At 41.8% G+C, this 72089-nt stretch overlaps 2 protein-coding genes and 2 long non-coding RNA genes across 5 annotated transcripts in view; 3 read left to right on the top strand and 1 right to left on the bottom strand.

The window, feature by feature from the left end:
• The window catches only part of LOC133116881 (protein unc-80 homolog), a 58798-nt gene extending 57049 nt beyond the window's left edge, over window positions 1-1749 (top strand). The window contains exon 66 of the mRNA XM_061226885.1: window positions 569-1749. Within this exon, the coding sequence (XP_061082869.1) occupies window positions 569-925 (357 nt within the window). The 3' untranslated portion in view covers window positions 926-1749. The remainder of the gene's footprint in view (window positions 1-568) is intronic.
• A 3912-nt stretch (window positions 1750-5661) lies between these two features.
• On the bottom strand, window positions 5662-15196 carry myl1 (myosin, light chain 1, alkali; skeletal, fast). 2 transcript variants are annotated; one of them, XM_061226767.1, is made up of 6 exons: window positions 14950-15196; window positions 10709-10736; window positions 7971-8114; window positions 7366-7539; window positions 6536-6613; window positions 5662-6212 (listed from the first exon to the last, which is right to left on the bottom strand). In XM_061226767.1, exons 1-6 carry the CDS (start codon window positions 15073-15075, stop codon window positions 6184-6186), a joined length of 579 nt encoding a protein of 192 aa, XP_061082751.1. In that variant the 5' UTR covers window positions 15076-15196; the 3' UTR covers window positions 5662-6183. The 2 variants fall into 2 exon arrangements, with proteins under 2 accessions (XP_061082751.1, XP_061082752.1); XM_061226768.1 differs by lacking the exons at window positions 10709-10736; window positions 14950-15196 and adding exons at window positions 11029-11059; window positions 11648-11777.
• Window positions 15197-44089: 28893 nt separating this feature from the next.
• On the top strand, window positions 44090-52044 carry LOC133116174 (uncharacterized). The gene is made up of 3 exons (XR_009705840.1): window positions 44090-48278; window positions 48454-48563; window positions 48977-52044. It is a non-coding gene; the product is annotated as an uncharacterized LOC133116174 (long non-coding RNA).
• A 295-nt stretch (window positions 52045-52339) lies between these two features.
• LOC133116175 (uncharacterized) lies at window positions 52340-58134 on the top strand. Its single transcript, XR_009705841.1, has 4 exons — window positions 52340-55005; window positions 56166-56339; window positions 56996-57079; window positions 57155-58134. It is a non-coding gene; the product is annotated as an uncharacterized LOC133116175 (long non-coding RNA).
• Window positions 58135-72089: the final 13955 nt, after the last annotated feature.

The following is a 72089-nucleotide window of genomic DNA, read 5'->3' as shown; positions in this document are numbered from 1 at the left end:
ACAAGAAGCTTCCCATATTTTACACTAGTTTTGTGCTGTGTACGCAAAAATAATTTGGGAGGAAACCGCAAGGGGACAAAGTTGATAGGGTTATAATACTGAAACTGCAGATGTACTTAACATTTAACATTAAGTCTGGTTTCACTGCAAATACAAAACTCAGTCTCAACATCAGTGTCAACAAGTAGTTTTGTCTGATATTCAGACTTAAAATCTTATTTCTGTTTTCTCTCTTATTTTTACTAAATAAGACAAAAATATTGCCAATGAAGTGAGACTGTTTGAGTCATTTCAAGATTTGCCAATGGGGTGAGGATTTCACTTATCGAACAACAAACAGATATTTTATTATATTTTCTAATATTTGTAAAGATTTTTAGTGACATTAAACACTTGTTCAGACAGACTTTTTTGCAGTGTTGCTTCATTAAAATATGCTAGTGCAGGGGCTACAGTAGAGTCAGCATTTATGGACCCAGGCAAGCGATTTGAAGAGGACTGACATCAGTCTTTTGACATTCCATTGTCCAGAGGCACACAGCTGACCCCCACATCATGTGTTTTCCAGCTGTCTACGGTCTCAGAGAGAAGAGACCCAAGGGGAATCCAAAGCAGCCTGTCCCCTCCTCCCCCTTCCACCCCTACCCCTCCGCCTCCTTCCTCCCACTCCTCCTCTCCTCTCCGTCACTCCTCCTCCCCGCTGCCTCCCCCTCTCCCCATCCTGGGGATCCCCGCTCAGCCTCCGCTGCAGGAGAGCCCGGAGGACGAAGAGACGTCCGTCCTTCTGCAGCACGCCCACACGGTGCTGCACATCAGCGAGGAGAACGGCACGGAGAACCCCCTCCTCTCCCCCCTGCTGTCCCCCCTCCTCTCCCCCCTCACAATCTCTCCCGTGGACCTGGACCTGGATGAGTCGCACGTCTGAGAGACCCCCCCCACTGTACTCTGTATCCCTAAACCAGTCAGTCGTATGTATGAGAACCACACCCTTCTACTCTTAGTAGAAGAATATAAAGCAGGATTTGGTTGAATTTCTGAGTCCCCCCCCCCTCCCCATTGTCCTCGCTCCATAGCTTTCCCCTAACTGCATGAACCCCAAAATGAGTCATTTATTTCACTTAGAAACCCCTTCGTATCTGTCTTCACTTCCCCTCCCCCCATTACTGAACACAGCCTCACCCTTATCCTTGCGAAACATAGCCAAAATCTTTCGGGACAAAGCAATCACTTCATTCACCTTTTCCCAGGAGGAAAAGAGCAAAATGTGAAATTTGCATCGATTGACTTAATAGGAAGAACAGTGATGTGTGAAAGTACGGTCAAATGTGACATGGGTTTAAATGCCATTCATAAGCTACTGCCTGGTCAGCTTGCTACTGACAAGCACTTCTCTATTTTTTTACTGTCCAGTGATGATTCGTTCAGTAGGAATTTAAACTGTGTTAAAAATTGTCTTATACCAATGTAGTTGGAGAGGGATGTGCATTTGCCATATAAGCCTAAACTTTCATTGCGAAGCTTCAGGAAGAAAAAAAAAAAGGTTAGGAAAAAAAGGTCTTTAAATGAGATGTTATTTTTATGTTTAATACCTCAGTAAGATATAATATAAAATGCGAAAGTAGATATATAAATAAATATATAGCATAAATACAGATGTTATTTTCAAACCAGAAAGTACTATTGCAGGGATACTCAAATCTGCACTTCAGGGTTTTCCTCGAACTGTTTTTCTCTGCCTGATAGTCCATAATGTCAAGGTTAAAATCAGGAATGAAAACCAGCACTACTTGTCCCAAGGGCCAGCTTTGAGTATCCCTGTGTTTGTGTTATTGTACAAGTTTGTAGAGAAATTATATCCTATGTATAGACTGGGTATACGTTTATAAACTGACACCTTATGCAGGTGAGAATTGGACATACAGGAATTATGATATTACCGGTGATAGTAGCCCCTCTAAGAGAGAAGCTGCATAAACCTGATCAGTTTATAAAGTCTTTTGCTTTTTTGCTGATTATATTCAGAGGAAAAGATGAGTATCTGCGTAACCAGTAATAAAAACCAGTCCAAACGTCGAGTCTCGCTTGCATCGTTAGGTCTTTTCAATGTGATCATGAGCGTACTGGCCCATTTGACAATCGCTTTGTGACCTTTCTCTGTCATTGCGTTCGTGTCAGTGTTAATGTAAGATCTGTAGACATGGAACAAACGTTATTGTGACACTTGGTAAGACTGGACATTTAAGAGTTAGGATTTAGGGCGGAGATTTAGGAGTCAGGGCAGTGTTAATGTGAGATTTGTGAAAACATGACAGCCCTGATTTTCCCAATATGTAGAGATACAGTAGATGATGGTCGAATACAAGATAAGTTCAGTTAGGACAATGTTACAAAAGTAGCTGCTCCATTATAAAGTAATTTCATTTTCAGACTGATACGAGCACATAATTGTATTATCGAGACCTCATAGAGATTAGCAGCCAAAGAGATAGAGAGAGTCTATGTGGATTACAACTACATTACTACTGTTCTCGTGATGTTCCCCAAACAGTTATGAAATGTCTGTTGCACAACAGTAAGACTGTTTAGCCATATCTTAATTTTCATAAAGTTTCTACCTACTTATATTCAGACTTATTCTTAAATAGTAAATTTGTGAAACTGTGTGGGATTAAATATTCCTGTCCCACTGACTAGGTGTGCTGATGATAAACTTTTCATTTTTACGTGGGTCGCACAGAGAAGATCGGGACAAAGGCTGAAAAAGACTGACGATAAGGGTGGCCTGACCTCCATATTTCTGGTCTGCCCATGTAAAAAAGTTGATAAACAAAAAGACACATCTACATTGTCCTGTCCATTATCCTGAAACTTGAGACTTCTTGATTTACTCTAGACCTGGTCCCCCATCTTATTAAACAGAGAAAACATGCCTGTAACAGTGTGTGTTGTGATGCTTTTACCTCAGAAAAGCCGATGATGGTGTATCAAGTTTCAAACAGGTTCAATTCTTCAGTGTAATTCCAGCTTTAGATACCTGAGGTGGATGGACTAGGTCCTATAAGATTTAGCTGGTCATTGTTAGTGCAGGATCCCTTGAGTAGACCAGGTGCCTTAAGTCACGCAGCACCAGTGCACTGTGATGTGTGTTCTGCTCCTACAGCTGTCCCAGTCACCTGCACCTCCTGTGAGACACACTGCCAAACACCAGGGCGTGTGTCTTCAGAGCTTCAATGTATTAATGTTCTCTGTGTTTATGTCTTCTGTGGTGGTGCATTGTTTGTTCTGCGCCTTTGCTTTTAATGCTCCCCCGCAGGTCCCGTCTAGTTCTACTGTTCTCTATGTTCTGCTTCTGTCACGCTCTATGGTTCTAATGTTCAGCGTTCTCCTTCTGCAAGGTTCTAATGTTGTAATGTTCTGCATTATCCCTCTGAGAGGTTCTGATGTTATAATGTTCAGCCTTATCCTTCTGTAATGTTCTAATGTTCTAATGTTCAGCTTTCTTCTTCTACAATGTTCTAATGTTCCAATGTTCAGTGTTATCCTTCTGCAAGGTTATAATGTTCTGATGTTTAGCGTTATACTTCTGCAAGGCTCTAATGTTCTAATATTCAGTGTCATCCTTCTGCAAGGTTCTAATGTTCAGCACTGTATTAGCTTAAAGCAATGTGTGGCTGCACAATATTATGTATTGTATCATTTTCCCCTTTTGTCATATGGTCTCCTGCTTTATGAAACAATTTATGGTCAAATTGAAATCTGAGCTCATTGCATTTTATGTATGGGTGTAATGTTTATTTTAAATTGTAAGTAATGGGGGTGAATCATTAATCAAATTAATGTCATTTACCTCAAACCCACACGACTGTTTCGATTGAGATTGAGACATTTGGTTTTAAGATGCTGCTCTGTGCAATACTTTATTTTATTTGTTTGTTGTATCCCAGGAGTTTATAAAAATGGCGGGCGTGGGTTTCAGCTCAGCACAAAAACGCCTGATTCTCCTTTTCACGTTCTTCGTTGAATCAGGTGTCATGGTGCTCGCCTGAAACAATAAACATTCAAGCATACCAGCCCTTTCAGATAAGATTAGCCACCCCAATTTAGAGTGTGACTAAAACAGGGCTGCCCAACTTTGAGATGCAGGGATCATTTATAAAATATCTTCAATTTTGTACTTTATCGCATACTCATGAACTTGCAGTTCTTATTTTTTATTACATATTAAAAAACAGCTCTTTTTGGTTAAATGGTTTGCCACCAAATCCAGTCTCCCCCAGAGGTCAAAGCAAAAGTTTCTGGTCTACAAATGTCCCTGTTTGGGGACCCCAATATGATTTTTACATTACAGATCATTATTTTGTCTTGTCTTCAATGTGAGAAATATATCTATAGTATATCCAGTATATATACAGTAGAGTCATATTATGAAAAATATCTAAATGTGTATTGAAATAAAGATGGATTCTTGTTTTTTTAAGTGAGATGTTTCATTATTTGACATATACACAGTACATGCAGAGTGCTTTTGTTCACTAGGATACGGTCCACCTCAATCCTGCGAGTCCAATCTAATCCTACAAAGGGCCGTGTTGGTGAAGACCATGATTAGTTCATTAGTTGATGCAGGTGTTGTAGTGCTGAACTAAAACTAAAATCTGTGTCTCTGTTCATGATGAGATTTGACGCCCCGGCTTTGTACTGTTCACACCTTACAGCAGGGGTCCCAGTCCTAAAGTCCTACTGGTTTTTGTGATTTCCTTTCAATCAGCAGCCAATCAATGACTTAAATGAAGTACTTGAGTGCAGGAACACATAAAAACCAGCAGACACAGCACCCCTCCAGGAATTAAGTGTGAGAGCCCTGCTTACAGTCTTGACCAGTCACTCAGTCTGGTCTGAAAGCCAGTGAATTCACTAATGTATGAAGTACCAGGATGCTCCAGGTCAGTAAAAAAAACGATATTAGGATATTTCATGATAACAGCAGCTTCTGTATCTCTAAGCTGGAAATGGGCAGTAGCTACCTCTGATAAAATATCAAAACCATCAAAATGACTAAATGTTGTGTGTGGAGGCAAAAAGATGTCCATTTAGGGGGAGACAATTTTCCTACATTGAAATTTTGTGTTTTCTCAAAATCTTGCCGACTAACATGGCTCTAAATGCAACCTGACTGTGATTACGCTGATGGCAGGATCGTGTGCTTTATTCATGCCGCACCATTTCGCTGATTAAGGCAATTAGCTAAACTGTTAAGTACTTGTTAATTGACTACCTGATAATAGAGGATCAGCCAAACAGTAAACAGTAAACCAATGTCCTTGATCAGTCCTGAGGAATGCCAGGAGCGTATGCCTCATTGCCTGACGGACGTGTCCTACACATCCGATCCTATTGTTCAACAGTGTCCTCTGGCCTCAGTCTAAAGCCTAGTTCAGGCCAAAGATTTGCAACGTGACAAAACAGTTTTAGAATGTTGCAGAGAGTAGTCACAGCAGCGTACATCTGATGCTGGAACATTCTAATCACATATTTGTGATCGTAGATCTTAGCAGGTTAATAATTAATGTAATTTGATTTGCCGCTCTTTCCAACCCTTCTTTTTTTCATTCATGATTATTCACAAATCACCCAAGAAAGACAAGAACCAAGGGGCAAGGGTACTTTTTCGAAAAAGTTTATTTTGCGAAATGACAGGGCAAAAATAAATTAAGACTCAGAGGCTGAGGGGGAGGGGGGGTGGTAGGGTGCGTAAGCATGTCCACAGTCTTTGATGAGTGCCTTGAGCGTGGAGGACCGATGGAGTCGATCAGGGTGAGGGGGCGCGGGACGAGGAGGTGACCCCCACTTGGTGAGTGATCATCATCTTCCCTTTACACCCACACCCTGTGAAGAGGCACTCCCCCTGCCCTCTGTTAGCGGGGCCGGGCGGGTGGAGACAGGCGTAGGGTACGCTGTGGAAAGGTGGCTTTTTTTTGGGGGGGGGGGGGGGGGGTTGCAGGGGGGTTGCAGGGGGGTAGGGAAGGAGTCGCGCGAAAAGGAAAAAAAAAAAAAAGAACGGTATAGAAACAACATCCCGGGTCCGTGTTTCCTCAGGTGGTCTCGGAAACAGCGAAAGGACGTCCTGACACCATGGGGTCTGCAGATACACTTCAGCTTCCACACCACTCCAGGAATGGCCTCTTACACAGACATGATGTGTTTGACAAAGGCTGGAGGGGGCGAGAGAGGGAGGAGAAGGAGTGAGGATTCAGATTTGAATCAGAAAAACAACAATTCAGCTCAGGACTCTTCAGGGGTATCAGTCAAATGCTGTACTCCCATGAGGAACATGCTACCTTGCTAACTGCTAACCGTCATGCCAGTTACTTAACGCCATATGGTAACTATATCAAGTTTCCATAATATGGTTGCAACAGTGATCTTGATCAGCCTGTAATTTCATAATGTCTAGAAAAGCTTCAGGCTCTTGATCAGCCTGCAATTTCATATTGTCTGGAGTAGGTTGGACCTTCGGTCCCAAAGTGAGACTGACCCTCGTAGTTGACACAGCCGTTCTCGTCCTCCTGCCCCTGCATGAGTGCGTCAATCTCAGCCTCCTTCATCTTCTCTCCTGTTAGCATATGGAAAGGGAAGCGTGTCAGAAAAATTAGGAGGGGCACCAGTTTACCCAAGACTGGCGATAGAGGGCGATAGAGTCGTCAGTTAGCACAGTGCCTCTCGTCAGTGTTCTACATGAATTGCCACTAATGGGCACATACAATTGACAGCAGTATTCCAACACTGTCATGAGCTTCCCTCAGTGCATAAACATGGCATTCTTTGTATTTAGGAAAAGGTCATAGGTCATAGGAAATAGGTATACACAAAGTCTACACATTAGTGTACAGTACAGTAGTGGAGTAGGCTTAAAAATAAAGCCTAAAATTGATGAACTGATAATGCATGATTTAAAATGTGTGCTTAAATGTTATCACATTTAGTTGCTTGTCTGTAGAAAGAGATATACGAATATGTTTCTCCATCAACAGAGTTTGTTGGGATGGTCAGGTATCCTTACATGTTTTTCCACCACTGTCTACATACTCTGTCTGAGCATAAATGTAGTGGATTGATTTTGTTCCAGTAATTTGAGATTTGATTTGAAATTTGATTTTGAATTTGATTTTGAATTTGATTTTGAATTTGATTTGAATTTGATTTGAATTTGATTTGAATTTGATTTGAATTTGATTTGAAATTTAAGAATGTCATTTGTTTTGTAAATCACTAGTGCAAGGGCCACTTACAAGTGCCATTACAGATGAAAAGCACTGTGTTGTACATAAATGGGGGTGGGTGCTGGCTCTTTCCAGACCCCCTTACCCAGTGTCTGCAGGACAATGCGCAGCTCAGCACCCATCACTGTGCCGTTGCCCTCCTTGTCGAAGACGCGAAGACCCTCAACGTAGTCATCGAAGGTTCCCTTCTGGGGATCGTTCACTACTGTCTGCAGCATGGGGAGGAAGCCCTCAAAGTCTATCCTCTTGTTGGCCATTTCTATGAGTGGAGAGAAGAGGGAATCATGAGTTATAATTTACAATACACTCTCTTGGTCTATTCTGATTCATACAGCAGCTCTTATCCGGAGGAAATTACACACCCTACATCTTTACATCTGGCCTTTTTATTTTTACGACTAGGTCATAGATGGCAAAAGGGACACATTAAATGAACACTTGACAGACCTATTAAAAGCAACTGAGCAATTTAGAGTGACGGAGCACAAAATGGCGTCCAACAACTATTACTTTTTTCCTCTGGGGCTCAGCCCTGTGTTGCTAAAATGCCGTGGAACTCTCCTAAGACAGGCCCTCACTCTGTGTAATGTGTTTCCCCTGAGTCTCCTGGAGACCCCCCCGCCCCCTCCGCCCTCCCGTGGGCTCGTCCCAGCCTGCCCCAGCGTGTGAGGGTAACGACGCTGCACTCACCCTCAGCGCTGGGGTTGCCCAGGATCTTGTTGACGGCTTTGTTGGTGGGGTTCTGTCCCAGAGCGCGCATGATGTCAGCCACCTGGTCGAATGAAATCTTGCTGTCACCGACCCTATCGAAGAGACCGAAGGCCTCTTTGTAGTCTGGGGGGAGGGGAAATAGGGGTGGACGAGAATTGGTTATTTTTGTTACTAACAACCGATCATTGATCACCGCACCAAACATACCAAGAGTGAGCCATAACACATAGAATCACTCCATATTGTACATGTAGGACAGTGAAGTTTATCCCGTCTCAAACCCATGCATGGGCATGTCACTATACACCTCCTGTCGTATTGTCGGGGAGTATTAACGCTTACACACACACTCATGTTCACACATGCACACGCATCATAATTGTCTATTCATATGCATTGTTCTGGAGGGCAACAATATACATTATATTAATATTCAACCATCCACATTAAAATGCATTTCTAATAACGGTGACATGAACACTGAATGATATTAGAATGGAAGAGCAGACTGGACATGAGCATTGAATGAACAGCATTATACACAGGACTGTACTGCATGTATTTACACATAACAGTTCTGTTGCTATAGCTTGAAAATTGTTGCTTTTGCATTGCCCTTCTACACCAATCAGGGACAAGGAGGCTGTGACTAGCCAGGTATTGTGTGGCAGCATTGGAATTTACCAACACTTTAAGAGTCAATTTAAGGCCATTTCAGGTCATTTCTGGCCATCCCCGATTGATGCTGTGAGCAATAATCATATGTAATGTTGCTGTAAGCAAATACAAAAATAATATTAAAAGCTGACCTATAGCCACAGAGGAAGCACAGTTGGAAAAATATGTTGGTTATCCTGGACCGAACAGTAATGGTGATGAATAAATCAAGTGCGGTTAGGAGCTTCCTTGGGGGATGGGCTGGAAGTCTGCAGTCGTAGAGCGAATTACAACAGCTGTGTGTGGCGGCCGGCGGGCGAGACGCGGCGGGCGATAACAAGAGGCCGCTATTTCTATTGGCCGCATATTGAACCAAATTGAAAGTGATCCGCTGAAAGATGAATAGCCTGGCACGGTGCCGGAAACGCCACCAGCTGCTCCCCGAGTCACTCTTTAGGGTCTGTGGTCACATTTAAAGTCTTGACAGTGAAACTGATATGCCCCAAGAAAGTAACCCCTTCCATATAAAGCCAGCGCAGTCTCCAGAGTTAAATGGGGAATGCTGACTGCTGGGTAATTAACACCTAGCCCACTGATCGGCCTTCCCCATACACGGTGCCCGTGCATTCTCCTGAGTTGCAAGCCGCCAGCTTGAGGACATTCGAGTTTTACAACTTACTTGTAATCTTAAAAGCAGTTTCCCGGTTCATACATAAAACGATACATATAACGGTCACATTTTGCCCCTGAAAATATATTTTTGGTGCGACTCTTTAAAGAAAAGTATATACATATTATGGCATTTTTCTCACATTATTAGATGACATATTTATGGCCAAAATTCTTTGTCAGAATGTAACCAGTAAAACTAAATTTGTTATAATAAAATGACTATTTTCACTCTCCAGATTCCCTCTCTATCATGGTGCCAAACCAAGTCCACAGTTGCTATCCCCAGCCAGGCTAAAGCCATGTCTGTGTGAGGTTACCACACTGCGAGGAATAGCAGTGTGTGATACACCCGAGGTCAACCGACCAGACAGATTTCACACAACAATGTGAAAAGATCATGGTCAAGGTTTGCCCCTTCCTCTGTTGCCTTAAGTTTCCCTGCCTTAAGCCATGTCAGGGCATTGTGCAACTGTAGACAGGTTTTCCTCTGCTGGGAATAGACCGGTCTGCTTGCACAGCTGACGGAACGTGAGGTCTCCCAAGGGCCCTCCTGCCTCTGAAGGTGTTGATAGGATTTAGGCCCCCCTGGCCCTTAAGAAGGAGGAGACCTTCACAAGCCCATCAGATAAAACTTTTATTTTTTGTACTTAATGTTTTTAACAGCTTTTTGATAGAAAATTGAAAGTTTTCAAGGGTTCACGCACCTGACATAACTTTTAATTTAGCAAAACGCCACTCAACTGACTTAAAAATGTTAAATAATAATTATAATACTCATCATGATAGATTTAAAAGGTTGCTGGCTGTCTCAATTGGAGGTTACATTGTCCAGGGTACAGGAGGGCTCTATCAGTCTAAGAGGATCTGTGTTTCATCGCTATCTAGCGACACCTGCTGGTCCATCAGGTTCCCATAGACTGCATGTTTTTTTTTGTCCTTTGACTCCAGTGTATATAAGCCTAGCTACAGTCTGCTGTGTGTTTCAGATGACAACCACGGTTATTTAAACTCTCATGGGGGTACGCACGTAAACATGGCTACAATTGCAGACAGTTGGGCATTTCATATTGGGGTGGGAATTGGATATGCTCAGCTGGGAAACTTAAGTCTCAATTTTATTATTTTTAATTCAATCTCATTTTAACTTAAACTCAAATTTGGTTAATAGGCCATTTATATTCAGAAATTCGTTCATAACTATGTCCTACGCTCACCACATGCAGTCTTGCTCGTGTCTGTAACGGCTTGTGCAGACAGCCATTTTGAGACCAGTTACTGCAAATAACGACCGACAAGACTTGAACCCAATTCACTTCCCCAGTTCACTTCAGGTTCACATAAGGGCAGACTGCGATGCAACGCTCCCAAAAGAATCTAACGCTACTCACCATCCATCTGGTCTGCGGAGAATTCCACCTGTGTATGGGCAGGGGCAAGAGAAAAAGCAACCGAGAGAACAGCTTAATAAAACCCCTCTGCGTACCAGCATGGGTGCCCACCGACACCCAGAGCCCGCGGGTTGAGGGACACATGCACCCACACACACACTGAGGCCCTGGGGTGGCGGGACACAAGCAGAGAGAGTGGAACCAGGAATGACAGGGTTTGGTGGGAGGGGGAGGGCTGGTTTAATTAAGCTCGCTACCCCTCCCCCCCCTCCATCCCCAATCACTGACACCACCCTCTCCCACGGCCCTCTTCCACTTACCCTCAATCTGATCGGCACTGAAGGTGGAAGCCTACCCATGGTACAACATGAGAAAAAGAAACAAAAAGGTTTCCTGTTAACGAATGCACCAAGAGCAAGGTCCCTCCCTTTTCTCCCGTAGCCACTATACATCGCTCTGTTGTCATAACATGTCTGCCATGAAATGCAATAAAAATATGTACTTATTTGTCAGATTAACTAAAGTAAAGATGATCCCAATCACAAGAAATGTAGAGAAAGTATAACCAGTGATATCATATGTCCAGTACCAAGATACTATATGCAGTAGCAGTCCATGCTATATGAACTTAAACTGCCTTTAAGGGTTATTGCTAACTGGGTCTTTGTGCCACAGTCACTGCATTATAAGTCACTATCACCATCGTAACAACTTCTGGAAAGCCAACTATTCCAGCCAAAGCAAAGAAGGAAGTTCCTTAATCCTTAATTTTTCATTTTTCTACAGACCAGAATGCTTCAAAAAGTTTTATTCACGTAAGAAGGCTGGTTGGTACAAGTCCACACAAAGACCTAAGATCCAAATGGTTTTAAAATGAAAAGTCTTGCCGTTCTGATCCATGCTAAGTGACTGCCTGTTCCAGAATGATTGAGTACGCACCATTTTGTAGAGGAGGAGGAGGAGGAGGACAGCAGACCAAGAAGTGGGCGAAGCAGAAGGCTCTTGAGTGGGACCTACTGCTTGATTAAAGCCTTTTTATTAATCCCAAGCCGTGATGTCAGAGGGCTGGTCAGATGGCACTTGGGCGGTACTATAACTTTCTTAGGTCAGGTGGAAAATTGAGCTATCTATTTGTCCAAGGCACGGGTAGGGCTTTAGATGGGGTGGGGACTATTTTTAGGCACTATCCAGGGACTCATCCAAGACCCCTTGGCTTTGGTCAGCACATTTACATATGCATGTCTCTAACCTAACATATAGATTATACATTAGGTCAAATGAGGTTAGAGGCATATGCTTCTAACCTAACAGACACAGGCATACACACATTTAATATATATATATATATATATTTTTTTTTCTCTGCATTTACTTCATGATAGCACGTTTCCAAACTGATTTCCTGCCGTACGTGATTTAATCACGATTTTTTAAAATAAAAACTCCGATATGTTCGGTAGGAGACTACGCCTGTTGTTTACATTAACCAGACTTGTTGGTTAAAGCAAAACAAGGGATCTTATTTTCAAATGTATTTTTAGTTGCTATGGAAAGCTCATCAAATGTTCATACACATATTCATATAGCGATTTCTTAATATGGTCTCGTCTCATCGGGTCCATATAAATATCGAAGCATAGTCTACTGGTACAAATAGGCCCAGTCACTCGAACCCTGCGTGCCGCCCAGTCGAAGCAGGTTTGTTTCTTTGACTTGACACATGAGTCCGCAAACTTGTCCTTAAACAAGGGTTAAAGAGAGTCATTTCCGTGCTTCTCAGACTAATACTAATATGTTTCTCACAGTAATATGGTGTGATTTCGGCAAGCTAATTTCTGATCCTAATTGTGGAGCGATAAAGATTGAATATGCACAACATAGTTTCACGGGCTTTTAAACTATAACTTACTAGGACAAGTTTATTGGCCATATTCGTGATTTGCGGGCGAATGGAAATGCAGTCCTTTTTTGAGTAATTAATTTATTGTAGCTAATGGAAAGTGTTTAGAAGTTTACAGTCTACATATAGGTTACTTCTGCTTTGTAATCCTTCCGATTTTAGAAACAGATAATGAGCGTTACTGGAAGTTTTCGTTTCTAGTGCGTCATCACACTTGTAGCACCCTCAATCCACGAGTACGACGAGGCTAGTTGGTGTATGAAATGGGCCTATCATATTTGTATGTATTGTTATGAAATAGTATGCTAAGTGTTATAGTCACCGGCGGACACATTTGATTCCAAATGTTATGCGCCTGATGTGCCTGATATGCCCATTTCACTTCATAAAAAACAAATGTATAATATTATTTTTGATGTTATTAATTTAATTGATTGATTTTGGTAAAGTATGTCCTGTACAATAACTGGTTGCCATACACAGTTCTGTTCGTGTGACCCTTTGTCACTCTGATCACCTGCTCTTCAAGAAAATTAAGCAACTGGAATTCGTCCATCACGAACTCCTAAAGACAGCGCATAGTCACATAGGAAAACCAAAAAAAACTTTAAATCTCTGCTGTTGGTGCATTCGTTGAAACCCAGATTCCGCCAACCTTCTGATCAGATGCAAAGGCGAGAGAAGAGGGCCGTTTAAAAGACAATGAATCACTGCAGGCATGAACACATGCACACAAAGCAAGCTGGTTCAACAAGAACGGACAGGCATAACTCAATGTACATTTTAAACAACAACAACAAAAACAATACGATAATGACAATTGACAATATTATTATAGGAATAAGAAAGAAACGTAACAGTAGGCTACATAGCCTACATGACTATCGCCATGCATTAACATCAAATAAAATCAAACAAAGCATGCACTTATTATAGCCTATAAGACGGTAGTTTTCGAAAGGATTGGTTTATCACTATGGTGGATAGTATGCTCATGTTATTTGTGTGTAACATTTTTCATACTGCACGCCATGGTACGTTACAATGTAGGCTACACGTACAGGTGTATAGCACGTCATGCAAATTGTAACCTTGGGGTTTTCCAAGGTTACTGACTACGTAACTACCTGCATGGTCACATAGGCCCTAACATATTTGCCAAAATTGAATTAATTTTGAATTGTTCGGTGTTAACTCAGATCACAGTTGTAATTCTAACTTCTTACTCTGCTAGAGTTTAACACTGAACATTATCCACCTTGTATATTCTGGTGGTTTTGACTTTTAGTTTATTCAGAAAATTGCAAAAATGCGTGAAAAGCTATTGTTCTTTTGAAATTAGTCAAACTCTTAAGACGCTGGTACCCAAGTTGGTCGCTTAGCTAGCATAGCTGTTATTTCGCGGTTGGAAATCCATCCTTAAATATGTTCACATCTCCACATTTGGGTATATGTTGCAGGGCCGGAACACGCCCACTGTAGCCTCCACGTCCCAATCAAGAGATTACATGGGCGTGACGAAAAAGTTTGGTCAGTTAAAGGTGAGAGCGGGATAGCGCTGGTGAGAGACACATACAGTGTCTCGGTGCTCTCCGTGGTACTGATTTACTGAATAAGCTTGCGGTTTTCAAAACTGTCAATGTCAAATTAAATAAATGTATTCTCCTTTTGACAAATCTTCTCAAATGAGAAAATCAATGCATAAATCTTTCTCCAGAACACATAGAACGTTTTAATAAAACCTACTCGTAATATTGACCAAACTGAATAAGATAAAGAACACATTACACAATGATATCTTTTTCAGGTTCATGCGTTTCTGAGGAACCGAGCCATGACATAATTCTAAGGATGCTATTTTTCTCTAGGCTATTTTTACATATCTCTTCATTAAAGTGAGTATATTTCACTGCGCTTAGTGGGTCGTTTACATAATCTAGCTCAATTTATTTCCGAATCCAAGTACAACTCCCAAGCGGACATCTATTGAAGCCAACCATAATGTTCTATTTCAAAGTAATCGCCTGACAGCGAAAACAGAGCAAGCAACCATAAAGTCCTCGTTTATTACTGTAACATGCTAATAAATACAATATTATGTTGTTTACTATTCACACAGAATATGTAGCACTATTCTAAACGAATAGTTTAAAACTTAACGGGGACATTGACGGACAATACAAGTGTCAATGTGCAATGATGTAGGCTACAAAACCGCGTTGAGACGACATTAATTTTCGTAATCCATAAACCGCCAATCTGTCACAGTGGCAACACACGCAAGCAAATGAGCACGACACGGAAAAGTCAGCACACGGAGAACGCGAAAGACAAGCCTTACCTTCACGGCTGATAGGTCCACTGCCGCAGCCTTAGGTGCGGGAGCGGGCTCAGGTGCTGCTGCGGGCGCTGGTGCGGGCTCGGCCTTCTTGGGCTCGGCCTTCTTAACGTCCTTCTTTGGTGCCATTTTAGTTGACTGGTTGAGAGTATTTCACCGCAAGGCAAAACGTCAAAGAAGATTCCTGCTGGAGGATCTCAGAGAGAACGCAAAGGGTGAAACACAGCGCAAACACCTGGAGAAGACTCAACGTGATAAACCCGCGGGTGGGAGTATATATATGTGTGTATTTTACTCACACAACCCCGGGGTTGCCACAGAAGGAAATTGATTGGATACTGTGCTGCGAAGGGCGGTACTTGGTCTATAAATGGAATATAGGCGGCCCCACATACAGAAGCGCGGAAGGTGTCGGAACCGGTTTATTTTGAGCGTAAAGATGAAATCACTTAAATTTGTAAATGGGTCACTGGTTAAAATCGCTACCCGTTTATAGATGATAATTATCGTAGAGGTTACGGATTCAATTTTCCACATGCACGTTTTGCGGACCCTGTTGCGGGGGATGAGGGAGAGGGGGGGGGGGGGGGGGGGGGTATTGGTGTTAGGGGAAGTGCATGGGAATACACTACGCGGTGGGTGGTATTTCCCCAGCGACCAATCTCTCGTCATTTGTTTTTAAAGAGCGTTGTCGATTTGGCAGTCATTTAAAATAAGAATTTGTCGTTTATGGATTGTGCCCATGTGCACTGCTTGTGTACAGGACTCAAGTAAAATGAACTTATTTCAATCAATAATAATATATTCACCCCGACAGCGGTGGTTACAGTACGTGCACAGTTCAGTTCATTCAGCTGTAGCTGTCCACACTTCTACAATCAATGTCAGGTCATCATAATCCCCCAGGCCCACATCGTCTCTGTCTATTGGTACAGGTTAATTACTGTGATTTCCAGAAAGTTATATACAGTACATATACATATACATTTACATACAGTATATACACATACATACAGTCAGTGCCAGAATTATTGACACCCTTCATTAAAATGAACAAAAATGGCCATATATAAAAATTAAGAACACATATAATGAGTCATATTTTGGCCTCATACATATGGGGAAGCCATATAATTTATTTTAATGCAATCGTTCAAACACAAGAAGTTAGTAGTACAATTTTCCCTTTTAAACATAGGTTTCAAAATGATTGGCACTCCTACGATTATTGCGGAATACTTCGAGAGGATAATAACACTGTGCCCACTCAAACCACACAATGAGAGTCCCGGGTCCTTTTCATTCACACACGACCCCGGTCTGCAAGTTTGCTTCCATACCCGTCACGGCAGAAAAGGGTTGTCCCGCTTCAATGTCATTAAAAACACACATTCATGGACAGTTCATGGAGATTCAACATGACGGATGGTGGACATGATCTGGTGTTTATTCAGGCAATCTTACATTTTATACAATTTATTTCCTTTATTCTTTAGTGGACCTATCAGCCGTGAAGGTATAGCTTAATGTACCTTAATGGTATCATGTTACAATCATGTTCAAGCAGAATTTAGGAAATTAGGAATTTGACTAAGAGGGTGTGCCACCTATATATATGGAAGAGAAGAGTCTGTTATCCTCATTGCTGCTATTGTGAGGTGTGATCATTACCAGGTAGCATTAACATAACTTTTGTACTAAGTGCCATTGACACCATACTAGTGTGTCTCTGATGGTAGTAAATGAGGTTCCTTTATTTAAACCAGGTCAATTAACCCATATTACCCTTTCTGTGTCTATCCCATTCAATTAAAAAAAAAAAAAAACATCACTGACACTACTTTGTTTGGTTTTACTTTAAATATTGTTTACGGGTGCCAACAGATGACAGACACAGACACCCACAGAAAAATGTCCAAAAAAGTTTTTATAGAAAATATTTTTATTACAGTGAAATTAAGCTGTTTGAGCAGAGAAGTTGAATCATTGGGTATTGTTTATTTTATACCGTTTTTGAACAGTTCCATGAAGGGGGCCAGGAATGGTAACACTTTACTTGAACCCCTGACCAAGAGGCTGACATAACGCAGTCATACACATGCCATAGCAGCTGTCACAAGATGGCGTAACAGATGATATCAGGTGATGTCGAATGATATAAACCTGTCAGACTTTTATTGGTTCATTACATTACATTACATTAAAGTCATTTAGCAGATGCTCTTATCCAGAGCGACGTACAATAAAATGCAAATGAGAACCAGGGACACTGAAAGTGCTGGAGGGACATATGGTTCCAAGTCCTAGAGTGATCGCATAGATAAAACCTTGAACCCTGGTAGACTAATCAGATAACTTTCTGGGTAGCAATACCATATTTGTAAAATGTCAGTAAATGTCATGACCCCCTAATTACGGAGGTGACTGTGTGTGGGAGTGTGCATGCATACCCAATAAATTTGGTCTGTATGTACACTCACTGATCACTTTTAGGTAGACCTATACACCAGCTTGCTAAATGCATAAAAGCATGCAACCGTGGTCAAGAGGTTCAGATTGTTGGTGCCAGACAGGATGGTTTGAGTATCTCAGAAACTGCTGATCTCCTGGGATTTTCACGCACAACAGTCTCAAGAGTTTGCAAAGAATGTACGAAAAACAAAGAATATCCAGTGAGCAGCAGTTCTGTGGGCCTTGTTAATGAGATGAGAAGGGCCAGACTAGTCGAAAACTGACAGGAAGGTGACAGTAACGGAAATAGCCATGCATTAGAACAGTCATATGCCCGAAGAGCATCACTGAACACACAACATGTCAAACCTTTAATAGGCTACCTGGATAGGCTACAGCAGCAGAAGACTTCATTCTAAAAAATAGGTAGAATAAATACCTAATATACTGTTAACGGAGTGTATGTGTGTCTGTCATGCAATAGGCGACAATAAACAAATGTCACAATCAAAATGTTTAAAAGACTTGGAAGTAATTATATGACATTAGAACCTATAACCTAAAAGTCATGTAAAACAATTCCACAAAGCAAAGCTGCTTTCAAAAATGAAATGAAAACTATAAACTACACTATACTACCTGTTCAATGCTCTTTAACTTCTTTTATAGAGAAGAGGTAGAAACTAAATTGAAATCAATATTTGTCACAACCACCCTTCACAGTTAATACAGCGTCAGTTCCTTTGGGTTCATTGTCCTGCAGTTTTATCAGAGAATCAGCGGGTAGGCCGTACATATTAGAGAGCTTTCCACAGTTCTTCCACAGACTTTGGCTGTCACGGTAATCCCTGACAACCTCAATCAAGTTTTTATCTGAAAAGTTGTCCATTATTTAATATAGTTACTTTAACAAAATGCAGAAATGTAACATTTGCTCTTTTGTACTGGCGCATTAATGCAGAAAACAAAAACATAAATATAAAAATATTTAAGACCAAATGTATGCATATGTAAAAAAAATCTAGGGTCAATAAGAATTTTGCACAGTACTGTAGATATGGTTGCAGGCCTACTGTGCACATTTTGTTTGTGGCAAATACAAACAAAACATAAAGAGTGCAATCTTCATAAAAATGTATTGGCATCCTTAATACATCATATTGGATGAGACATTTAAAACATCAAACGGTTTGTATCTTTCATTACATAATCACAGCAATGCAACAGTGTTTTATCCGTGGTAAATTATTCAACATTGCAGTTTTCAAAATATGTCCATTGATGTACATACAAAATCCTTCTTTGAGAAAAGTTTATGATTGGGGAAACTAGAACACAACTCTTAAAAAATGCTCAAAAACCCTGTGTTTGATTGGCATCAGCAGAAAATATGCATTCATAATAAATGACAAAGGGAGTTTTATGAAAGCTCAGATAAATTCTCTCAGTGAATATGATACCCACATCCTGGTAGGCTAAACAACCCATTTACCTATAACCCATTTCTTCAGTTCAAGAAAATACAGCAGGAAAAAAGCAACAATGGTTCCTTACGAGAAGGAAAACCTGCAAGTCTGTCACAGAGTGCTGATCAGTTCATAGGCATGTTAATTTGGATAACTTTTGAGAAAACACCAGAGGATCATTACATACTTTCAAGTGAATAATGAATGGTTGCAGTTACACACCAATAAATTAGACCCTTGACATCCCCATGACCTAGCCAAAGAGATGAGCAGCTGAAGTATGCACATATTTGGATTCCGACCAATTAAGGTAATGTGAGCATATTAGCATGCACTGAAGCTGGTCTATTTTGAGATGTAACACATTACAGCAAGCAGGGAATAGCTTTGTCTGTGTTGTCCACCATAAAATACAGAATTGTCATTTTGTTCCATTTCACTGAAATATTATTGAGTACTAGGATAATAAGTGCACGTTACTGGTAAAAATGAAATAATGTCATGGTAACTTGACAAAACAAGAAAATAATACCCTTTTAACCCTCACTGTTTTCTCACGGCAGTTCCGTCATTTTTGTAGCAGCTACATTGGGAAAAGAGTTTGTTCAGCAACGTTTGCACAGTGCTTGAACAAACCATTAACTGACATACAGAAGTTCATCACCAGTTTTTCACTGGGGTGAAGAGCATCTGTTTGGTCATACTACATGCCTGAGGACAGAGGCAGGAGTAGCTGATGATGGGTGTCCTGGTGCAATGGAGCGGTTCCCGCTCCCTGCTCCAGACAACCTGAAGGAAGGAAAGCGAATCCACACCCTCAGTGACCAGAAGTGGATGGCTGGCTACAATGTGATCATTTAGCCCTGGTTCCTTCCTTTTTTTTTTTTTCTTCCCCTATTTGCCACAGACACATTTTGCTTGCTCTGTGGGAATTTAGTCAAGGCAAAACTGTGGCACATTTTGAGAAATTATTAGTAAAATGTGTATACATTTCTGATGTAGAGGAAGCTTGGAAGAGTACAGCGGTTGGGGGTGCCATCATTCGGGGGTGTTGGTGGGGGGTGGGGCTGGGGTTGGCCAGCTGCCGGTGTCCGTCTCCAAGCAAAGCAGTCAGAGCAACTTAAAGTCGCCTCCCTCCATTCCTCTAAATGGTCTATATCTGGCCCTGCAAGGCCCGCCCCCTAAGAAACATGGATGGAGGCCCAAAGACATTCCACACCCCCCTCTCTGATGCCCCTCATAGAGGCTAAACCAGAGAAATCTTCATCTCATCAGCTGTTGCCAAAGCTGACCCCAGGCATCTAACCCCCCCCCCCCCTCTTCCCCCCCGTCCCAGGAGCACCTGTCCTGGGACCTAAAACATTTTTATGGTTTAATGATTCTAACAGACGTAGCCACAGTGGTAGGCGGGGGTGGAGAAGAGGTGTGACGTGAGGTGCAATAGCAGTTTCACAATTTGTGTGGGACCCAAGATGAACCAGTGTTTGTGTGAAGCGTGCTCTCCCCTTTCTGTCACAATATGTTCTGCAACTGAGTGCTAGCACATGTTTCAGTCCACTTCCTATATATGGAACATAATTAGTTGCTCTTTTCACTTACCAAAAGGTTATTTTATTTACAACAGCAGAAAAACAAACCAAAAGGCATAATTCACATCAGTTTGAATGCAGATTTGCAACTATTATTGAAGTGTATTTTCATACATTTTGGTTTCACCATGGAAAATTTGTAGCATTTTTATACAATCCCCCCCCACCCCCCACCCCCATTTCAGAGCAGGATAATATTTGGGACAAATGGCTTCACAGGTATTTCTGAATAATTAGGTGTGTTCAATAGATTCTTTGGTGCAGGTATAAGATAACTTTCATTAACTAGATTCTTGATTCAAGGCTTTTGAGATTGCCTTTGGAGTATATTATTGGTGTTTGTCAACATGAGGACCAGAGATGTGGCAATTAAATCAATTGTTTAGAACATAATTAAAAATAAATTTGTTTGGGATAAATGTCTTGCCGTGAGGTGAAACGCTTTCCAATGAGTTTGCGGGAATTTGATTGTCCTTGAGCAGATAAGATGCTTCCGTACACTTCTGAATGAATTCTGCAGCAGCCATCAGCAGTTACATCATCAAAGAGAGCAAGGGAGCCAGCACCCATAACCGCTATATGCTGTACGTCCAAACTATAATGCCCCCACCATGTTCCTCAGATGAGGGAGGGGGGTGCTTTCAGACTTGAGTAGTTCCTTTTGGCCTCCACACCTTGCTCTTGCCTTCACTCAAATACAAGTCAGTCATGGAATTATCTGTCCACAAAACCTCTTTTCCATCACTCTGTAGGCTCTTTCATGTACTTCTTAGCAAACCCTAACCTGGCCATCCTGTTTTTTTTTTTTTCAGATAACTAGTGGTTTGCATCTTGCAGTGTACTGTGGCCCCTGTACTTCTGTTTGAGAAATCTTCTGCAGGCAGAAGTGACTGACACATCCACGCCAGAAGAGTGTTTATGATTTGTCGAACAGTTGTTTTTTTGTTTTTTTATTCATTATGGCAATATTTTTCAGTAATCAACTTCAGACGTCTTCAGTTTCGTATAACCTCTGTCTGTCCTCAAGGAGTCACCAACTTATTCATTTTAAAATGATCCATAGGCTATTCATTACTCCACTTTCGCTTTTCCTCAAGAACATGATATCTATCCCAATCTGTTCTTTTTGGTCTCTGGGGGTTGCTGGTTCTTTCATGCATATAGTGTGGGAAAGTCCCAAGGTGACCCTTTTGGAAACAAATTTCATTCAAACTCTCGATACTTCTTTCAATAGCAACTTTTCCTTTTAAATTAAATTTGAAATTTGAACTCATCAATAAACCAAACTTTGCTGGCGGGCTTCACAGCAGCTAAGAAAATAATTTGCCTGCACTGGAAGCATTCACCAATGGCTTCTTACTTTTCTAGATGTGGTCTATACTGATTTTGCATTGTATTAAAAAAAAAAAACGGTTTTCCTTGGCCAACCAGTCCCTTTACAGAGCTCACCAGTAGTCTCTTTGTAATGATGTTTGAAGCAGTTTATTTTGTAGTCTTTTGTTTGACCTAAGACTCAGTTTTTTCTTTTTATTTCTCAGCCTCGGAATGGCTTCCTTGCCTTTCATTGGCACAACTCTGGTCCAGAAACCAACACCAATAACAGACTCCAAAGGAAATCAAGACTAGATTCTGAAAGCTCTCTCATACCTGTACTAAGCTATTGATTAAACACACCTGACTAATCAGAAACATCTGTGAAGCCATTTGTCCCAAATATTATGGGGTACTATATATAAATATTGCTATAATTTCTATACTGTGTAAACAAAATGTATAAAGAAAATACACCTTAATAGAAGCTGAAAATAATTAGATAAACAAAGATAAATATAATACAAATATGAAAATATAATTTAACATGAAATCTAGTGTCTCATTAGAAAATGTTGAATTCACTTGCAGACGCTTATGTACTTTAAATATCTGTGAGTCAATATAGTCTCAGTATCTGTCCTCATTCAGCCCACTGACACTGTACAATAAATGGTAGCCGGGTTCTTACGCAAGAACTGATTTATAACTCAGCAGGAATTTGATCATCTTTCCAAGGCGCCAAGTCCCAGATGCTGTACAGTAGCATGATATGCACATTCTGGGAAGGTTAAAAAGGCTCGGAGGCAACTCTGCCCCCGGTGGAAAAACACATGCGCTGCATGCCATGCGCTCGTTGCAAGCAGGTCACAGGAATCTGCTTCACCTCATTTGTCTTCAGCAGAATGCAGCGCCCTGTGAAAACATGTACACAGCAGGAGGTTTCATAACCTCTGGGAAAATACCCACATTTGAGATAGTAATGGATAAGGGTGCCTGCAAGGACACCATTCCCCCCTGCTAAACTCCCACATGTTGGATTACTTGCTTGTCGTGTTGCACAACAGTGAGCAATCAGCAAATCAGGACTCTGTGAGCTTGCACCCACTAAATTAATGCAGTACAACCTGTTTACACCTCTAACCGGAAATCCTGATTAAAAATACATTAACAAACAACCCTATCAACATCAACTTGACAAGCAGCCTGGTGCTGGGTGATTGTTGATTACACGTCAAACTGCACGTACTGATGCCATTGGATATTTACAGAGGAAATTTGAGTTAAGCAGGTTGTCACTTATAGAGAAAATTAATTTTAGTGCTCATCATTTAGTTCTACAATGTTCTCGAGTATTCATATTAATTTGGATCACAACTGATCGGACAAACTGATTGGACAAACCATTTCTAAGACATTCAATCCAGCAGAATCCAAAATGTCAAGACACAGTTCTTTTAATTTTCTGATAACTGCCGATTCAAAGCATTACAAGGAGACCGCTGGGGGAAGCAGGGTGAAAGGTTAAGGGCTAAGAAGTGATCGTTTTAAGAGCGCAGCCTCGTCAGAGTCAGAGCATACCCAGCGGCATGCTCTGAGCCTATCTTCACATCCAGGAGACATTACCGCACCGTTATAGAGACGTGTGACCTGCAACGTGTGATTAGCCATAAACCGAATGTCCATTTCCATGCGGATGCGATTGACTCTCCTGCTCGGAAGACATATGGGACAGTATTGAGAGATAAGACCTTATCCAAACATTACAGACCTTTCAGTAATGGTATTACGTAGTCCCTCATAAATTGTGATTCATGAACCACGTTCACTTTTACTAGTGGTAGAGATATAGCTGCTCCAGGCCTGGCTGCTGGCCGATTTTCCTCGCTGGCCTATGTCTCTCTTATGCCCCGCTGTCCAACCCCATGCACTGACGTTTGAAATCACAGCATTTTGTGGAACAGGTCTCGGCAAGTAATGTGCAGCAAGGCTGTTAGCTGGTTGTTGGCTGGTAACGTCTTGTTCAGAACGCTAGAACTGGCTGCATGTTGGCTGAACTTATAAAAGTTTATATTTTCACATTTCTGCATTTCACCAGGTAGTTTGCTACAATTCGGTCAGCTACAGAGTTAAATATGGGGGGGGGCATCTATGGAGCGTTAACTATTGGGAGGCTACAGTAGCCTAGAGTGGAGAGTAGGATACATTAAGTAAGATACTAGGGTTGCTATGGAGAGTTTGCTGCACAAAGTTAGATATAGGGAGGTTAAGTATGGGGAGCTTCAGGCAGTTCCTTCATATGTTGCTCAACCAGCTACCATATAAAATACAAAATCTTGATGTGAACCTATCAGGGAGAGTATAGAACATTTCCAAATGGGAGAGTATATGTTATTGGTATAGCTGTTTAACTGATTGGATTGCTTATCTGTATAATGGTATTTACATTTGTTTATAATTATATTTTTGACTTGTTCTACTGTCTTCATTACAGTTATTCATTATAAATATGCCCTTTTGGTGATATCACACTTTTTTATACCCCAGACTAAGACTCATGTTTTTAGTGTTTGTAAGTTGCCTTGGATAAGAGCATCTGCTAAGAGATTGCAATGTATGAGTTAACAACCAAAGTTGGCTGCATAGAGACCTAGTGGTATGCAGCTCATGTTAAATTAGGCTAGCTACTGTACAAGAAGTTAGATATAAGGGGGTTAGGTTATGGGGCGTAAACTCTTCAAATATTAAAACACCCAGACTCACAATCAAGGAGTGCATTTCAGAGCTTGAGAAAGAGAGAGAGGGTGCAGAAGTCTGTTTCTTCACCTTGCTCAGTTCCGGCCAGGTACTGAGGAAAGATAAAAACTGACAGAAACATCATCCTGTCTCTGGCATTTATCTCTCTATGTGGAAGAAGGCGGTTACCCTGCGTGACCCTTCAGTTTCCAGTAAGCATATTCAACCAGACTTAACCCTATTGGCACAGTGGTCATGCAAAGCAATAGAAGACAGGACACAAACATGCAACAGTTTTGAAAGGACATACACACACACACACACACACACACGCACAAACACACACATTGACCATTTTAATTTCATTGTAGCAATCAGCCTTCCGCATTGGTGAACGCTTGCAAAAATGATGGTGTTCCAGTTATGGTCTGGTTGGCAATATGCCCGGTCACATGATCACACTGGGAGCCCTGGAAGACCCCCCCCCCACATCAGGTGATGCGTTGCGTGGCAGACTACTCGAAGGAGGTGGGATGGCAAAGGGGCAAAGGTCACGATGTGGACCCTGAGCAGTGAGTGACGTGGACCTCACCACTGCCTGGCCCAGAAACCCCCCAAGGACAACCTGGACCATAAACCCAGCTTCATCCGGGGTGACCGAGGCTCCGCTTTGACCTCTCCCTTCCATGGAGTGGAAGGAATGAGAAGGAAACCGATCCCCGGACAGATGGGTGCTATATTTAACCCGCTCTCAAGGGGTGTGAAGTTTCTTGGGATTTCTCAGAGAGGGTTGACAGCTCCTTAAGGGGGCTTATTCAACCCCCCCGCCTCCCACCACCACCCACTGGATATCCCAAAGAGGACGTCCAAACAAAGGCCATCTCCAGGGGGCTTTGCGGGTCCTTCTCGAGCCACCCGATACGCGCCTTTTTGAGAGGTGAGGAATTGTTTCCATCGTGCCCGACTCTTCTCATCCACCTCTGGCTTTCCAGGGTTTTTGATGTGAACATTAATAGCTGTCAGTCCACCTCCGGGCAAACATGCCGGAGGATGTTCTTCCACTTTCCTCAGACTGAGTTCACAAATCCACATGCCTTACTGTCTTAGAGAAGGTCAACTCTGTATTCACTGGGCCTTTAAGGTAGCAGAGAGTGGATTCAACTGAGGCGACGGCAGTGTATATATAACGCGCATATGTGACTTCTTCCTGGCTACTGAGGTAGGGATGGATTTTGAGGAGGGAGGCGTTGGAAGCTGAAATGATATCATAGCATAATTCTGTAAGCCCCAGATTTTAAGGTAACCCTGGGGTTCTACAATGACTGAGATTATTCATTTCTTCCGATTTAATGAACTGACTCCACAATTGTCACTTTGAAAGAAGAAATAGCATTTTCATTCTTGCTGCACACATTCCTTTTGCCCTCACAGGTGATGGCATTTTTAATTATATTTTTATGTCCATAAAATAGTTTGATATGTTTCCTGATGGCTGTAAAATATGCTGAAGTGATAAACTGTTATATATATATATATATATATATATATATATATATATATATATATATATATATATATATATATATATATATATATAAACGTGTCAATATTAATGAGAGTGCATGGTTTCATAAAGTGAGGCTCCTTTGCTGTGTAATTGCTTATGTTTCAGTGTGCACTGCATTAATAAGAACATAGACAACACACACAAATACACTGTATCAATATGTACGCCTACATGCTTCACATATGTAAGCTTTCATTTAGCAAGTTGCATCATTAGTTTCTTAAAGTAGTGAATATCTGTGTCATGACTCAGTGGATCACCACCGTTGCAGTTGTCCATCTCAATCGAGTCAGGGCGGGTGAGTCTGGGACCCAGAAAGAAGGTGAAAGGCCAGAAGCTTCTAGAAGGCGACAGAAAGTCTTCTTTGCTCTGGACATCATCTCATTGAAAACACTAATCATCCGTTGGTCTCAAGATAAAACTGCGGACTTAAACTGAGTCCCAGGAATGGCTGTGCTGTAAACGCACTCCTGACTCTGTTTAATCCCTTTTGAGAACACACACGCTGAGCTGCTTCCATTAGTTTTGTCTTTCATTTACACAGAAAGCAACTGTCTGCTTGCTTTTGTTTTTATTTGTTTTCCACAGCTAGAATGTAACGTATGCTAGCATATGTTACCAGAGATGCATTAAAGTGATGTACTCAGTGTATGTGGACATCAGTGAATATGTGCAAGACCGGCTTGAAACTGATGTCCATAACCAAACAACTTCTATACTGGAAAAAGACAAACTTGTTGTAATAAGCAAATTAGGTGGACTTAAATTTGAGAAAGAGTTCAGTTGATAGAATAATTAACTTACTAAACTTTTCGGACTCACGTCAGCTAGACCTAAAATATCAAATTTTGAGAACTTAAATATTTAAGAGTCCGTAAAAAACAGAAAAGGTGACCTAGGCAGCCGTTCTTCCTCAGCGCACACTATTTACAGGGAAAATGCTGAATGGATAAAAACCGTTTCTTCACATCCTTACTTTCTGGGGTTTTCCAGAGTATTTTGATTAGGCAATACAATTTTTGTGTGCAATAAATGCTTTTGTAGATATTTACAGAAGTTTTAAAATGACTGGTGCATGGGCATTTCAGGCTTTCTGGTCTAAAATAAAATTATCTTCCAGTAACTCCAAACACAAGGGGACATAATGTCTTCATGGGTTTTACTTGAGTCTAATATCTGACTATTCTTTAAAAGGGGAAATTTAACCTTTTTTTATGTTGGTGCATCCAACCTGGGCTCAAGGAAATTATACTACCACTGTAGACCTTAGATGGAAAAAGTCTAAAAAGAAGAATAAAACAATTTCCTTTATTGCCCGTTAAACTGCCTGCACCAGTCAAAAACAAATGAAAACACAAACAAAAAGAAAAAACCCCAGAAACTATCACTGTTAAGGTCTTTGACTCAGTACTGCCACCTAATGATGTGTATCTCAGACTGCATTGTGCTTCTGTGTATTAGTAATTCACTGTGATCATTCCAAAGATTTGATATTCACATAAAAAAATAAAAAATAAAAAGCAGTGAGCTCCTAAGGGGCTGAATTGGCTGTGCATTGCGGGCTAGGCCTTACAGCTGCTAGGTAGAGCCTCAGCTGTGCTAGACCATGACTGGGAATCCACAGCAGTGGGACAAATTGGCTTTGTCCATCTAGGGCAGGGGTCTCCAATCTTATCCTAAAAGGGCCGGCGTGGGTGCAGGTTTTTGTTTTAACCCAGCAGTAACACACCTGATTATACTAATGAACTAATCGTGGTCTTTAATCAAGACCTAGATGAGTAGAATCAGCTGTCTTAGTCCTGTGCTAAAACAACAACCTGCACACACACCGGCCCTTTCTGGATAAGATTGGAGACCCCTGATCTAGGGGTAAGGTGGATTTTAGTTGGCTAGGGTTCCTCAGCTTACTTGAGGAAACCTTGACAATTAGCTCCTCCCAGGCACACCAGATGCCTGCAGGTCACCAGTTAGTTTGTGGGTGTAGTATGTGAAGACGTGTCTGTTCTTCAGTTACAGGGTTTCTTGTATGGGAGGTGGTTAGCACAGTTGTAACTTCTGATAGCAAATTGAGGGTAAATGGCTGAAAACACGTTTAAAGTAATACTGGATGGAATGGGAACCAGTGGCAGTGGCAAAGCAGTGTTAACTGCCATGAAACCAGAAGGTTGCTGCTAGTTGAAATTCCTGGGGAACGGTGCTATTGTTTATTGTTTATTGGGATCCCCTTTAGTGGCAACAACTATTTGTACTTCTTGGGGTCAAAGGTCACTGGCCATAGTTGATGTAAAGTAACTTGCCGACTGGAACTGTCTCAGAAGCCATCTCTCATATCTGCTTCACGACCTATTGATATTTACTTTTCTGTTGATGATCACAAGGAATGACATAGAAAAGAGAGATTAGAAAGTAAAACATAAATAATAACAGAACATTAATATTACATTGAGGATTATGCTCTCTGATACAGGGATGTTCAGATCTACACCTCTGTCTTTATTCTCTTTCTCTAATGTTAAGTGTTGGAACAGCCTCTGTACGGTGTCTCCTGTAAAAAAAAAGGGGCATTTATTGTTAAAATGTCACTTTCTATCTTCATTGAAAATTCTCCTTCATTTTATAAAGAAGAAAAACAACCTGTGAAATGTGAAAAAAAAGAATGCTCTATAAATGTTAGATGCAATTATTTATGATGCAGGCTGATTCATTCCAAAGTATTGGTCCAAGCCTGAATAACTCTCAAACCAGTAAAAGTTATCTCATTGTGCTTGGCCCGATTTGCTGCTTCCTGATAGGTTAAAAGTGTTGGGGCCTTTGGCAACATGGAACAGCAGGGCTGGCAGAAGGCCGCTGCAGTGCTGCTGGGTAGGGCTCGATCAGTTTGGACTCGGTTTGAAAATTCACGGAACATGAATGGTAACTCACGTGCAATTTAACACCCCCATGTGAACTAGAGTCTGCATGAGAGGTGAGAGACAGGGGTGTGTCTGTGTCTTATCACTGAAGCAAAGTCAGTGGAGAGCAACAGGAAATTACATATAGTCTTGCATACAGAAACACACATGCACACCTATATGAATACAAATAAAACGCGCATCAATAGTTATCCTTTTCATTTTCATAAGTATGTTAAAAAATGAAAATGTACACAAACTCAAATACAGTACTTACAGGGCGGCCTGTAGCATAGTGGTTAATGTAAATGACTGGGACTGGGATTGGGACATGGTTCCCAAATTAGGTCAGTGGTTCAAATCCCGGTGTAGCCACAATAAGATCTGCATCACCGTTGGGCCCTTGAGCAAGGCCCTTAACCCTGCATTGTTCCAGGGGAGGATTGTCTCCTGCTTAGTCTAATCAACTGTACGTCGCTCTGGATATAGGAGCGTCTGGCAAATGGCAATAATGTAATGTAATTTCACTGGTGGCTGTACTTATAGCTATCTCTCTCTCCCTCTCCCTCTCCTTCTCTCTCTCTCTCTCTCTCTCTCTCACACACACACACACACACACACACACACACACACACACAGTTCTGCCTCCTTAGTAACCTATTTACTGCAGTTAAAGGTTGTAACCAATAGGTGGCACTGCGAGGACATGCTATGGGTGCAGACAAACACAAAATGGCTGATAAGAATGTCTGATACATCCAGAGGCAATTATGGACAAAAGCAGCTTGCAGTGTTGAAAGTTGAAACAAACTGCAAAAACTCACGTTTGATCGTAAGTCAGCTGGGTAACATGAACACAGCCTATATCAGGCACCCAGTGAAATCACAGACACACCAACAGCAGTACTTAACATATAATTTGTAAGAGGTTCTTTTCAATGAAGGAGAGGAATTGATAATATAACATGTTTTAGTTTTTCTTTTAACACACTCAGCAGATTATCTTCATGAGCGCTACAAATATTTTCGTGAATTATGTACCTCCAGAAATGAATAGGAGTGCAGATTGTAAATGGCACTGAATGAAGCAGAGCCCTAACAGTGACATAGACTCTGTGTATTTGGCTCCGTATCCTCGCACTGACACATTGTTATATGCTGTTGGCTAAGCTATTAATATTATAATAAACTTTATTTGCATAGCACCTTACATGAATAAAATGCAATGTAAAGTGTTTCACATTTTGGAACAGGAAAAGATTAATTTGGTGTAAATTCCAGAAGGGTTTTAGTAGAGGTAATGAAGGATGAACTGCACCTACCATGAATATATAAGCTGCTGCCATTGGTTCAGAGCAGGTGCCTCCAGGGATGCTCTCCACCAATGGCCTGTTGGCATTGTGCTGGGGTGAGAACTGGGGTTCCTGCCCTATCACCCACCACCACCACTCTTTAGAGGTGAAAAAAAAAACTTTAGAGGTGCCCTCTCCAGTGACTGAAAACCCCAAAACAACATACGTTATATTACAAGAACCATAGCCATAGCCACTTATATAAGAAGTGTGATCCTGTTTTTGGCATGCAATTCATCTCCCCGTTATAGCAGAGCGCAGACATCCGAGATGATTCAATGGTAGATTGACGACTAATCAAATCGTAATTCACGTTTGTAAAATGGAGTGAGCCCAAATTGAATTAATGAGGTAATTTGATAGGGCCATCAAATTGGCAATCTGCAGGCATCTGGTGTATCTAGGAGGAGCAGCGGTAAGTGGCTAAAATCCCTCAGAAAGGTCAGGCAGGGTGTTCAGATTAACACCCCCTGTGATGCTACTGCAATGCTTTTGAGAGCAGTGGCCATGTGGCTCGAAGTAAAAGTAACTGAATCAATCAAATACAATCAATAAAATGAAATAAATTAAAAGCCAAAGTAAAAATGTATTTATTTTTTTAAAGAGGCAATATGTAAGATTCACGTTTTTGATTGTTTTACTGACATCTGCATTGGTAGGTGGTAATTACAGTGAAATTGTGTTGCGACTCGATTCAATAGCCACAAAAACAAAGACCAAAGCCTTTCGTATCGAGACTAGCCCAATTCAAATGACATGTACCAACGAGGAGCTTAAAGTTTTGATGGGTACCGGGCTGCCCATACTTGACAGCTGGAGTTATAGCTGATCAATAGACTTCTTTGGGAGCCATGTTAATGGTCTATTTCAATATTATTCTATACATTAAATATGTACCAGATTCTTACGGATATCTGTGAAAAGTTGGCCAAATTTACAATTTATTGAATTTACACATATGTCCCCGTGTTCTCCTGAACATAAAATTCCCTTTTTATTCCATAAGTCCCTGCGCACGGACGCCAGACAGCAGTGATTAGCACAGTGCTGTTGAGAGTGAGCACTGAAATGACATGCATTTGTGGATGTCACCACTCATAAATACTGACCACACAGAGGAAACGGGCGGAGGCAGGAGCACATTCTGCTGTGTGTTTTGTGTACACTTCCTACGGAAACACACTCAGGATGGTCTGTTATGTGACATCTAGTTAGGTTCCTTATGTTCCTTTATAATTCAATAAAAGAAAAAGTAAAAAAAAACTAAACTTGAAATGCTTCAGGATTTTTTTTTTTCCCCATGGGCCTCTGTTGGCTTACAGTATTTATTAATATCTGACCTATCACACAGGACAAACAGTTAGAGTGGGCTTCTGAAGGCATAAGAGAGTTGTCTCATCTGTAGCCATTATGGTTTAATGTGCTAGACACAGACATCAGAAAGCTTCTGCAAAGAGGGCGACAGAACCTGCTTGTGTTTCAGGCTTTCTATATTTTACCATTTGCCTTGTGTGTCGTAAAATAAATGATTCCATATGAACATTTAAAAATATATATTTTCCCTTAAATATATTGTTTCTTTTTAAGAGAGAAGTAAAAATGACTTTAAGCATAATACTACAGCATTTACTTGAAGCTAAGATTCATGAAATGAGAACTTTGCAATTTCCTGTTCAGATTACTGAAATTACTCCTGTAATGCATTTTGTTCTTGGGGAAATACAACTATAGTATATTTAAACAAAATCTGTGATGACTTGTTTTTCCAAACGATATAATTTGTGAGAAACACACAATAAATTGTCTTGAAATTGTCTTGAAAATGCGTCAAATATAGATTATAGAACGATGGGCAAAATACACCATGTCGATCTGTGGGTGAAGTTAGCATTCAACTGAATAAAAGGCAGCCCATTTCTTGGGACTGTGTTTTATTGCATTTTGTTTCAAGCTTACACCTTTCAGGAGAAATTAGTACAAAACCAACATCAGAAGTAAGGGAGCTTGCTACTTCCCTGACAAAATTCTGAATGATTTACCAATCACTCAAGACATAAAATGAGAGATGGCCAGTACAGCAGAAGGCTTTCTAAAAGACATTTATGTGATTTATCAAAGCCTCCTTTCATTGTGTCAGCAGAAGCCTATTCATTACCTTTATGCCTGAGCACTCAGTCTGCACCCACCCCGTCCACCCCAAATGAAAGGTGCCCTGTGTGTTTTTGTCAGAGGGGCGGCCTGGTCCCCTGGTCTCACAGACATCTGATCATCGCTCAGTGACTGTTGCTCATTAAACGGAGTCTGAAAAACCACTCTGCGCTCTCCCTCTCACTTCTCTCTTTCTATCTGCTGCCCTCGCCTGCTCTCTCTCTCCCAGTCGCCATAGTGTGGAAGACAAAAAGGAATCGTGTGCCAAACAAATATCTTGCATTGAGCTCCCCCCAACCCCATCCCCCATCCTTTTTTTATTTTCTTTGGCTTCACATTGACTTACTTGATAAGTTGCAAGAAAGTAGCATGTAGCAACACACACTGGCGATCAAGAGAGAGGGCCTCTAATTGGTCAGTTTGCGGTTCAAATCAGGCACTCTTACCTCAGGCAAGTGTCTCCATGATAGAACATGAATACAAACAATTTATCAGTGGATATGGAGGACTGTGAACCCCCCTCCATCATTTACTGAGAGAGATGCTCATAGCTCACAGTAATGTCTGGCAGGAGGACAAATGCATACAGTGCACTCCCATATCTGTGTCTGTCCACCTGAGCCTAGGTACTTTTCTCTTCTTTCCTTTCATTTTATTTAATTCGGAATGTTCCGGCAACTTGCTTTCGAAGGTCCACTTCAGATCTCTGGTAGCTGCTGTGCTGGCAGGGTTGACCAGAAACTCCCAGGGTATGTAAAAAAGTTTTATATAAAATTTGCTTACAGCCATTTGAGTGAAGCCAATGCAAGTATTTTTAGCATAAGAGTACAAAATTACAAGAAAGATTTATGATAACAACAGGTCATTCAGCCCAGCTAGGCTTGCCATAGCAAGGAAACAGAATTGTGCCAAGGGTCAGAGTGCATGTTCTAAAAGGAAAGGTCTCCAGATCAAATTGCCATAGTAAATAAAAACAGGTTTGCCATTAATAGACCACACAAATGTGTCCCACCTCACAAGGCTGGGCCAGGATCACTGTGTCAGAGAAGATAGCTTTGATCCAGGCTTAGCATTTGGGTACAATATACAGTACATTGGGAGCACATCTTAGAAACACTGATTCCAAATCTCCATGTTTAACCCAAGTACTATCTGAGGACTGGACTGAGTTTCTTCTCTCAGGACTGAGTTTCAGGTCACCCATGGCATGGCTTTTACTACTTTCATAGTTTGGCATCTTTCCCTGACTGGATGGAGGGATTTCGGGCATTGGACATTGCTTAGGCTAATTACCCTGCTGTAGTCCACAAAATAAGTCCCTCAATATGAATTCAATCCAGTTGGCAGACACTGTTTGAGGTAATAGCTTATAGAAGGAAATATGATCTGTTAAGAAAATGAAGTGAAGGTGTTCCCCAACCAACCAAACCAAATCAACATCAAACCCTCTGCAGAGCCTTAGCTTTAAGCTGACCGCTATAGAACAAGTCCTTTCCACTATGCCACATGACCCGAAACTATTTGTAGTGTGACTTTGCATTACTGTCCTGGTGTGGCTCTGACAGTGCTGAAGTCCCACAGCAAGCCTCACCTGCTCTGAACTCAGAGCATTTGTGCACAGTTGTTAACAAACATGAACCACCCGAACACATTAAGAATGTATTGTTCTATTAGATATAGCTGGATAACCAGCGATGTACCTAGCTGGTAGGTACCATTGTATGCAACAACATTGGTACATGTTTTTCTTTTCCAAGTAGCCGCGTAAGAATGCATTCTTAGCTATTATAATGTGCATAAGATGGCAATACCTTCTGGATACTGGCCTTTCAGGACAGTGATCATGGTTACCGTCTATCCCAATTCAGTCCGGCTACTTTAGTAATATACACAGAACACGACATTCTAATCCATCATTGGGTATTACTGAGAATCAGTGCATAATTAAATGGTCTTGTCAGTAGAGGGCACTACATATTCGTTGATTCTTGGAGGTAGTTCCATATATTCGTTGATTCTTGGAGGTAGTACCAGAGTTGACATGAAACCAAAAACAGAAATGAGGTATTCTGTAACCTTCAGATCTCACAGTGCCCTTGAATGAATGCCAAACAGAATGCATTAGCTATATGTGTCAGCTGGTGTGTGATGCCAGGGAACAGCTCACCATGTTATTCATTTCTTTACAGCATTATATATTAGATATATTGTAGAAATGCTCTTGTTTTTTTGTTGTTGTGCCATTTAGATTGGAGAGAGTGTTAATTAATTAAGAGAGAAAATTCAATATCTTATTTATAAATACCCATTGAGTCCAATCATTAAATATTTTTTTCCAAGAGTGATTAGTCATTTTCAATTTAATTCCTTGGTCCAAGATGGGATGAGATCAGCCGTGTGATAGAAAATCATTTTGTCACAAGTACAAATTTCCCCACTGTCCTGTTGTCTTTGCTGGGCAACCACAATTAAATATTTTTTTTATTTTTATTGTAACAGACAGTTTTTATATGTGATGAAAGACATGTTAGACATTTACATACATGTATGCATGCTTGTATAGGGACATTTGTGGGTTTGTGGTCTAAAGCAAGAATGCTGTAGAAGCTTTCACAGCGTCATTATACTTCCAGAGGTCATATGTGTATATTACCTGATTTTTCTTCAAAAATGTGATTCAACATAATTGATATGGTGCATGCAACCTGAGTCTGCTGTACTCACTGAAATGTGTATGTTATGTTAAAGAATTACCAGCACAGTATGAAAACAAATATTTATGATTCCAAAAAAAGCATGATAAAGTGAATCTGTTAATTTGTAACGTAACCTAGGGGACGTAACAATATCATATATGTGCATATAATATATAGATAGACTGGGAATCTTGGCAATCTGAAGCCCAAACATCTCCCTTATTAAAATGAGTGGCTTAATTAAGAAGCTCTTTTTCAAGGATAACCAATAAATCCGTGGACCAATATTTTTGTATGGACTATAATTTCTTCTTATTTTTTGTTCACCCAACACTTGATACAACAGGCCTCAGTCAAATCTACTATTCAGGTTAAATCTACTTTAGGCCAATTGAGATGTGCATTTTGTTCATTTTTGTCCTACATGAGCATTGAAGAGCAAGGCAAGGTGCTATATTTTGAGTTCATTAAAGTTCATTAAATCTGCAGCAACCTCTGATGACCAACCTGGCCTTTCCCTGTTTTTGCAACTGTTCTTTCATTGTGTATTGACCAAAATAATTTACAGTGACATGAGTTTAGTTTCCTTTACTCATTCATTGTATCCCTGATGAACAAGTTCAGTTGTGGCTTTGCAAGTAGTGATAGATTTGAAGCGAATACATTGTTGTTTGAGACGGGTGAGTTGCTTTTTGTATAGTAAATTCTAGGCTGTGACAGTTGTCTGTTGATTTGAGTTACTCAACGTTTATGGGGTTTGGAAGGTTAAAGAGGCTGCTCCTGGGACAGCAATCATTTTCTGGGATTCCAACTGGTTATTTTCATATTGCTTTAAAGCATGGCGGTGCTGGCAACATTCAGGATACAGCAAACTGCAGTATTCACGTGTCCATAATTTTGGGGCAACGGGCAGTGTAAGGAAGACATTGTGCAGCTAATTTTGGAGTGTGTGTGATTGTGTGTGTGTGTGTGTGTGTGTGTGCGCGCGCACAGTAAATACGACTTCCCAAGCTCATTTCCTGGGTAATTACTGCAGAGAGCAGCAGCAGGTTATGGAAAGCTGGGAGGCACCTGCACAGCTGCGATTCCCCCTCTCCCAGCACTGACGGCTCACTGATCCCGCTCGCTGTGGACCTGCATATTAACAGTACTGCGGAATACCTAGCATATCACATCACAACAATATCCATGTTTGAAGCGAAGCGTCGCTGAACGCACAGACAGAGACACAAACACACACAGACACACACACACACACACACACACACACACACAGCTACAGCATGCAGACAAACTACGTTATGACGGTCTGGTGAAGTGCATGCACATACTTAAGCCGTGTTGTGATTCAACCCTGATCACAGCCTGGCAGACTCTGCCTGACTACTGTCTGAACTGCCTCTGTGGTATAAGAGTCTGTGTTTTACCTCCTCAGAGTGTCTCTCTTGGCAGGAGAGTGGCTTACTGAGATAATGAGTATCCATTTCCCTAAATGTGGTTCATTGGGGCTATCGGTGTTTAATTAGGTAGATAAGAAGCTCACTCTGATGCATTGTCTGCCTCCGTAAATATCCCTTCTTCGTTCCACCAAAAAGCACCCTCTCAGGCTCTCTCAGACATGGCTTTCTTTCCAGCTGATAAGTGCATATAAAAACATGCTCAGGTTAAATCATTTTCAGTCACTTTAAAATAGTTCTGGTATATTCACATTACTCTAACGCAGTGGTGCCAAGTTTGCAAGCCAAAGTATGCGAGTTTTAATTCCAACGAATCACTTCCTGCTGATTTCACTAGTTCCCTCCGCTCTGGTTGAAGGTGTGTTAACTAGTGAAATCAGGTAATGATTGGCAGGAATTAAAATCTGCATACTCACTGCCCTTCATGGCCCATGATTGGGCATCACCACTCTAATGGGCTGACTGTGGAAGTGCAAATGTAACCCTTTCTTTGGTCCTTCAAACTTCTCTCAGCTCTCTGTGGTACCTACAGTATCTGTCCCCGTTTTGGAGGGCCCGATTATGCATTAAAAAAAAACAAGGATTAAGTTGCTGTATTTTCACAGTGGGCGCACAACATTGCAAAGTTTCAAGACAAGGTCGAACTGGTGGCTCTCACTGAATCTGAAGCAGGTCCCAGGTGCCAATCAAATTTGTGATGCTTGCTCAAATCGTGGTTGTCAAGGCTGTCAGTTGGAGTGACTGAGAGCCTCTGCCTCCTGCAGGCGTTGGCAGATACAAGCGTCTGCATGTCACCGAAGGGTTGTGTCAGCCATCGCTGCAAGCCGAGTGTGAGTTGTACACATTTTTTATTCACCGGAACGGTAATCGGAGAGACGGTCACACAAAAGTAACTGATGAGGCCTTGTCCCACCTCTAGGTGACAGCATTGTCTCACAGATTCTCTCCTGTCTCAATGTCTTTCTCCGCTTAACACCAAGAGTAAGAAACACCAAGCCATATAGGCAGAATGGCATGGAAGCGGGGGTTAGGTGTGGGTGTGGGTTGAATAGAGTAGACTGGGGGGCACAGGGGGATTGGGTTATTGAGTGGACTGTGGGGGGATGGATTGACATGGTGAAACCTGGAGGGGTTTAGATTGTGGAATGGGGGTTGAATTGAGATCTTGGGGCGGTGGGAGATACCGAGAGGGAGGGCATTGAGATTGAGGTTAGGGTTGGGGTTGGGGTTGGGGTTGGGGTTGGGGCGGGGGGGGGTGCCTATGCTGTTAGCACAGATCAAACCTGCGCAGGCATGAATCAGTTTAGCTCTCCATGACACGGATGACCCTGAAAACTAGCCTTTTATGTCAAAAATGGGGGTGGGGGTTAACCTCTCGCTTTCTTAAACCAGCACACATGCTTGCCCTGGCTGCTGAAGGAAGCGCTGTTCAGCAATATTTAATGCCCCTTCCATCACACCTCCCACCCCCTACTCCCAGATTAATCTCCAGCAAATTAGACTGATTAGTTTCTGTAATCAGAGAGCAAGCGTTAACACCTTTTGCGGGTTTCTGTGTCCTGTGACCGACTTAATAAGCCTTCTCCTCATTAAATAGAGCTTTATGTAATTGCGCAGGGATTCCTGGCCCCCATGCAAGGCTCTGTGCCAGGAGGCCTCCTTATGCTACCTGCGATTTTCTGCTGCAAGCAAACGCACAGCCTTTTTGGGAGCAGGGAGCTTCAACAACCTTGGTGCCCCACCTCACTGCAGCTGTTTTCAAATAAACAGACCCAGTCAGTCCCCACAGTGAAGCAGGTTTCTACCGCAGCTCCTCTGACTCCTCTTCCCTGTCAACATTATGACCACATCAACTTGCCACTGAGAGACAGAGAGAAACAGAGAAAATGATGCATTTGGCTGAACCTAATGGTGATGGTCCATACATTCCCTGCCGGGTGGTTTAACTAACTTCAATGGGGAAAATTGGTCATTGGCCAGTCAAACTTTATAAAATGTCCTTTTTAAACCCGCAATTCATTTCAGGATGAGGTTGGACAAAAAATGACATGTATATGCAAAATAATTGCACTTATCCGCGACCTGATTCTTATGAATCTAGGCTAATTATTGTTAGGGAATCAGCTAAGTGGAGGGGAGCGTGTTGGAAAGGGGTTTCTGAACAAACGGTGAACAATTTACCCTCTGTTGTTTCTGCTCGTGTCCCGTCCAGAGAGGGCTGTGGAACAAAGGGATGTGGTCACTACAGGGTGTCAGTAGGAATAGAAGCTTGTGTCCAGTTCAGCCATGATTTTTAATGAGAAGTGAGGTGCTGCCACCAAGTTGTTTGTCATTTTGAATTTCCAAATTGGTGTCATTGTGAGAACTCAAGATTTTAGCTCTTGTTTCAGCAGCTTGAGAGTTTTTGTTTCTGTGGCTGATGAACAAGATTACTGTACTTCAGTTGGCTAGCTCGTCTGAAAGTAAAAAAAAAAAAAGAACTACACTGCAGCTGAGTGCAAAATAAATAAAACATCCAATATGTTGGGTGCCTGAATATATCATCCAGGTCCACAGCAGTTTGCCAGGCTTATTGTATTATTGTATTATTGTATTGTGACAAACTGCTGTAGGTGTTCTCAAAAAGGCATTGTTTCCTTACAGACAAGGCCCAATATTATTGGAGTTGTAATGCTTTTCCTCCTAACAATGTCAATGTTTTACAGACATGAATGCAGATTAAAAATAGCCGATATGCCGTATGGTCGCAATTATTTTTAACCATGAATATATCATGCAGCATTACTTTGGGGGTCATTTTACTTAGTTTAAGGACAACTGCAAAGCTAGTCTAGTGTCCACAATACTAGCATGTCCAGCATGAGAAATGTGAAAGTATGTCCCTGAAAACACTCTCTACTGACAAACATGACCGGGGATATTGCTGGAGGTTGTCCATAAGGGAATTTATCCATATCTTTTTTGCTCCTGGCCACTCTCATATGATAAACATAAAATAAGTGCAGTTTCTCCCCAGTGCTTGGGAAGAGTTTAAAAAAAGTACTATCAAGGAACTACTCTGCTACAGGCCAGTGAACACACACAGGGTAAAAATAGCTGAATTCAACAGGGACGCTCTTTTTCTCAACACATAACACAATTAAAGCATTTCCTGCCCTGTGGGTCTTGGTACGAAACAAAAAGGTTTGAATATTATTTTGTTTTTCGGTGTAATAAAACTTTTAGGTGCATAAATGTTCGGAAGACTTAAACACTTAATTACTTGTCTCTGTCCAGAATGGAGCCTAAAAATAGATTTGGCTATAGTACGGTTGGGAACACTTAATACTGCTGTAATACTGTCGTATGTGTGTCCGTGTCCGTGTGCGCGTGCATACGTTTCCGTAGGTGTGTGTGCAAGTGCCTTTTCCCTTTCCTGTCCCTGTCTGACGCTCTCTGACAGCCCATCTCTGATGTCCTGTGAGGCTCAGATGTTGGCTCACAGTGGTTATTTTTCAGTCTTGGTGTGGCAGTTGCATGTCCCCGGCTCTCAGTGCGGGTTTAATATAAAAATATTGCATCATTATAAAACCCAACGCCTCCAGAAGGGCCCCGTGCTTCGGCCAGTCATGTGGGAACTGGCCCAGCCTGGCCTGCTTCATACCTGCGACAGCACTGAGATTTCACATTAGTCTCATTTCAAGTGACAGAGACTGTCATTGTGCATTGCTCTGTAATGTGTCTTTTTCGCCCTTTTGCCTTGAAAACAACCATGATGTGCTATAAGAGTCCATAGTTTTTTCAGTAAGCAGTTTTTTTACTGAAAAAAATAAATAAAAAAAACGTATTTGGACAGAAGGCAGGCTTGTACAGAAGGCAGGCCTGTGCAACAGGCATGATTCTGACCTCCTGCTAACGGTGTCCTGGCTCTCTTGTCTCACCACCTGCTTAATTGTTTCTTTTTTTAAACGTGATCTATTTTAGTTTATTTCCCCTAATCTTCCAGGTCCAGTTGAAATTGTGAGGTTGTCTTACTGGCGCAATGTTCTCTGTTAGTTGGGAAGAGCACAAAGTGCCATTGTGTTTTTGGCACAGGTTTGCATTCACACAGAATTGATGCTGGAACAGTGCCTTAGCAGGATGAGCCGCTCAGCTATTCATTGTCTGCTTTCTTTCTTTCATCGCCTGATGGATTTGATTAAATTAACCACAGTTCTTGTCATCCACAAATTCCACAGGCTCTTAATTCAGTTTGATGTCCAGTTACTGAAGTGACTTGATTAAACCAATGGTTAACGTATGTGCCCCCCTAAGAAATGGATTGTAATGTTGTTATTAGCTGCAACCTTATCCATGTTTTTTTTTTGATTAATTTAAATGGTCAGTATCAACAACGTCTAAAATAAGCCGATGCTCATCTGAAATCATTGTCGTTGGTTCATTCATTCCTATGCAGTGAGTTTTGATAGCTGAAATCTCTTGGGGATGATAGATCTGAAATGTAGCTGGCTTCTTTCTTTTTTTTTACTTGCATCGCAAAGTGTGTTCCAAAAGGTCTCTGGGGATGTTTGTAATGAGCCACAGTGCAAAGCACTCAAAAATAATCTGCTCTGCCCCTCGAGTGTGGGAGCCAGATGGTTTGTTTTGACATTTGCCATTGTAATGTTCCTCTTTAATTGATCTCAGTGTTTTTGTGTATTTTCTCTCCCATAAATGTCACCCATAGTCTGGCTAATTGCTGCTCTAATAGCTATGAGTAAAGCTGAGATTGCATTTTCTAGTCCTTTTTTCCTTTAAAAAAAAAATTATAATAATTTGGTGTCCAACATGAGGCTGAGAATATCTAATTCCCAGCGTAATTTGGAACGGTCAATTGTCTGAACCACAACCGCTGTTCATGCGTGGACCCCACTGCCAATTTGAGCATGTCGACATCCACAGGTCTCTTCTGAAAACATGTGGTGTTTCCTGCTGTGTGTTTGCCCACAATGCAGACTACAGCTGACCTTACATACAGTGGAGTCAGAGGAAAACCTTTCAGACGCGGCATTGCTGCAATCTACGGGAGCCTGCTCATTCCCTGGGTGTCCAAATCGCACTCTATGGGGCTTTACTGGCCATAGTCAACACTGGATTTAATCCCAGGCCACGAGGCCCATCCCATGCACCAGTGTGCTAAACCAAATGATCCTTCTGGCAGTCTTTTTTTAATAGACCTGTTATTTCTCACAGACTCCTACGGTATGTTGACGCTGAAGGTTTTTTGTCTGTGGGATTCTGGGAAGGTTTGGGTTTCAGCGTGGCCCGGTGTAGCCATGCTAACGCTCTCCTTTACTGTTGTGCAGTCCATACATTACGGTGGGATTTACTGTAATCCTGGATGTTTGCCATTTCAACTGTCTAAGCATGTCTGTTCTATTGAGTATACTTCTTGCCACTTGGGATTGCCATGGTGTGCAGAGGAGTTACCACCTGCACACAGACGTGACTCTGCTGAGATGATTCAACGCCGGGTTTTGTTTCCGCCACCAAGCACAGCAGTAGCCTCATACCGCTGTTGTTTCTGAGCCATTCCGTGCCAGCTTCAGGAGGTTCTACCACAGCACTTCTTGGATTTTTCTCTTTCTCTGCGTGTTGGCATACAATTATGAGATATAGAATTCCTGAAAATGTGAGCATGCTCCATTTCATTTTCCCGGGAGAGCCATTGTCGCAATGAAAAATGCAAGGTGGCACGACGTATGATTTTTTAAAAACCTAAATTTTTACATTTGTATGCAGAATACTTATCTTGCCTCAGAAAACATCTCTCTATTTTAGTTTTGGAGATATTTGGGCATTGAAATGCACCTTTTTTCACCAGGGACCGATTTTGGGGGGTCACATCTCCAAAAGTAAACCTATCATTTTATTTGTGAATGAGAAGCACTGGGAGCCCTTTCTCATTGTGTAAAGATAAACGTGTTACTAATAACATTAGCTGAGAGATGACCCATGGGATATTCAATTTGTCCATTTGGTTCACATTTAGACCTGCCCGGAAACCAGTGTCAGAAATTTCACCAGAAAAAGCATCCTTAATCAATCAACATTTCTAGAAAGAGTTAGTCTTGGTATTCAGCGCCATTGCCATTAACAGTTTCATTGTGACACCCGGCAAAATTCAAATGGCTCTACTGGCAAAACAAAAAGGAGTATGAAGCTCATATTTTCAGGAGTTCTATATCTGATCATTATTTACCAACAAGGAGAAAAAGAAAAAAAAATCTGAGCGGTGCTATGGTACTACCTCCTGGAGTTGGCATGGAATGGCCCTTCTGTATGTGATTGTTATGGTATTGGCAATCAAGGAGATTAACAAGTAATAGGCAGCAGGCTTTAAAGCATGAAGACATAAGCATGTTTGATAAGAGAAGAATTAGATTGAACCCATCTAGTCTTGCCATTTTGCCTACTGTCTGATGCGTGTCTTGCACATTGCACTCAAATGTTGTCTTGAATGGTCCAAGTTCTCCTGTTTTGAAGTGCCTGTTCACATGGTGGGGATCTGGTTGAGAATTTGAGAAAAAAAAGCCCCCAAGATAAAGATCCTCTCCACTGCTCTCAGTCTGCCCAGAATAACAGCTGGAGGTTTAAGGACGGCAGACGAGAGCATTACCCATGATTCATTGTGCACAGGTTTATGTTGGGACTGCATAATGTGGGGAAAGGATGAATGGCTTAAGAAAAATTCTCAATTGCCTGTTCGTCAAGATGGCTGGTTGGAGAGGGGATCGGAAAGAAATGGCTGCATAATAATCATGTACCTCTCCCAGCCAATGTGCTTGACTGAAGGTGTGACATATAAAAATGATTGACCTGTGGGTCTACCGTCTGTCACATCTGTCATTTATGTGGCTTCAAACTGAAAGAGCAAGAACAGTTTCTTTGCCTCTGTTCTCGGATCCTTTACTTGTGTCCTTTCCTTGCCTTCTCTGATGGGTGGAGCAAGGAGGCAAGGGAAGGGAAATTATGAGGTTAAAATAGTCCAATAACTCACTAGTTGACTTGCTAGCTGCATGGCCTATTTGGGGTTGCTAGCTAACTAATAGCCTGCCGTTCTCAAGATGTTTGGATTGTTTTAACTTCCAAGTGCACACAACTCATGCACTGCACTGAATTAATGATAGTATTATAGTAATAAAATTAATAAAATTAGATGTAGCGATGGTAGAAACTGCAGACATTAGAAAATTCTGGTAGCTTTACTCAAGTCCATGTGTCTTGCTGGTGCTATGGTTAAAATAGCACTCCTCTCCCCTTAACTGTGCAGACCATGACTGTGCCCTTACACAAATCTCACCCCTCCTGACAAACTCCGAAAAATAATAGTGGCTGTAGGGGGGAACATAACTGCTTTTTACAGAACAGAATTGGCACAACATTGCTCAACTCTCCTTATACTGTGGTATTAAAAGGGACACAAGTTTCAGCTGATTAATAATGCCACATCATCATTATTCTGAATGCTGCTCCTTCAAGCTACTTTTTGGCCCTACACAATCTTATGCTGGTGAGTTTGGATATAGTCTGTGAATCCCTGCGGGATTCTGGTTGAGGGAAGGAATGCATTTTTAAGGAGAGTTGAGCATTGTTGTGCCAATGTTATGTCAACAGAAGTTATGTACCACCTACAGACACTATTATTTCTCAAGTTTGTCAGGAGGGGTCAGATCTGGGTAAAGAAACTGTAGCCGTCTTGTCAGTTATGGGAAAGGACGTGAGTGCTGTTGTAACTACAGCACCAGGAGAAAAGTTTGTCCTATTTGAAGCTACCAGCACTGCCTACTATGCATACTACCTTCAGACTGTTAGCTAACATCTTGAACGCACGTCAGGTTAGTTCAATGGCAACCAGTTACACTGGGATACCATCCAAATTGATATATTGAGCATTCTGTGGTGTGGTTTTGCAGTGTGGATGGCCCCAACTTTGGCAACATGTTTTTATTTATGGGTGTGATTCACAAACTTGAATGGATATTCTCCATACACAACTCTTAGTCCAAGACTAAGCTTTATCTTTGTCTGTGAAACCGGCCCTGTATGTGTTAGACCGGGAACACATTTAATCCAATGCAATATAATTTTAGAAATATTTGGGATCATTTACTACCATACAATTCTGTTTGACTGCACCGCAGTACTCCCACACATAATTACTCAGACTAACCTGACTTACAATGCAGCAGTTTGGTGTTTTGTTATGTTCCATTGCAGTTATCCTTCATTCTAGCGGGACCCATTCTAGCTTGTAATGCTGGGATAAAATACCATGTACAGCTCGTCTGTAAAACTGGCTTTTGTTCTTTGTCCCGTTTCCTCTGTGCTGACCCCCTGGGCCCAGTTATCCGTCCTTGGCCCTCGCCCTTCAGGCCATATACATTAGAACTTGTCTTCTGCCTTAAGTTAAAAGCTGAGCTGCTTCATTAGTTTGTGATGGGTTCCTGTTCTTACTGGCTTGCCGTCTCTCTCTCCCCGTCTTCTCTCTTCTGTCTCTCTCCCTCTCTCTTCACCCCTCCCTAACCGCACTCTTTCCTCATCTCCCAGTGACAAATTACCCAGGAACCCTTGGTTTCTGCCAAAGTACAGAACTGAAAGAGGCAGCGGTCACTGGGCTGAAAGGCACATCCGATAGGCCCCCTCCGCTCAGAAAGCTTTGGCAACTGGTTTTCGCTCAGTGGTTAAGACCCCCACTGAGATATGAGGCTTCCCCTGGTGCTTTTATCCTTCCCCTGGACTTAAAGGCTTTTAAAAAGATATTTTCAAATTTAGGGAGTCATTATTGCCGAGACTCACCGTGCGTGTGTGTGCGTGCGTGCGTGCGTGCGTCCGTGCGTGCGTGCGTGCGTGCGTGTGTGTGTGCGTGCTGAGCCCCATCAGGGAACCTCGCCACCAAACCACAGGGCTTCCACGTCGTTGGCAGATATACACTGGCATTTAAATTAAACTGACGCTGCGCTGGTTTGTATCAGTGGTTTCTCTTCGGCGATGGCTTTGCGGTCGCCGCGTCGCCTTCTCCCCAAGGTGTCTGGAGTCTGTGCTCCTGTCACACCATGTGACTGCTCCTGCCCTGTCGGGGATTATGGGAGAAACACTTGTGTTTATTGGAAATAACTCGTTTTTAGCACCACCTGCATCAAAGAGACAGAAAAAGAGCAGAGAGAGAGTCTGCGAGGGTGAACAAAAGAGATGGAGAGGGAGAGAGAGAGCAAGAGGGACAATAATATGAGAAGAGGGGGAGATGGGCAGCAATGGAGAGAGAGAAGCTAAGATGAAGAGAGGGAAAGGGTGAAGAAATTATGGAGGAAAGGAAAAATATGGCTTCAATTGTGGTGTCCAGTCATGCAGGACTGTAATAGGATCATAATGCCGGGTTTGAATTATAACTCCCCTCAGAGTAGAGTGGCTCTTCTGGAAATGCTGTGAGATGCTATCAGGAAAAGGGGGGTTAGATTGATGGTGTTTTACAGTTACATCACCAAAAGGCTGGCAAGCGCACACACACACACACACACGCACACACACACACACACACACACACACACACACACACACACTCTCTCGCACAAAACCATTAACTTGGAAATAAATTGCCTCGGAATAACAAAAAAAAAAAAAGCGTAATGTATGAAGAGAAAAGGCTATCTTTTATCCCCGATCATATTTTTTGCACATTTTGGCTTTAAGTTTCACATTTTTGTGCTGATTTTCAGGATCTCCCAAATGAATCACAAGTCTAGCCTTGAGTGGTCTGATGTACGGTGGGTTATTTCATTTTCTATTGTACAATTTTCCATTACTATTGCATAGAGGGATATTAATGCTATGAAGGTTTCACGGTAAAATGCTTCTTTCTGCTTGTGTACTTGCACTGTATACTGTTTATTGAATTTAAATTTATATTGCGATTTAATAACATACAGTATAAACTCTACATTAAATGGGAAGATACATTTGGATGGGAGTCCACGTTCCTCGGTAGGTTGATTGGTAGTCGATGATAGGTAGTCATTCATCAGATATCCATGGGCTGCATGCTCAAGCCATGTATGAAAGGCCTTCCTCCAACTGCTCTGTGTGAGCATAGCCATCGTCTGTGGTGCGACAATAAACGGCTGATGACATCAGGTGTTTTTGAGGGGAACCGTGGCTGTGTACACTAGAATCGGCATTGGAGTCCATGCATGATCGCTGCAGTGATTGCCTACAATCGGCCATTCCGGATTCGGGTGGGAATTGGACGTACTCAGTCCAAGTTGCGTGCCTGATTCATAAAAATAAAAATAAAAAAACACACCAGCATTAACATGAAATGTCATGGCTGAGGGATCAGTGCAGAATGACAAAACCTGAAATAACAGCCTAAACCTTCTACCCAAGCTTGGCCCACTGCCTGAGATCCTCACACTGAATGGTTTACATGAGGAGAGAGAGCCTCTGCCTTCCTGAACACGCCTCGGACGTGTGCGATGTGACACACTGTCATTGTGAGCGACGTTGACATTTATTCTCATCACAGCCAAGGCAACAAAGAGACCAATGGCCTGTGGCAACTCGGTGAGGCTGTGACTCATCACGGTAATGATTGCCACCACGGCCTGACAAATCTAGCGCTGGGATAGGAAGTCCATTACATTAGCAGTCGAGTGGCACGCTTGGAGTGGCAATGCAGCGCAATAGTTCGTGCAGTGATGCACTAATAGAATTGGATAAAAACCTGATCGTATCGGTTTTTATTATTGTGCAAGGGATACATTCGGACACGAGTGGTTATAGCCTGTGAAGGGAAAGGTTTCAGTCGTCATGGCATTGCACAAGTGAGCCCTCTGGTCAGCCGGTTGACTATGACTTGCCTATGCCATATCTACAGGAGCTGTATAGCTCAGCAACTGGAGTGAAAAGGGGAGAGTCAGCATTTCTGGGGTCATCTAGACTACTGTACAATGGATGTTGCAGCAATGAGACTGGCCTGTAATTGTAATGTTTTTTTCCAAATGGGAAGAGACACTTACAGTGAAGTGAAATTAAAAGCAGATTTCTGATAAGGAGGTGGGGGCTAAGAGACAACTGCACAAGCCTTTCTAAAACTAGCTGCTACTTGCAGTCCATCTATCTCTGTCTCTTGCCTTCTTATTCTTTTTGCATCTTTCTATCCATCTCTCTCCTCTCTTTCTGATAAAAAAAATATTACCATTGTGTTTGAGTCATTCTTACATTTATTAGTTTAGGTTATTCTGTGCAAAAATAATACAATAATCCAAGTATAGTGCATAATGTCATATCTTGTGCTGTAGGAAATTCTAAGTTTTGGCTGTGGAGCTAACTTGCACAAGACAGAAAATAAATCGCAAGAACGCTGCTCCCAATTGTGGCAATAGAATGAATGCTGATTTTAATGCCCCCTGTTCAGCAGATTCCTCTCTACAACCATGATAGACTGAAGATCCGTTTGGTTTGATATCAACACTCCTGTCCGTGGTGTTCTTTTGGCTGCCCATTGGGTATGCTCTGATCATTTTGACAGATGATTTTTTGGAACCCAGAAAGGAATGAAAATGAGAAGCTAAACCTTTCTTCCTGAACTACTCCTCTGTTGCTCGTGTCCGATGGACTGTAGCAGCACCGGACTCTGGAGTTGGAGTAAATGGTAACTGCATGGATGTGGCCAGAATAAGAGCCAGAAGAATGCAACTTTTAAAATGAATATGCATGCACTCATTTTGTTGGTTTGGCACAACTATCACAATAGCATGGCAAGAAAACACAAATAACTGTGTAAATGTGGTGAGATCCATTTTCAAAGACATTATTTCTTGGTTCAGGTTGAACTTTTTCCTGACCCTGAAAAGCAGTGTTCCATGAGCTCCACAGGGCAAAGTTCCAACAGCAGGTGTAGATGCATCGTGGTAGAGATTCAACGGCACTCTTTACGGTATGAATACTGTAATGTTTCCTGTACTGTAACTACGTAACTATGTCTCATGCAGGTGCCGAGTAAGCTTTGTGTGAATTTGAACTTGGTTCTGTTTTTTTTTTATACACAATTATGTCTCTTATTTGCATTTCCCAAAACTTTATACTTTGTGAAAAAAGGGCAGCAGTTTTATCACGTTTATTTATGGGCACAATGCTAATTTTGTTTTGGCATCTCTTGACACTAAATTGGGAATCAACATTAAGTCACAACATGGCATCTCTCACAACTGACCCTGACCATGGTTAAGCATTTCATACAGTTTCACTGGCCTGCATTTCATTTATAGGGCACTTTGAGGATCATGCTGCTACAAAAATGCAAGTCACCATGTTGTAATTTTAAAATATGCACACGATTTCGGGTTTCAGCAGGTAACCTTCCCCTTTGAGCACTGTGAGGCGGGGACATGCACTGAACAGATTGAAGCCTTTGGCCACGCAAGCTGTCCTGTGGAAAACTGCCTGCAACAAACTGAAACTTTCTGCTCCCTCTGCTTCCCTCAAATATATGCGCTTTGTTACAAAAACAGTGGCTTGTGGTGGTGATGGAAAACGCTGTCACCTGCTCCAAAGAGCAGAGCCAGTTCACCTAAAAGAGATTCACCAATACTTTGATCTAATGGGATTTTGAATGCCATTGCCTTATGTTCCATATTTCCAAACATTGTGAATTGACAATTGGCAATGTTTGCTTTGTCAGTTGCATACAAGCATGCACATACTCATATATGCGTGCTCTGAATTGCATAAAGGCACAAACGCACCCTGAATTTTATTGCCTCTCATCATCTGATCAGGCAGAGGGTGCATGGGATAATGGTAGTCAAGCAATTGCATCAGACACAAAACAAGCCTACAGTACCCTCCATGGGGAGCTACAAAACACATCTTTATTCATATACGGTGGGGCGGCAGGGCCAAATGTGTTTGGGGGGAGGGCTCCTTGACAGCCTCATCCCTGTGTGTCTCCCTCCATCCATCATGGCCCCACTGACAGCCGTCAGCCAAGCAGAACATGCAGTGGCATCCAGGTCATTCATATTCCCTACCTGAACTCCAGTTAGAGGGGAGCAGTAATCCACTGTTATTTAAAGGAAAGTACATAAGACAAACGCTTTTTAGTACATAAGACAAACATTTGAAATATATATATTTTTTTTTTTCTTGTTTGCCTACTCCCACTCTGCAACCAGCTCTTCTGTTTGGAGGCTGACGTTGCTTCAGTTCAATAAGAGGAAGTGGGAGAAGTGGGTGAAAGCGACTGTAAGTGAATGTATCGAAGCCCTGAGTGTCAGAGGCACCTGCTCTCAACATCACACTGCCCTACTGGCTATGATCCAGCAGGTCACATCAGCACCATGGACAATCCTATTCAAGAAAACATTTCATATAGTGGAAATAAAACCAACATACCTATTCTTATTTATCATCTTCATGAAATTCTGCTTCCAATTCATCAATAAATACAGATTTTTTTTGGCACATTTTATAGAAAAGACTATAGTTTTATGTATTATCATCTGCATGTATTTTCCCATATATTTATTAATATGCATCATCAGCATGTAAGTCTGTTTCCAAACCATCAATAAAAAAAGAAAAACCCTATTTCTTTTCATTTTCTTACATTTTATAGAAAATATTATATTCTTATATATTTTTTGGATTTCTGCTAAAAATTTGTCATAAATGTTTTTTTTTAAAAAAGGTTTATCATTTATTTCTTCATGTGTGTCCTGTGCATGTAAATCTGCTTCCAATTCATCAATACAAATAGATTTTCTTAATTTTGTCACATTTTAGAGAAATAACTATAGTCTTATGTATTTTTCAGATTTCTGGTAAAATAGGTCTGTTATCATAAATGTCTGAAAACATGTGGTTTCCCATTCATTTTCTGATATTCATCAGTCTCATTCTACATTAATGTCAACAATAAAACATATGTATTTATTAGACCTTTTTAAAAAAATATTGTACAGCTGTAGCCTATCCAATTAGAGTTATGGTGCGTTGTGTGTTCAGAGATGCTCTTCTGCATACCACTGTTGTAATGTCTGGTTATTTGCGTTACTGTCACCTTCCTGTCAGCTTTGACCAGTCTGGCCATTCTCCTCTGACGTCTCTCATTAACAAGGTGTTTCTGTCCGCAGAACTGCTGCTCACTGGATTGTTTTTGCACCATTCTTTGGAAACTCGAGAGACTAGTGTTAATGAAAATCCCAGGAGATCAGCAGTTTCTGAGATACTCAAACCACCCTGTTTGCCACCAACAATCATTCCATGGTCAAAGTCACTTCGATCACATGTTTTCCCCATTCTGATGGTTGATGTGAACATTAACTGAAGCTCCTGACCCATATCTACATGATTGTTTGCATTGCACTTCTGCACACAATTGGCTGATTAAATAATTGCATGAATAAGTAGGTGTAATAAAGTAAAAATGTTTCTAATGAAGTTCATGTTATATATCAGATCACATGAACTCATTTTTTTCTCATCGACTGGTATCTCATTTTTTCACATTTGATGTTTTTCACATTTTGCAATGAACTTCTTCAAATACTTGGTACAACCAGCCAAGCACAGTTCCCTGATGTTTATTCTTGCATAACACATTAGATGATGAGGTTGGCCCTTACTATAAATCTGGGCGGTCTTCCTTCTCTGACATGCATTCGAACTCCACCCATCCACATTGTAATAATACCAGCTCTTTATAGGACGCTGAAACAGGAAACTATCATTCAGAGGAGCCAGGTGAAGCCACTCAAGGAGGCTAGGCATTATAAAATCCCATGTTAATGGCCATAATTCATTAAAATGAATGAAAGCAAAAATGAGCTAACATTAAACCATGTTCTGTTTCTCATATCACCAGACACAGCCTTCTCGCAGTGCAGACAGTGCTTGAGGCTGCCAACAGGGGGAACTATTGCACCTGGACTGAGCAAGCAGCCTTGGCTCCCTCTCTCACAGTGAATCACTGTAATGGAAGAATTTTAAAAAAGTATTGGTATGTAATATTTTTTGATGGACTGAGGCACATATTAAACTGTGATTATGCATTGGCATACAGTATGTCGCATTACTTTGATAGTATGTGTCTGTTGTGTCAATTCCGACAAAAAAAAGCCTCATAGGTCTGGGGAATTATCTTCTACTTTTAAAAGGTTTTTTTTGTTTAGGAAGTAAAAAGGCAAATAGAAATCTTCAATGAGAATATTTGTGATTAGATCTCCATACAATTTATTTTCTATGAATAACAAAATATGTTATGGAATTAATTTCACAAACATTTAGATTTATTTATAAAGTTTTTGGACCTCTTGATCCAGGGAATCTTACATTGTAAGAACCATTGGTTCTCAACATACAGGTTGTGAGATCATTTGTGGGGGTGGTAGGACAAGTTCCAGATTGCATCTGTGGGAGAAAACTACTACTACTACTACTACTACTACTACTACTACAAATAATAATAATAATAATAATAATAATAATAATAATAATAATAATCATAATAATCATAATAATAATAATAATACAAGATTAGTATTACTGAAAAAATATTGCATTATGTTCCCATGTAAAAATAACCAGGAAAGCAGGTGAAATTCCGATTAAAATACTACAAAATCATCCAGGCAGGCTAGGAAAGATGTCACAGCTGTGATATGCTATGATTGTTGATTCTTTCAATTGCAGGTTGGCGCACAAAAAAGACTGTAGCACTGTAGTCCATTGAGCGACTCCCCCTAGTGGCCTGGAGCACTTGCGTTGTATCAGCTGGTGTTCCAGTATTTGAATAATTTCTGAACATGCAGCACCTTTCCTTTTTACATTTGCTTCAACATTCTGCAGTGTGTCTCTCACAGCACGTTTCCCTCACCGTTTCTGCTTTCGTTTTTCAAACGTGATCACACCTGTGGGCCATCGTACATACTGTAAGAAAGAGTAAGTATCTCCTGTACTTTTTATCCCAGAGATGCAAGCAACTTATTAATGTCATGTTTACCAGAAGACAATATAAAAAAAATAAGCGTAAAAGCTCACATATAGCTGCTTTATTGTGAAGTTGAGGATAACGGTACACAACAAAACCCAAAAGCATTGCTTTGCCAAATTAATGTTAACAGCTTTTGGGGGATTCTAGAGCTAAAATAAGGTCTAATCCCTATAAACCCTTGTTGTTTAGAGTAAACATAACAATGTACTGTTTACTTAGGAAAAAGACACACAATGCAAAATGGCCCAGTGGATACATGTTTTGATTGACACGCTTGTAGTTCTAGGCTTCACTGCCTGCAAGGCCAGCCTGACCTTTGAAATACTTCAATGGTCCGGTTCCCACATACGCCTCTCCTCATTACTACACACTTAAACTCAAACCAATATCCTCTACAAGAGAATGTTCATTCATACATGTACATAGGCTCATAAATGAGAGCCATCTATTATTGATCACTTACAGCAAGGGGCGAAGCTAATTGCCTTTGCATCCCAGCACGTTAAATCAAATGTTGAGGCAGACGTGACCGTGACAATTTTGACAGCAGACTCGCCTCAACAAGTGGACAAGAGGCACAACGTGTGAGGCTCATTGCCGTCGTTTGCTCGGACTTAGCGGACTTAGCGACTCTGGAGGTGTTGCTGCTTTGAGCTCATGCTTTACAGTTAATGGTTGGCATTTATATAGCACCTTTATCCAAAGCGTTGTACAATTGATGCTTCTCATTCACCCATTCATACACACACTCACACACCAACAGCGACTGGCTGCCATGCAAGGCGCCGACCAGCTCATCAGGAGCATTTGGGGGTTAGGTGTCTTGCTCAGGGACACTTCGACACAGCCCGGGCGGGGGATCGAACCGGCAACCCTCCGACTGCCAGATGACTGCTCTTACTGCCTGAGCCATCTCGCCCCCAGTTGAGGACAATACACCGCTTTGTGGAAGGAGCACCCGGGTAAGCACCAAAGGAAGGGGGGCAAGCTGCCAGATCGGGGAGCGGAGAGCGTCGTCTGAAAGGCCCCGGCATAATTGGCAGGCTCTCTCCCGCTGTGATGTCAGCAGTGTTTGTTTATTCATTAACATACTTTAATTGATTTTTTTGAGTCCTATGGTTCAGAAGTCCCCTCTTTGGGAGGGGTTCAGGGGGTGTGAGAGGTGAGCACTGGCAGACGGGATGGAACGGTGTGTGTGTGTATGTGCGTGTGCTTGTGTATGTGTGCTTGTGTGTGTGTGTGTGTGTGTGTGTGTGTGTGTGTGTGTGTGTGTATATGTGCGTGTGCATGTGTGTGTGTGTGCTTGTGTGCGTACTGCATGTCCTTAGATATAAAGGGATGAATGGGTAAATAAGAGTGCAAGAGAGCCAAAGCATAAAATATCACACCACTAGATGTCCCCAGGCATTCCTGACATGTTTCTCTATTTTAGACCAGTGTTTCTTTCCAAAGCCGCTTTGCTGATCTGTTGTAATTGGTGAGCTAGTTATTAAGTATATCACATCATTTTATTAGAAATGCCAGTTTGTGCCAAAATAAGACCACTTCATAATTCTTTTCCAGTTTGATGGACATACAATTGGTGGTGGGGGGATTAAACAAGACGCAGAAAGAACCAGGGTTGGGAGGCAAATTTTAATGTGAGCATCACTTTAGACCTCCAGACCACAGAATATGAATTCTGCTCATGTTGATGTCATCACGACTTCACACCTAAGAAATGTTTAATGTGAATCATAATTGATTTATGTGCTGCCATTACATTTCGGAAGCTGTTGCTGCTCCTGTTATTTGGGCTGACAAAGGTTACCTTGGTATTTCATTATGCATGGCACAGAGTGCAGTGGGGTGCCCCCGACCCGTATCAAATCTGTGCCATGCCACAGAAATGGCACTGTCCCCTCTCAGATGGAGACGTGGGGTGTGCCATCATGGAAATAGCCCAGGGCTGGCAATGCAGCTTTGTTCCCAGCGTTTGAGTAATACTGTGAATCACATGCAGCAAAATCTTCAAATTAAGATAAACTTGAGTACTTTTAACTCAAATGGAGTTCATATTGGCCATATTGCTCTCATAAAAACACTGCTATACAATTTGGATTTCGCTGTTTTACTGCACAAGACCAAAAGAGACGCATTGCACGCACAGCTTGTGCAGTGAAATCACCTCAAGGGCAGCTGCCCTGGAAGTAATCATTTTTCTCTATTCAAGTTGTTGAAAGTTGTATTTTTTCCTCTCGGATGGTGCTCTCAAAACCCATGTGACCGCACTGGGCTTGTTCGCCGACCCTGAAGGAAGACAAACGTCATTCAAGGCGCATCGACGCATGCTCAGCGAGCACACACTCTTCCAACAGCAGCCTGGGCAGTCTTTCTCCGCTACGCTGTGAGTCCACTACTTATTCAATCAGCTAAATCAGCCCAAATCAAACAAGTCTTACCTTAATCAGATAAGCCTCTTTGGAGCAGTGGTTTCATAGGCCATGAAGGGCCGTGTGTATGCTGGTTTTTATTTCAGCCTCAGATCTTGATTATATAATAGGTTCAATTATTTGCGGAATTGGGGCTGTAGATTTGCACATAATGCATATAAAGTGAGAAGTGTTATTTGTCTAAAGAGTATATTATGTGCTTTAATGCCATTAAAAGAATATGGCTGAATGAGTAATTGGAATAAATGAAGACAGCATTAATGAAAACCTGCATACACATGGCTGTCCGTGGCAAAGAGTTTGTGACCACTGCTCTGGAATTTCATCCGGGCATGAAGGGCGTCTCTGGGTCCAAAAAGCAGAAGCAGAGCTCAAACTGTTAAAGACACCTAATAGAATTTTCACTCCCCTCCTGAAAAAAGAACAAAAAAAACAGCTCAAGCTAGGTTTTGAAACAGCTGGTTGATCAGTTCAGATCAGCTCTATACTAAACATGTAGTGCAGTGTTTAGATGTAGGATTTTGGCTATTTTACTCTCAGATTCAGTTCAACAAATATAAATGCATCAATAAATAGTTTTGCTGTATACTTGTTTTACATTTGTTAAACCCAAACTGTCGTTCTTTAAGGCACATTGTATGCACATTTTAAATAATTTGATAAATGGGCTTTAATGTTAATTCATTAATAATCTATAGTCATTCAGGTAAATTCCATTAACTAAATAGCCATATAGCTCACGATAAATCTTGTATATCTCGATAAAATTGCAAGAGGCAATACTTTTTCTGACAGCAGCCTTCGTGAACAAGTTTATTTTCACCCACAGTCAAAACTCATTAGATCAAAATATCTACCACAGTACGAAAGCACAGAATAATATTTGTTTAGATTAGGCTGTTAAATTTAGATGAAAATGCGACGTAATCAACATAGCTCAGGAAATTGGAATCTCTTCCTTCTGCCCGCTACACTTAAATTTTCCATTAAAACAGTACATACTGATACAGCCCAAGGATATACTCTCTGCGTGTGTAACAGTAAATTAAAGTCATTATAAAAATGTATTGTAACATAATTCCACTGATAGGTCATTCCTCCAACTCACCAACAGGGCACAGGCAAGGCAAATAGAGCATACTGGTTAACATCTTGCCAAGGCATTGAAATCGGCACCAGTACCCAGGTGTAGCTGTCCAGGCCTACCTCAGCGGGTTAAAATACACGGCTCCAGCTGCTAGACAAGTGAAATCACTGTTTCCTCTCCAAAAGAGGGGTGCGACGTTAGGTGAGTCAAACAAATCCTTTTAATTGTTAAGCTTGATCAACTTGAATGTGCAATGAAGAATAATTAAGCATCCATTAATCGTGAACATACTTAACATCCCTGCGTTCTTTTACATTTGAGCCAGTAATGGAATTAATTCTAAAGAGGACAATTTCATTTTCTTTTAGATACGTTTTCCATTGACATGTTCATATTATCCCTTAAATGATATTACCTTATGTAATAGCCTTTATTCACAGTATTGCTTTAGTTTTCCAAATTGGATCAGTACAATGTAGGCTACCCTTTAACTGTACTGTTAGAATTAGAACACATTCAATTACAAAACTTTGATCAAAGGCCCACTCAGTAATTTTGGTTGCTAATTGATGAAAATTGTGAGGATGGCACCTAAGTGCCTTGGTGAATCTCTTTCTTATCTTGAATTGGCTTAGTAACCCCAGTGGTTACTGGAATGATTGCAGTTTATTAAGCCTCTAGTGCCAACAAGCTAATTTCACCATTGAAATCCATTGAAAACCATGAGTGTATCCTAGTGAAATTATTCTATTTTGGACAGTGCTTTTAAATTCTAAATGTTTTTAAAGACGCATGTCCTTTGTTGTATTAAATAGCACTTAACCATGCTCTTCTCATCGCTGACTTTTCATTCTCAGACAGGATTCTGTACAAACATAACCCAGTCTCGTCTCTTATCCTGCGTCCAGTAGTGCAACATCTGTCCACCATTTTGTAAAAAGGTACGGTGTGATAACGGTGATACGGTGTGTTTGTGTTAGGCAGGCAATTATAGTAAGCCTCGCTTTGCCTGCCAGGTGGCCGTTCCCTCGGCTCAGTGACATCACAAGAAGAGTCTCTTCAGCTGCACATGAGATGCCTTCATCAAAATCACCTCTGTGAAAGCCCGCCTGGAGGCTGCAGTGTGATAAGAAATGGCACTTGACACATTCACATTTCAGAGGATAGCTGGGGGTCCAGTTATAAGCACTGATGTACCATTTGGTAATAGGCAAAAAACAAATAGCCCAACACTACGGCATTATTTTTTTAACATGTCAGTGGGGCTGCATGCTCCCGATAACCAGTGTATTCTATAATGAGCAGTGTAAATGTCAATGTACAGTGAGTTCCAGAATTATTGGCACCCCTGACTGGCAATGGACAAAAAATAGCGCAAATCTCCTTTTATGCAACTCTGTTTCAATGCCTAATATACCAATGCTGTATCTGACCAAAATGTTCAATTTAGTCTCATCTGATCACAGCACCTTTTTTCAATCAAACTGTAAATGACCAAATGAGACCAAGTAAGACCATAATTTAATGTTTTGGTCAGCAAAGGCACAGGCATGTTTGGCATTGTAACAGAGATACATGTCAGACCCAAGTACGGAGGTGGTCAGCAATGTTTTGGGGCTGTTTTAATTCCGGATGTCCAGGGGCACTGGTTACAATCAATGGTATTCCACCAAGTATCAGGTAATTTTGCCTGACAATCTGGTTGCTTCTACCAGGCTGAGACATGGCTGTTGGTGGACTTTCCACCACGACAATGCCCCAAAGCATACCTCAGAATCCCCACAGTCCAATCCAATCCAATCAAAAACCTGGGGGATGAACTGAACTGAAGGCTGACCATCTAGGAATGGTCCAAAATCCACAACTGTTCTTTAAGCTTGTCAAGCATTACAGGAAAAGACTTCATGCTGTTGTTATATCCTTGCCAGAGGTGGATGCACCAAGTAATAAACCAGGGGTGGCAATCATTATGGGACCTTGCTTTTTTTATTTAATGAATGTTTGATTTTGGTTTGTTCCATTGAAACATGAATAAAGTACAGTATTTCTTGTTTCTCGGTAATCATATTGTCTTTTTTTAAGTATTTTTTTAGCTAATTCTTTCTGCGAATTTTTGTGGCCATTTACCTGGGTGGGGTGCCATACTCAACAATACAATCTACAACTCTGACCAACAGATCTAATGTATTAAACAACAAAACATAATTAATGAATTAATAAACGGACAAAGAATCACAAACAATCGCGAATTGTTCTCACAACGACAAGACACAGCAAGACCCATTTCCTCAAATGAGGAAGTTAATAATTTAATTATGTTACATTATACCATGATCTGAGTAAATAAAGCTATGCTTGCATAAAAATTGTGAACTGGCATCTGATATAACTGTGAATGGTTTTGTGAAGTACATTAACTTACATCGAGATATTAGCCATCTCTCTTAATGCTTGCTAATGTTATGTGACGTCCTGAAATGGTTGTTTGTAAACAGACATTCTCAATTAGCTATAATGTCTCCCTTTATTGGCTATCACCAGTACAAAATAGAGAAGCTGGCTATGTTGAATAAATTGCGTGATATGTATGTAAATTAAATTATTATGTGTGGACCAAGACGATTTCGGCATTAAAAACGTTTCTGTAAAATTGGGAATTGGCAGTTACAACAGTGTAAAAAATTATGGTCAACCGGGAATTACGAATAAGAAGTTGCCAATAAGAAAGCAATTTAAGCCTCCCTCGTTTAAAACCTTTAATTTAACCAAATTTAAAAAATAAACAAAACCGGATTCTCTATTTTCCGCAGAACATAACCAACATATGCAACCATAGCAACATGCTGAAACAGTAGCCACCTTAACTTCTTGAAGTAAAGTGCCAGCAAAAAGTTTTCTTTTGAGGACGAATTGCCAACAATATTAGCTAACGACGCCCAACTTATAGATATCGACCGCGCCTCTGTTAATTTTAATCTTTCGTAAAAGAAAAAGACCGTCCTATCGTCCAGCAGGCTAAGTAGAAGGAATAGCTAACTGCCTGGCTAGCTTGCCATCTAGCCAAGGAAACACAGACAGCAGCGATGCATTTAAATAAATAACATGTACAAATCCAACCATCCCAGTTTAGATATTACACTGCAGTGCTGTGTAGTATGTCCTGTGTGAACATTGACCACAATGCTTGCATACGTACCTCTGAGTCCTGTTGACCAGCCTTATCTATAAGGCTCCACTGCTTGCTTTTCCACCAATGATCATACATACAGAGCAGAGAAAAGAGCAAATAATTATCCATCTCCTCTGTCTCTCTCTCAACTGGAGCAAGCCTTTGATATAGACTGGGCGGAACTCCTCCTTTTTATTTGAAATTACCCTTATTAATGTTTCACACAACCAGATATGTACTAAGCTTTGAAGGAAGACATGAGGCCTTTTCTCAGATTTTCAATGCGAAATTGTAAGTAATCAGCACAAATCAGGGAGGTTTGTATGAAGTGACTGGATCTTGTAGCGAACTTCTTCCCTCCCTCACATTTGAACATCAAATTTTCAATTATGCAAAGGCATAAAATGCATGCACCATAAGGGCCTCAGCGTGATATTTTTTCCAACGCAGCAATTTAGCATGTTAAATGAAGGAAAATGCAGTACATAGCACATATTTATGACCCGACTGGTCACAAGAACATTCTGCTAGTAAAATGGGTAAATTGCACTCCAGGGGGGTTGTACTAATGGGAAGTCTTTGAAACATGATGTATTGTATACACATACAACATTTCGGAGTGGTTCAGGTGGCAGCAAAGGCCTGCTCAGTTCATGGCTGTCAGCAAGAAAATATCAGTCCTCAGTCGGACTTTAAAAAAATGTAATCCAATGCCCGCCCCCCCCCCCCCCCCCCCTTCTTAAAGTCATGACACTCAGCCAGGTCATGTCTGATTCCTCCATGCAGTCTGGCAGCATTCAGCCTGCAACCCGACCCCCAAGAGAGACCCCCCCACGCCCCCCCACCTCCTTCCCATGGGCCCCCAGCTCATCTCAGCACTGTCAGCACTGTGACCCTCTGTCACAAACAGAATGAGTAACAGCCGTCTCTCCCACAGGGCCAAAGTTCTGCCCCTACCCCCCTTGCCACAGACACCCTGTCACTCAGCACCAGTGTTGTTCAGTAGCAGTTGGAGATCCTGTCACAGCGCCTGTGTATTTGTACACCAGTAAGGGGGTAGTTCTGTAGTTGTTCAGTGTTTTGACTTGATGAGCTCTACAGTTTGTGCCATGTTTTAATATTCACCTTTTCACCCCGTTACAGAAATGGCAATCTCTCCACTCTTCTCTTAGTATTTTTATATGTACAATATCGGACCCTGCATGCACATTGACTCTATACATGATGTTTAACCTTGTTTGATATCTCATTGATTTCTCCAGTGGCTTTGGAGCTTTGAATTTCTGCTAACACCCTGCCTTTGATGTGGTCTTATCAGATCTGAATGTCAGCATCTCTCAGAGTACCTCTTCCAGTGAAGTTTGATAACCCGTGCTTGTCAATGTGCATCTTTTAATGGGGGAAAAATTCTCAAAATGGCCTTTGAATATTTTTAATGAGGGAGCAGTGCAAAAGCAAAAAACAAACAAATAAATAAATAATGTCCCTGCTACAAACACTTACAAATTACGGGCCTTGCAACCCCATTAAAATAACAGAACGAGATGTGAGCAAGCATCTACAGGTAACAATGGTCTAATTAAGCAGAGACGTCTGAGTGCACAGTCTCACACCTGTCTGAGAAACTCCAGATCTGGAAAGTATTGTCTTGAGATGCCTTGTAAATTCTGAAGCAAACAAAATAAAAAATATATGAACAACAAACCAATTAATCAGAACCATTTGTGCCATTTTGACCTGACCTGACCTGACCTTGACCTCTTTTGCAGTGTGATAAACACGCATGCTCACACATACATAGATGTGCACCCCCACACACATATTCCCCACTGTGCTCCATCAGGAATACTACATTCCCCATGTAACATTCTACAATATAATATTCAAAGGAAAGACATAAGCACTATACATAAGTGATGCAACATTTGTGACGGTAACATATTGGTGATTAAACAAGTTAAGGAAATGTATGTAGTCAGCTAAGAATTACATAACGTTAAGATAGCATACTTAAAAGCTCAGTAAAAATAAAGGAGAAAATGAGTTTAAAAAGTTTATATTTAAATAAGTTCATATTCATGAATAAATAATAATTAATCTTTAAAAAGTCAAAAGATTTAAAAGATCTAAACCAAATCTGAAGCAATTTACTTTTTCAAACACAAGCTCAGAGGAGTAAAGATGTTGAAAAACCTTTAATCTCTTCACCAATGAGACTTTGAGCGTGGAGACTCTCCCCGTAGGCTTTCTCAAACAGACACCTCGCATCGATAATGTGCAGATAACTCACACTGTCTACAGCTGCTCCAAATTCCAGGGATGTTTCTCATACAAACGGGCTGTCTTGCTAGCAATTACATCATGGACTAACATTATTTTGCTTGTCAGTGTAACCATTTTTACATGTTACATGTAAATAAAATGCTGTTTAATTTCGAAGCATATCGATTTTTATTTTAAACTCCGGAGACTCTTTACATTGACAGTGCAATAACCAATGACTGTGCAGATAACAGTAAGTGTCCCATGTGGATAATACCTCCAAATTGAAAGATAATTGTTCTGTCAACAATGGCGAATACTTATCATTATCGGGCAGGCAAGGTTACATATTTGCTGTAAGTCCTCTGTGAACTCTGGTAATGCCTCTATGTGTTAGGAGGCTGAAGTAGCAGGGCTCTTTGATTCTCTCCCTCTAGCAGATGACAGGTTGAACTCTAGAAATTCAGAAAGCTGGGATTCCCCCTGTCAATGCTTCCTAGGGAGCTGAAGACTTACTGCTACAAAGAAAGAGAGAGAGAGAGAGAGAGAGAGAGAGAGAGAGAGAGAGAGATTCCCAATGTTGAAGAGTCAAAGGGCCCAGTTTCTTTTTTTGTGAGATAAAAGGATAGTTCACTTTCTATTTTTTTTTATTTTATGTTTTTTTATTATTTCAGTGTATTTTATTGTATGTGTTGTGTATGTTTTTAAAGGGTCAATGTGTTGTGTATAATAAATCTAGGTTTCTACCAAAATATTAGGATTAGGATATTACTATTGCATTACCATTATACCATTAAACTGTTTAAAGGCATATGTGGATCTGATGTCATCATTTCATGTACAAGTTAGAACCAGGGACCCATCTGAGGAAGCTGCTGTCCTTGACCGATTGACATTCTAATAAATCAAAATATTTACACGTAACACACGGAATATAATGTGATTCTATAATGTGAAATCTGGTGTTACATATTGAAGAAGCATGACAATGCATTCACAACTTATATCGAAGGGGAAAACATTGTTTATTTACATTTGTCCATCCATCCATCCATCCATCCATCCATTATCTTAACCCGCTTATCCTGAACAGGGTCGCAGGGGGGCTGGAGCCTATCCCAGCATACATTGGGCGAAAGGCAGGAATACACCCTGGACAGGTCGCCAGTCCATCACAGGGCACACACACCATTCACTCACACACTCACACCTATGGGCAATTTAGACTCTCCAATCAGCCTAACCTGCATGTCTTTGGACTGTGGGAGGAAACCGGAGTTCCCGGAGGAAACCCACGCAGACACGGGGAGAACATGCAAACTCCACACAGAGAGGCCCCGGCCGACGGGGATTCGAACCCAGGACCTCCTTGCTGTGAGGCGGCAGTGCTACCCACTGCACCATCCGTGCCGCCTACATTTGTCCAGATAATACATTTTCATGTATATTCATACATTGGACACCCTTTGTATGCATACACACTAGCTTGGCTTCAACAGGCACATTGCTTACATCAGTTGCATATTCATGAGTGATTTGCATCTGTAAATATACTCTGTTATAGATGTTTTTATTCTCCATAGTAACATTTATGAATAATTCAATAATGTCTCAAACAAGCTCACTGGAAAACACTTAAAGAAATTAATTCAGTGTCACTTGGCTAACAAAAGAACATTATATGCAGCATGGCCTTACTGGCAACTTGACTCCAATGCTCCAATTAAAAAATTAGTCCACACACAAAGTGAGCAATTAATTTATTAACAGAATTAATTTAACAAGAGGGCTTATTTTGATATAACCATTTTGAAAATAAAAAAGCAGTTCATTCTTATTGATAAGGAGATAAGGGGAAACACATTCTGCTTTCCATTTATTGAGCTATTATTAGCTGATTGCTGTGAATAGCGTTACTGATTATAAAGCAATATACGACTATGATTCTCTGTGTTTTTGATCTTTTCATATCGTCCTGGAGCTTTGTGTTCTATATTGATTCAAGTAAAACAATTGCAATTTAGGTAGAAGTACGCATATTTTTGGGTCTAACTGCTATTTTTCTGAGCTTATTTTTAAAAAGATTTCCCACGAGACATGATGTATGCCATTAACCCTTTCAGTTTTGTATGCGTTTTATGACTGAATTACATGGGGAATTAATATATTACAAAGAGACACTAACACTAATTAACACTAATTAACATTAAAATCTCAAGGGTGGGCCAAGCTTGTGATTGGATGGGCCAGGCCCAATCGTGGAGCTGGGCCTGCAGTGCTTCTTGGGTAAGACTGGACACTCTCAATCCAGATCTATGCAGATTATATGATCTGTACATGTGTACACAGTAGGGGGAAAACGAATATAAACATGGGAGTACTAAGATAGATTCACTATGTTGATTCAGATTCAGATGGTGTTGCCTACTGCTCTGAAAATCACTCTGTCATTTCCAATATCCAATATCTAGCCCCCATCAGGGATATTTTGTCTTGTGTTTCACCTGCGCTACCATGCATCAAACCCCATTCGTCTGGCTCATCTCCGCAGCGCGCTGCAGGGTGTGATATGAACATGTATGAAATAAGCGCTGACAGGGAAGATGCATTGCTGTGGAGCGACCGCAGTACATCGGGACCTGCGGGTCGCCGGAGCGTGTCTAACCCGCCATGAGTAAGCACTGTAAGTGGATCTTCGGGGCAGTCTGTCTGGTTTTTCTCACAGTGGTGTGAGTGCTTGCGTTCTCTGGTGCGGGCTGCAGAGAGAGACGTGATGAAGGAGGGACGGTGAGAATGCACATTGCTGAAGACGGCGGCAGTGACAGCTACCCTTCACTGAAGACTGCTGCCGGCTGCTGACAGCTACCCTTCACTGAAGTGCCAGTGCTCAGAATTGCAACATCTGTGGCCCTGAAAACTGCCTGTCACCGTGGCGACTCTCTCCAGTAATAAGATCTCTCAAATGTGGTTGGTGCAGGCATACCTGGTGTTAACCCATATATCTGTGGTCTATCAGCTGGGCAGGCCAGACACATACAAGCACACATGCACACACATGCGCACATGCACACACACACGCAAACACACATGCACACGCACACGCATGCACACATGCACACATGCACAAACAGACACACGCACACACACATGCGCACACTCACACACACAAAAATATGCACATCTGTCCTTTGCCTTTTCATCACCGCACACAAAGAATCCAGTGTCCTTACAAGTCCTTGAATCCTCCAACCTGAATAGCGATGTGGAAATACAATGGCTTAAATGCCAGAGTGAAGAGGCAGACTGTGAGAAACATAGAGAGGAAGGGGGATGACCGATTGTTCACCCATCACCATGATAAGTGTCCTTTCTGTGTTGCCCTCTGCCCCCCACAGCTTTCCCATCTGCCCCAGCTCTTTCCAAAATGGCTGCCGGCACCCCTAACCTGCCCCTTCACCCACCCCCTGCCGGTTCAGAGAAGGACACTGCAGGTCCAGCCTCCGACCATCCCAGCTGGCCCTGCAAAGCAGCAGTCACATTGTACCAGCATGGCAAACCAGCAGGAACTGAGGCAATCATTTTGGCGAAATGCTTGTCGAACCATGTTTGAACCCCCTTAGCACCAACTTCCAGGAAGCCAACAGTCACAACGAACTGCCTAATTTGATCTGATCTGGATAGATATCCTTTAGACACTTCTTCAGAGGTCAGAACAGCTATGGAACATGTGAGAAAGCCATGCCCTTATTTCACTATGCAAGTGCAGGTATTCAGCTGTAAAAATAGGATATTAACAACAAAGTAATTTACCATGAATGACGCTATTTGTTTAGTAAATAGATACAACAAATTTCCAGTGAGGAATCCATTTTACCATCATCTGTATTTACACCTGCAATGCATATGGCAACTTATGGCTGGGACCCAGACTAGGATCTGTACTACAGAGATTCAGGGTCCACTCTCACCACCATCCTATTTATCACTCACTGTAAAACTAAGGATGTTATACAGAGAGGAAATGCTTTTTTTACACGATTCAAGTGTCTTAAAAGAGGAAAAAATGCATGTGAAAAGTAGGCTACTGTTCATGTGGCATTATGGGAAATCATTCTCAATTTTGTTATTTCATGTGCTGTATTAGCTCGGCAGGTGTAATTTGATAGAAATATATAACTCATGGTGGGGGACAGCTTCTCATTATGAGAAGTGGCTTTTGGGCATTTCTCCTATTTTGCAGTAAAGTCTAAAACCACAAAATTGCACTGATTGCAAGTTTCTGCACAAATTGAAAGCCTTGCCAACTGAGTTCTTCTGAACCAGTTTGCAGTAGATTGTTGCAAATTCAATTATATGTTTAAATTATTGCCAATTAGCTTACTTCAGCATCAAAATTGCCATATTTGAGAGTTTGTGAAGTCTCATTTCAGGCGGAATTAACCGATTTTCACAGAAACTTCTGAAAATGGAAGAGAACAATAATTATTGATGTGTTACAGAAAGAGACAGCTAAAGTTTTGTGGAAATGAACTTAAAAAATGATGCATTCTGTAAAATAATGGACAATTACCACCCAATAAGATGCCAGTGCATTTACCATTTTAGATGGATTTTTTTAACAGAACCCTCTGTTTGCGCTTCTTTGCTCTTTGCGTCTGAGGGACTCGGACACTGTAGTTCACTAATATCCCTGCTGTAATATCCCTGCGGATATCAGTTTCCTGAATCACTATCATTCACACACTTACATTACATGACATGACATTACATTAATGACATACGCTCTTATCCAGAGCGACGTTCAGTTGATTAGACTAAGCAGGAGACAGTCCTCCCCTGGAGCAATGCAGGGTTAAGCGCCTTGCTCAAGGGCCCAACGGCTGTGCGGATCTTATTGCGGGTACACCGGGAATCGAACCACCGGCCTTGGGTCCCAGTCATGTACCTTAATCACTACGCTACAGGCCGCCCTACACTTCCACATGCATGTACAGTATACCCTGTGTCATACTGTACTGTACCCATGACTGCACCTCACAGGTCATGGCCTCGTCCACCCAATCTCGTCACCTACAGCTGTTTGGCAAGAACTCAGTGTTCATAACCTGTAAACCACACAAAGAACAGTAATTGCTTGTCAAAATTGTCAGGGATGCCTCTGTGCTCCAGCGCTCTTGACACCAAACAGATATTTGCACATGAAATGAAATTAGACTCTCTTAAAAAAAGAATGCCAGAGAGATGTTTCTGCTGGGCTGTCAGAGACGATCTATCTCTTCGTTCTGAAATTGCTTTTCTTTAAAAAAAAAATATTTTTTTATTAGAGAATTCAAACAATGAGACAGGAAATGATGCAATATTCTATAATTGTATGTTGGCCAACATCCTGCCAGGCTCCCATTTATCAAGTTTTAGGAGAGACTGGTCAGGTGCTAGCATTAACCATAACACAATTGCCATAAGTGTTCAATGGTAGCAAGAATGAGCAAATCTTCCAATCCTTGTGAATGGCCACACTATGTATTATGGGTAATTTTGCTACACAGGAGTGCTCACCCTGTTACCAGCTGAAAATTAATTAAGGGTGCTCTTTAAACCCTGATAACAATGGTTATATTGTATTCCCATTTTTCTTCTTTATGCATGAAAAAACATGCCTGCCTCAGTGTACGGTGAATCACACAGAAACATTTTACAACAGCAGAGCACAGCATACAGCATCTCGTTTAGTCTGAGCTACTGTAGGACCTGAGTCGCAACAGGGCAACAGATGTCGAGCACTACTGAATGGTATTACACCGTGGATCACTGTATCTGCTCCCGTTGACGTACTGTAACTCTTATCGCAGTATCTCCGCTTTGACCTTGCCGGTCACGGTCTCCGAGACCGAAACATTCCGGCAGGTTCCGCCCCGACTCCTCCGCCGAGCGTCCCACAACAGCAGGCCATCCGACGCGGTGAGAACCGCCTTGGCATTAAATCTGGGGCAGATGGAGGACCAGGAACCGGGCCGAGAGACGCCTGGTGTATCAGAAGGACTTATCCCTCACCCCTCTGCTCACCTGCTCTCAGCAGCGCCTGAAGGCCCGTTCCATAACCCAAAGTTTTCCTGTGCCGTTCCTGCTTTTATGACATCGTTTCCTGCGCAGCTTCAACTTTTTCTTGTACATTACATATAAGCAGTATTTTACACTGACTGTCGTGCCCTCCTGCCTTTTTTTTATTGGCGTTCTCCCGAACCTGTAAAATGGATTATAAAACACACTTTTACGAGACCTTGGTCCGCCGAAAGCAGCTCCACAGACAGATCCAGCCCTGACCTTGGCAAAACCGCTGCTTTTTCTTGTAAGTCAGGTTTTACCCTACCGTCTCACTGAACTCTGTAAGGTTACAGTAGGTAACAGACATAAAAATGATGCATCGACATAATCGATAATTAGTACAGGAGCAGAGGAACAAAACGCATGACTGCGAGTGGAAAAAGAGGAATGGTCTCGTCCCCCGGGAGCGTTGAAACAGAGTCGACGTGACGCGCTCTTCAACACGTTAACTCGGAAGCACAACGGACCTGTGCACATCATCAGCGCACAAGGCAGATGCTAGCCACTCTCCATCTCCATCAGCCTCAGCCAGACAGCCATTAATCAGTCATTCAGAAAGCGAGGTGGCTAACTAATTGTCTGACTGTTAAATGAATGTGGCCGAGTCTGCTTGATAATTAGCTCTGCGCTATCGCCCAGCAGGCCCCGGCAGGGTGTGGACTGTCATTGAGCTCAGGAGCGCAAACAGAGTGAATGCAGATCGGAGCTGAGGCTCCCCAGCGCCGCCACGTCGAACGGAGGGTCTTAGTGAGTCATCCAATCAAAAAAGTACCCACAATTCAATTGCGTCTCCACTGCAGGCTCCTGCTGTGGCTGCACGGGGCTGCCGTGTGCAGACATTGCACAATACCTATTATACTGTACCTTCCCGACGAACATCTCACTGGGGAGCGGGGGTTAATTAATTAAAGGAAGCCAGCTGCGTGTAGATGAGAGATTGGCGAATCAATGGGCCTATCGAGTGAGCGACAGTCCCGGGGGTGTCCGTGTTTGTGAAGGGGAGCGGTCTCGTCCGTAGGGGCACGAGTCTGGAATCCTCCACCTTTTCAAATTGGCAAGAACTTTCCCAAGGGCGCCTTTGTGGCCCGTTTCGCTTCATTAAGATTAGGCGTAATGGCTTTTCCCCATACAAAAAAAAGGGAGACAAAAAAATGGAATCTACTCCACTGTGTAAAGACTATTGGGGACTAAATAAATGAGTTCTCTTCATATCTCCACACCCCTGATAAAGCAGGTGAACGGGAATTGAAACGAATCCATATTCATGGTGGGAAACAAATTTAACGGAGGAAAAAAGACCGTAAAAACACAGCCTGGACCCCGGCAGTCCACGGAGAGCTCTATAAAGGCCTGGCGCTATGAATTCAGCCCAGGTGAGGAGCATGGCGGTGCCGGGGGAGGGAGTGTCTGTTCTTCGTCTTTTAAGTTTGGAACGAAGAGAATTGCAGACACTGAAAGCTGACAGGCACAGAAAGGGAGGGCAGGGGGTTGGGGTGCTAAGTGGAAATGTGAGTATGTGTTTGTATTCAGGGTCTGTAACGAGGCTGTTTCATAACGCTGTCTGGTAAACTAGGCCACTGTCAACAGTCAGAACTGTGGACAAACCCTGAACATGGTATCATTCTCGACTGCTGAGACTTTAGAATGGCTAACCATATTCATCAGCGCCTATGGCTCCAACTTCTGAGCTCACCGTTGTTTCCTCTTAGTGGTCTCGTGCAGAACAAATGTTTAATAGAGAAATAACGGCATACAGTGCATCAAAGGAGTATGTTCTGCCACATAGCCTTTCCTCTAGTTTCTATAGTTTCGACACCCACATTTTGACACAGGCAGATTCAGTAGCAGACTGCGGGGGCCCATCCACGCATTTGACTTAATAATTTTACTTACAGAAGAGTCACACGAATAATTCACTATGTGTTTCTGTTCAAATTATCAACCACTTTATGCCTTCTTATGTGTTAATTGCCTGCGGGTTTTTATCTGTTTTCATTGCAGATAACAATTCCTCCTTTTGCTCTACCTGCCTCGGTATTTAGTGTTTCACAGAGCAGGTCCAGGTGGCATACACGTGTAATCTGCAAGTAAGCATTTGTGAGCCTGAGTAAATTTGCTCGCATTTTTATGCCGGTTAAGCATTTTCCGTAGTTTCTGTCAATTAAACAATGATTTCAAGTGAAAACAGGCGCGCCACATTTAATTGAGCTTAAAATCTTAGCCAGTGAGCTTAATGTCGTATTAAATTGCTTTCCTATAGCCATTGTTAGTAGAATTCAGACTTTGAGGAACACATTTTAGTGAGCAGCTGTTGATGAAAGCAGGGACATTGCGAGAATGAGAATTTACATGAGCAATAATGTTTGGATTTCCTGTGTAGTTTTCATTTTTTTGCCAAGTGTCTGGAAAACAGCTGTACGTCATATGGTTTTATGGTGATTAAATGTGTCAGTTGCATACTGTATAATCAAATCTTTGTGAATCACAGTGATGTTATGTTGAAAGCATTATTATCACAGATGAGGAGGACCAAAAAAAATTTACCTTATAAATGTTTGTTTGTGCCAGAGGCTTTGTTGGTGAGTCAGAGCGGTTGGCTGTTACACTTTGGTGTCCTCGGTGTGATTTTGGTCACAGCGGCAACAATAAATAACCTTACGGATCACCTGTGGAAACATGTCCATGCGAATGCACTTGAAGTTTTCCATGCCAAGCTGAAGTTCTGCTTCATCCAGAATGGAACACTTGTTCACCTGTCTGTTGACATTGAGAAAGAGGTGATCACAGTTCACGATGAAAAACTGTGAAGTGGGCCCCTTCAGCATCTTTTATGCAGTGAGTGATTGTAGTTATTGATTTAAGTATGAATAAAATATCTTCCGGAAGTAAAGAATAGACTTCTGAATGAATTGTGCAACATAATTCCTTTGAAAACAGGAATGGTATTACACTTGAAGAATGTATAAGAACATGCTAATACAGAAGAATACGCTGCAGAAGACTGGCATATTGTGGACCTGCATTTTATGGAAATAATATTCTGCTTTTGGAGCACTATATGATACTTTGAACAGAAACTGACAGTCCTGTATACTTGAGCTTTAGAGAGCCAGCATTGGATATTTTTTAGTGTTGTGTGTAAATATGATTTGCAGACTTGTGTGGATCTCAGTGTTCTTGTGTTAGTATCTATGTGAGATACTACCTGCTGTGAGGTAGCGTGTGTCTACTGTATGTGCTTATCCATGTTGTGCATCTATAGTGTGTATCTGAGTGTTCTGGGTTAGCATGTATCAGTATGTTGTGAGGTAGGGTGTATCTGAATGTTCTGGGTTTGCATGTATCAGTATGTTGTGAGTTAGGGAGTGTTTGAGATCAGCAAGTACAGTCCGTGAGGTAGTGTGTGTCAATGTCTTTTTCAGGCTAGGGTCTACCTGTGTGTCGGGGGCCCAACATGCACCTGTGTGTTGGACGTACCACGTCTGCACATGAGGAGGTCACAGCGGTGCTGCCTGAGTCAAACTCCATCCGTCTCTCCATCCGTCAAGCCGATCAGCCAACTGCCGAGACATCTGTCAGAAACAGAACTGACCCACGCGACCCGGCCGGCGGCCTCAGGCAGCACAGCGTGACGGCAACCCCGTGGCCACGCCCGGGACGACTGGCAGAGCTGGAGGAGCGGGAGAGGGGCCCTGCGCGTAGCAGAGCACAGCTGGGGCGGATTAGGAGCCTCCGCGTCGAGGATGCGTCTGAAACTCCCTCTCTGAAAAGCGGCGTGAGAGCAGGTGGAGCCTGCGTCTGAGGATGCCAGTCCGCATTGTCATCATGTCGCGCACCCCGAGCGAGCGGTTTATCTGCTCCCGGCGGTGAGCGGGGGATGTCAGAGGGGCCGGACGGGAGATAGCCGACTGGGTTGGGCCCGTTCGGAGACGAGCTGTACAGTACAAAGCACGTCTTTCAATATGCGTTTTGTCGGGAGCAGAAAATGCCGCCCCATTAAACTGCGCATTCAGTAGCTGTCAGATTGTCCTGATGCATTCGGCCCACACATCTGTCATTTCCTCCTAATTCAAAGATTGCATTTGCACTCGGCTTCAAACGTCAAACAAATTCAGATTTAGTTAACTTCTGAATGTGGGATTTCATTGCCATGCAGCAGATTTCCATTGACAGCACACTCGCAAACCATTCCCAGCCCAATCTTGTTTAGCATACTGGATGTAATGTAATGTAATGTAATGAATGTCAATCTGCACCTCTGTCTCCTAGCTGCCTCTGACTTCTGAAGTCTTACAGTCGATCTGCACCTCTGTCTCCTAGCTGCCTCTGACTGAAGTCTCACAGTCGATCTGCACCTCTGTCTCCTAGCTGCTTCTGACTGAAGTCTTACAGTCGATCTGCACCTCTGTCTCCTAGCT

Source organism: Conger conger, chromosome 17 (assembly GCF_963514075.1).
Source record: "Conger conger chromosome 17, fConCon1.1, whole genome shotgun sequence".
Lineage (NCBI taxonomy): Eukaryota > Metazoa > Chordata > Actinopteri > Anguilliformes > Congridae > Conger > Conger conger.
Note: the sequence above shows the minus strand (reverse complement) of the source record. Positions and strands in the feature narration are given on the sequence as shown.

What these genes read in the sequence shown, in the direction of transcription:
- myl1 (XM_061226767.1), bottom strand. Translation starts at nt 15,075, where the DNA reads ATGGCACCAAAGAAGGACGTTAAGAAGGCCGAGCCCAAGAAGGCCGAG. An exon ending in TGGACCTATCAGCCGTGAAG is followed by an intron (nt 10,737 to 14,949) that starts GTAAGGCTTGTC and finishes GCCCATACACAG; the next exon opens with GTGGAATTCTCCGCAGACCA. An exon ending in CATTGTCCTGCAGACACTGG is followed by an intron (nt 6,614 to 7,365) that starts GTAAGGGGGTCT and finishes ATATGCTAACAG; the next exon opens with GAGAGAAGATGAAGGAGGCT.